This window comes from Crinia signifera, chromosome 2, assembly GCF_055691185.1.
Source record: "Crinia signifera chromosome 2, ASM5569118v1, whole genome shotgun sequence".
Taxonomy (NCBI): Eukaryota; Metazoa; Chordata; class Amphibia; order Anura; family Myobatrachidae; genus Crinia; species Crinia signifera.
Genome location: NC_139218.1, coordinates 21625420 through 21697508, shown reverse-complemented (window position 1 = coordinate 21697508; position 72089 = coordinate 21625420). Strand labels below are relative to the sequence as shown.

Genomic DNA, 72089 nt, shown 5'->3' with positions numbered 1-72089 from the left:
CCTCTATATACAGAGCGTGTGGTGGTGTTATATAAGGTGACAGCCGTTAGATGCAGCAGATGGCCACCATCCACCTCTATATACAGAGCGTGTGGTGGCGTTATATAAGGTGACAGCCGTTAGATGGAGCAGATGGCCACCATCCACCTCTATATACAGAGCGTGTGGTGGCGTTATATAAGGTGACAGCCGTTAGACGCAGCAGATGGCCACCATCCACCTCTATATACAGAGCGTGTGGTGGCGATATATAAGGTGACAGCCGTTAGATGCAGCAGATGGCCACCATCCACCTCTATATACAGAGAGTGTGGTGGTGTTATATAAGGTGACAGCCGTTAGATGCAGCAGATGGCCACCATCCACCTCTATATACAGAGCGTGTGGTGGCGTTATATAAGGTGACAGCCGTTAGATGCAGCAGATGGCCACCATCCACCTCTATATACAGAGCGTGTGGTGGCGTTATATAAGGTGACAGCCGTTAGATGCAGCAGATGGCCACCATCCACCTCTATATACAGAGAGTGTGGTGGTGTTATATAAGGTGACAGCCGTTAGATGCAGCAGATGGCCACCATCCACCTCTATATACAGAGCGCGTGGTGGCGTTATATAAGGTGACAGCCGTTAGATGCAGCAGATGGACACCATCCACCTCTATATACAGAGCGCGTGGTGGCGTTATATAAGGTGACAGCCGTTAGATGCAGCAGATGGCCACCATCCTCCTCTATATACAGAGAGTGTGGTGGCGTTATATAAGGTGACAGCCGTTAGATGCAGCATATGGCCACCATCCACCTCTATATACAGAGCGTGTGGTGGGGTTATATAAGGTGACAGCCGTTAGATGCCGCAGATGGCCACCATCCACCTCTATATACAGAGCGTGTGGTGGTGTTATATAAGGTGACAGCCGTTAGATGCCGCAGATGGCCACCATCCACCTCTATATACAGAGTGCGTGGTGGCGTTATATAAGGTGACAGCCGTTAGATGCAGCAGATGGCCACCATCCTCCTCTATATACAGAGAGTGTGGTGGCGTTATATAAGGTGACAGCCGTTAGATGCAGCATATGGCCACCATCCACCTCTATATACAGAGCGTGTGGTGGTGTTATATAAGGTGACAGCCGTTAGATGCCGCAGATGGCCACCATCCACCTCTATATACAGAGCGTGTGGTGGCGTTATATAAGGTGACAGCCGTTAGATGCAGCAGATGGCCACCATCCACCTCTATATACAGAGCGTGTGGTGGTGTTATATAAGGTGACAGCCGTTAGATGCAGCAGATGGCCACCATCCACCTCTATATACAGAGAGTGTGGTGGTGTTATATAAGGTGACAGCCGTTAGATGCAGAAGATGGCCACCATCCACCTCTATATACAGAGAGTGTGGTGGTGTTATATAAGGTGACAGCCGTTAGATGCAGCAGATGGCCACCATCCACCTCTATATACAGAGCGTGTGGTGGCGTTATATGAGGTGACAGCCGTTAGATGCAGCAGATGGCCACCATCCACCTCTATATACAGAGCGTGTGGTGGCGTTATATAAGGTGACAGCCGTTAGATGCAGCAGATGGCCACCATCCACCTCTATATACAGAGCGTGTGGTGGCGTTATATAAGGTGACAGCCGTTAGATGCAGCAGATGGCCACCATCCACCTCTATATACAGAGCGTGTGGTGGCGTTATATAAGGTGACAGCCGTTAGATGCAGCAGATGGCCACCATCCACCTCTATATACAGAGCGTGTGGTGGCGTTATATAAGGTGACAGCCGTTAGATGCCGCAGATGGCCACCATCCACCTCTATATACAGAGCGTGTGGTGGTGTTATATAAGGTGACAGCCGTTAGATGCAGCAGATGGCCACCATCCACCTCTATATACAGAGAGTGTGGTGGTGTTATATAAGGTGACAGCCGTTAGATGCAGCAGATGGCCACCATCCACCTCTATATACAGAGCGTGTGGTGGCGTTATATAAGGTGACAGCCGTTAGATGCAGCATATGGCCACCATCCACCTCTATATACAGAGTGTGTGGTGGTGTTATTTAAGGTGACAGCCGTTAGATGCAGCAGATGGCCACCATCCACCTCTATATACAGAGCGGTGGTGGTGTTATATAAGGTGACAGCCGTTAGATGCAGCAGATGGCCACCATCCACCTCTATATACAGAGCGCGTGGTGGCGTTATATAAGGTGACAGCCGTTAGATGCAGCAGATGGCCACCATCCACCTCTATATACAGAGCGTGTGGTGGCGTTATATAAGGTGACAGCCGTTAGATGCAGCATATGGCCACCATCCACCTCTATATACAGAGTGTGTGGTGGGGTTATATAAGGTGACAGCCGTTAGATGCCGCAGATGGCCACCATCCACCTCTATATACAGAGCGTGTGGTGGTGTTATATAAGGTGACAGCCGTTAGATGCCGCAGATGGCCACCATCCACCTCTATATACAGAGCGCGTGGTGGCGTTATATAAGGTGACAGCCGTTAGATGCAGCAGATGGCCACCATCCTCCTCTATATACAGAGAGTGTGGTGGCGTTATATAAGGTGACAGCCGTTAGATGCAGCATATGGCCACCATCCACCTCTATATACAGAGCGTGTGGTGGTGTTATATAAGGTGACAGCCGTTAGATGCCGCAGATGGCCACCATCCACCTCTATATACAGAGCGTGTGGTGGCGTTATATAAGGTGACAGCCGTTAGATGCAGCAGATGGCCACCATCCACCTCTATATACAGAGCGTGTGGTGGTGTTATATAAGGTGACAGCCGTTAGATGCAGCAGATGGCCACCATCCACCTCTATATACAGAGCGTGTGGTGGCGTTATATGAGGTGACAGCCGTTAGATGCAGCATATGGCCACCATCCACCTCTATATACAGAGCATGTGGTGGCGTTATATAAGGTGACAGCCGTTAGATGCAGCAGATGGCCACCATCCACCTCTATATACAGAGCATGTGGTGGCGTTATATAAGGTGACAGCCGTTAGATGCCGCAGATGGCCACCATCCACCTCTATATACAGAGCGTGTGGTGGTGTTATATAAGGTGACAGCCGTTAGATGCAGCAGATGGCCACCATCCACCTCTATATACAGAGCGTGTGGTGGCGTTATATAAGGTGACAGCCGTTAGATGCAGCAGATGGTCACCATCCACCTCTATATACAGAGCATGTGGTGGCGTTATATAAGGTGACAGCCGTTAGATGCAGCAGATGGCCACCATCCACCTCTATATACAGAGCGTGTGGTGGCGATATATAAGGTGACAGCCGTTAGATGCAGCAGATGGCCACCATCCACCTCTATATACAGAGAGTGTGGTGGTGTTATATAAGGTGACAGCCGTTAGATGCAGCAGATGGCCACCATCCACCTCTATATACAGAGAGTGTGGTGGTGTTATATAAGGTGACAGCCGTTAGATGCAGCAGATGGCCACCATCCACCTCTATATACAGAGTGTGTGGTGGCGTTATATAAGGTGACAGCCGTTAGATGCAGCAGATGGCCACCATCCACCTCTATATACAGAGAGTGTGGTGGTGTTATATAAGGTGACAGCCGTTAGATGCAGCAGATGGCCACCATCCACCTCTATATACAGAGCGCGTGGTGGCGTTATATAAGGTGACAGCCGTTAGATGCAGCAGATGGACACCATCCACCTCTATATACAGAGCGCGTGGTGGCGTTATATAAGGTGACAGCCGTTAGATGCAGCAGATGGCCACCATCCTCCTCTATATACAGAGAGTGTGGTGGCGTTATATAAGGTGACAGCCGTTAGATGCAGCATATGGCCACCATCCTCCTCTATATACAGAGCGTGTGGTGGGGTTATATAAGGTGACAGCCGTTAGATGCCGCAGATGGCCACCATCCACCTCTATAAACAGAGCGTGTGGTGGGGTTATATAAGGTGACAGCCGTTAGATGCCGCAGATGGCCACCATCCACCTCTATATACAGAGTGCGTGGTGGCGTTATATAAGGTGACAGCCGTTAGATGCAGCAGATGGCCACCATCCTCCTCTATATACAGAGAGTGTGGTGGCGTTATATAAGGTGACAGCCGTTAGATGCAGCATATGGCCACCATCCACCTCTATATACAGAGCGTGTGGTGGTGTTATATAAGGTGACAGCCGTTAGATGCCGCAGATGGCCACCATCCACCTCTATATACAGAGCGTGTGGTGGCGTTATATAAGGTGACAGCCGTTAGATGCAGCAGATGGCCACCATCCACCTCTATATACAGAGCGTGTGGTGGTGTTATATAAGGTGACAGCCGTTAGATGCAGCAGATGGCCACCATCCACCTCTATATACAGAGAGTGTGGTGGTGTTATATAAGGTGACAGCCGTTAGATGCAGAAGATGGCCACCATCCACCTCTATATACAGAGAGTGTGGTGGTGTTATATAAGGTGACAGCCGTTAGATGCAGCAGATGGCCACCATCCACCTCTATATACAGAGCGTGTGGTGGCGTTATATGAGGTGACAGCCGTTAGATGCAGCAGATGGCCACCATCCACCTCTATATACAGAGCGTGTGGTGGCGTTATATAAGGTGACAGCCGTTAGATGCAGCAGATGGCCACCATCCACCTCTATATACAGAGCGTGTGGTGGCGTTATATAAGGTGACAGCCGTTAGATGCAGCAGATGGCCACCATCCACCTCTATATACAGAGCGTGTGGTGGCGTTATATAAGGTGACAGCCGTTAGATGCAGCAGATGGCCACCATCCACCTCTATATACAGAGCGTGTGGTGGCGTTATATAAGGTGACAGCCGTTAGATGCCGCAGATGGCCACCATCCACCTCTATATACAGAGCGTGTGGTGGTGTTATATAAGGTGACAGCCGTTAGATGCAGCAGATGGCCACCATCCACCTCTATATACAGAGAGTGTGGTGGTGTTATATAAGGTGACAGCCGTTAGATGCAGCAGATGGCCACCATCCACCTCTATATACAGAGCGTGTGGTGGCGTTATATAAGGTGACAGCCGTTAGATGCAGCATATGGCCACCATCCACCTCTATATACAGAGCGTGTGGTGGTGTTATTTAAGATGACAGCCGTTAGATGCAGCAGATGGCCACCATCCACCTCTATATACAGAGCGGTGGTGGTGTTATATAAGGTGACAGCCGTTAGATGCAGAAGATGGCCACCATCCACCTCTATATACAGAGAGTGTGGTGGTGTTATATAAGGTGACAGCCGTTAGATGCAGCAGATGGCCACCATCCACCTCTATATACAGAGCGTGTGGTGGCGTTATATGAGGTGACAGCCGTTAGATGCAGCAGATGGCCACCGTCCACCTCTATATACAGAGCGTGTGGTGGCGTTATATAAGGTGACAGCCGTTAGATGCAGCAGATGGCCACCATCCACCTCTATATACAGAGCGTGTGGTGGCGTTATATAAGGTGACAGCCGTTAGATGCAGCAGATGGCCACCATCCACCTCTATATACAGAGCGTGTGGTGGCGTTATATAAGGTGACAGCCGTTAGATGCAGCAGATGGCCACCATCCACCTCTATATACAGAGCGTGTGGTGGCGTTATATAAGGTGACAGCCGTTAGATGCCGCAGATGGCCACCATCCACCTCTATATACAGAGCATGTGGTGGTGTTATATAAGGTGACAGCCGTTAGATGCAGCAGATGGCCACCATCCACCTCTATATACAGAGAGTGTGGTGGTGTTATATAAGGTGACAGCCGTTAGATGCAGCAGATGGCCACCATCCACCTCTATATACAGAGCGTGTGGTGGCGTTATATAAGGTGACAGCCGTTAGATGCAGCATATGGCCACCATCCACCTCTATATACAGAGTGTGTGGTGGTGTTATTTAAGGTGACAGCCGTTAGATGCAGCAGATGGCCACCATCCACCTCTATATACAGAGTGGTGGTGGTGTTATATAAGGTGACAGCCGTTAGATGCAGCAGATGGCCACCATCCACCTCTATATACAGAGCGCGTGGTGGCGTTATATAAGGTGACAGCCGTTAGATGCAGCAGATGGCCACCATCCACCTCTATATACAGAGCGTGTGGTGGCGTTATATAAGGTGACAGCCGTTAGATGCAGCATATGGCCACCATCCACCTCTATATACAGAGTGTGTGGTGGGGTTATATAAGGTGACAGCCGTTAGATGCCGCAGATGGCCACCATCCACCTCTATATACAGAGCGTGTGGTGGTGTTATATAAGGTGACAGCCGTTAGATGCCGCAGATGGCCACCATCCACCTCTATATACAGAGCGCGTGGTGGCGTTATATAAGGTGACAGCCGTTAGATGCAGCAGATGGCCACCATCCTCCTCTATATACAGAGAGTGTGGTGGCGTTATATAAGGTAACAGCCGTTAGATGCAGCATATGGCCACCATCCACCTCTATATACAGAGCGTGTGGTGGTGTTATATAAGGTGACAGCCGTTAGATGCCGCAGATGGCCACCATCCACCTCTATATACAGAGCGTGTGGTGGCGTTATATAAGGTGACAGCCGTTAGATGCAGCAGATGGCCACCATCCACCTCTATATACAGAGCGTGTGGTGGTGTTATATAAGGTGACAGCCGTTAGATGCAGCAGATGGCCACCATCCACTTCTATATACAGAGAGTGTGGTGGTGTTATATAAGGTGACAGCCGTTAGATGCAGCAGATGGCCACCATCCACCTCTATATACAGAGCGTGTGGTGGCGTTATATGAGGTGACAGCCGTTAGATGCAGCATATGGCCACCATCCACCTCTATATACAGAGCATGTGGTGGCGTTATATAAGGTGACAGCCGTTAGATGCAGCAGATGGCCACCATCCACCTCTATATACAGAGCATGTGGTGGCGTTATATAAGGTGACAGCCGTTAGATGCCGCAGATGGCCACCATCCACCTCTATATACAGAGCGTGTGGTGGTGTTATATAAGGTGACAGCCGTTAGATGCAGCAGATGGCCACCATCCACCTCTATATACAGAGCGTGTGGTGGCGTTATATAAGGTGACAGCCGTTAGATGCAGCAGATGGTCACCATCCACCTCTATATACAGAGCATGTGGTGGCGTTATATAAGGTGACAGCAGCCGTTAGATGCAGCAGATGGCCACCATCCACCTCTATATACAGAGCATGTGGTGGCATTATATAAGGTGACAGCCGTTAGATGCAGCAGATGGCCACCATCCACCTCTATATACAGAGCATGTGGTGGTGTTATATAAGGTGACAGCCGTTAGATGCCGCAGATGGCCACCATCCACCTCTATATACAGAGCGTGTGGTGGCGTTATATAAGGTGACAGGCGTTAGATGCACCAGATGGCCACCATCCACCTCTATATACGGAGCGCGTGGTGGCGTTATATAAGGTGACAGCCGTTAGATGCAGCAGATGGCCACCATCCACCTCTATATACAGAGCGTGTGGTGGCGTTATATAAGGTGACAGCCGTTAGATGCACCAGATGGCCACCATCCACCTCTATATACAGAGCGTGTGGTGGCGTTATATAAGGTGACAGCCGTTAGATGGAGCAGATGGCCACCATCCACCTTTATATACAGAGAGTGTGGTGGTGTTATATAAGGTGACAGCCGTTAGATGCAGCAGATGGCCACCATCCACCTCTATATACAGAGCGCGTGGTGGTGTTATATAAGGTGACAGCCGTTAGATGCAGCAGGCGGCCACCATCCACCTCTATATACAGAGCGTGTGGTGGCGTTATATAAGGTGACAGCCGTTAGATGCAGCAGGCGGCCACCATCCACCTCTATATACAGAGAGTGTGGTGGCGTTATATAAGGTGACAGCCGTTAGATGCAGCAGATGGCCACCATCCATCTCTATATACAGAGCGTGTGGTGGCGTTATTTAAGGTGACAGCCGTTAGAGGCAGCAGATGGCCACCATCCACCTCTATATACAGAGCGTGTGGTGGTGTTATATAAGGTGACAGACGTTAGATGCCGCAGATGGCCACCATCCACCTCTATATACAGAGCGTGTGGTGGCGTTATATAAGGTGACAGCAGTTAGATGCAGCAGATGGCCACCATCCACCTCTATATACAGAGCGTGTGGTGGCGTTATATAAGGTGACAGCCGTTAGATGCCGCAGATGGCCACCATCCACCTCTATATACAGAGCGTGTGGTGGTGTTATATAAGGTGACAGACTTTAGATGCAGCAGATGGCCACCATCCACCTCTATATACAGAGCGTGTGGTGGCGTTATATAAGGTGACAGCCGTTAGAGGCAGCAGATGGCCACCATCCACCTCTATATACAGAGCGTGTGGTGGTGTTATATAAGGTGACAGCCGTTAGAGGCAGCAGATGGCCGCCATCCACCTCTATATACAGAGCGTGTGGTGGTGTTATATAAGGTGACAGACGTTAGATGCAGCAGATGGCCACCATCCACCTCTATATACAGAGCGTGTGGTGGCAGTATATAAGGTGACAGCCATTAGATTCAGCAAATGGCCACCATCCACCTCTATATACAGAGCGTGTGGTGGCGTTATATAAGGTGACAGCCGTTAGATGCAGCAGATGGCCACCGTCCATCTCTATATACAGAGCGTGTGGTGGCGTTATTTAAGGTGACAGCGGTTAGAGGCAGCAGATGGCCACCATCCACCTCTATATACAGAGCGTGTGGGGGTGTTATATAAGGTGACAGCTGTTAGATGCAGCAGATGGCCACCATCCACCTCTATATACATAGCGTGTGGTGGTGTTATATAAGGTGACAGCCGTTAGATGCAGCAGATGGCCACCATCCACCTCTATATACAGAGCGTGTGGTGGTGTTATATATGGTGACAACTGTTAGATGCAGCAGATGGCCACCATCCACCTCTATATACAGAGAGTGTGGTGGCGTTATATAAGGTGACAGCAGTTAGATGCAGCAGATGGCCACCATCCACCTCTATATACAGAGCGTGTGGTGGTGTTATATAAGGTGACAGCCGTTAGATGCAGCAGATGGCCACCATCCACCTCTATATACAGAGCGTGTGGTGGTGTTATATAAGGTGACAGCCGTTAGATGCAGCAGATGGCCACCATCCACCTCTATATACAGAGCGTGTGGTGGTGTTATATATGGTGACAACTGTTAGATGCAGCAGATGGCCACCATCCACCTCTATATACAGAGAGTGTCGTGGCGTTATATAAGGTGACAGCAGTTAGATGCAGCAGATGGCCACCATCCACCTCTATATACAGAGCGTGTGGTGGTGTTATATAAGGTGACAGCCGTTAGATGCAGCAGATGGCCACCATCCACCTCTATATACAGAGCGTGTGGTGGTGTTATATAAGGTGACAGCCGTTAGATGCAGCAGATGGCCACCATCCACCTCTATATACAGAGCGTGTGGTGGTGTTATATATGGTGACAACTGTTAGATGCAGCAGATGGCCACCATCCACCTCTATATACAGAGAGTGTGGTGGCGTTATATAAGGTGACAGCAGTTAGATGCAGCAGATGGCCACCATCCACCTCTATATACAGAGCGTGTGGTGGTGTTATATAAGGTGACAGCCGTTAGATGCAGCAGATGGCCACCATCCACCTCTATATACAGAGCGTGTGGTGGTGTTATATAAGGTGACAGCCGTTAGATGCAGCAGATGGCCACCATCCACCTTTAGTTCTGCGTCACTAACTCCACTTCTTTCTTCCAATCGTTATCCTTTCCTACTGTAAACAAAGATTTAAGATATGACCTGAACTGGCGCACTGCTGCCGGGAGGTCTGTACTTTTCCCTGGTTATCACCCAATAACCCACCAATTTACCAAATACACAAGCAATGGGAATTTCCAAGTCTCTGACGCAATACTTGAATAAAGATGAATTTTGAAGAGTTGTAAAAATTCATCTTTATTCAAGTATTGCGCCAGAGACTTGTTATCCTTTCCTAGGAGTTTCTTCCTTACACATTAACCCTTTACTGCCCCTTACACGGGTTCATCCTTTATACATAGTAATCAGTGGCAAACACAGGATTTTTAAAAGGGGGGATCCAAATAATTGGTTATAGACCAATGGAATTTTTTTTCCCATTGCATCATTAATGATACAATGGAACTGGGGCTCTGTGTGATTCTTACACACAACTATATACAACTTTCACATCGCGATCCCAGGTCTGGCGCTTTTACACCCATTACGCAAGGGGCAACCTGGTTTTAACCCTTCTTATAACCCAGGTCGAATTGCCGGGTTGGTCGACACGGTTATAAGCTTTGGTTCTTTCACACCGTACCTTGACCCGGGTCCATATATCACCAACCCGGCAATAACCAGGGTCCATGGTACGGAGTGAAAGGGGTACTAGAAAGACACATGCACAGAAACCACCACTATTCCCCCCTTAGACAAAAAGCACCCCCTTAATAGACAGACTGAAAAGATACCATAATACCCCCCCCCCCCATAGACAGACAGAAAAGAGACCATCTTATCCCTCCCCAGAAATCACAATCACCCACCATAGACAGACTTTGCAGGCACAAACACCCTCCACCCCCCCCCCCCACAAACCCAAACTGGTGCTATAATGAATACTTAACTGCCACGATCACCTCCTCAGAAGGCAGCGCCGCTCAGTACCATCGCGTTTCTCTCCTCTCAGGCTCTAACAATGTGCATTTGACAGCAGGTCATTTGCATGCAATTTGGGCACATTTTTTTGCAATTGTGGTGATCACTCGCATATAAAAAGTCTGAATAACATGTACTGTGCGAATCACACCGAAGCCTGGAAGTCACACCAGCTGCAGAAATGATCTGCTGGGTCACACACGAGCTGCGTAGGCTTTGCTGAGATCGCACGCGATATAACGTATGTGAAAAGACTGCATGCGATTCTGCCACACCGGACGGTCATGGGCAGCTCAAGTGGGGACTGCTTCTGACTTCTACACTCAGAGAAGTCGCCCTAGTGCAGTGGTTCCCAACCCTGGTCCTCAAGTACCCCCAACAGTGCACGTTTTGCAGGTCTCCACACAGAATCACAGGTGAAATAATTAGCTCCACCTGTGGATCTTTTAAAATGTGACTGAATAATGAGTGCACCTGCTGGGTGACCTGGAAAATGTGCACTGTTGGGGGTACTTGAGGACCAGGGTTGGGAACCATTGCCCTAGTGTATGGGGGAATTAAGACATAGAGCAATTTAATCATGCATGGAATAGACATATGAATGTCTTCACAAAGAACTAAGGAACAAATACAGTTGTTGTTACTAAAAGGTATAAAAATGGGCAAAGTGGTTCTTATCTGCCGTCACATTCTATGTTTCTATGTAACCAGACCTTGGAGTTGTACAAGCCTGGGACTGCATGAATGAAATGCGATACTCACGGCTGACAAAGTTGTGATGTCATTTAGTTGTGATGTCAGTCACCAGCATCCTCTACAGAACGATGCATCTATACATCTGCAGATATACCGCCTGTTGGCAGTGCAGCAGGGCCGGTGCAATGGAATCGGTACATCTGTCAGAACAGACTTAGGTCTACAGTCATTAAGTCGACCCCGGAAGGTCGACTGGCCCCAAGGTCGACATGGGTCAAGGTCGACATGGGCCAAGGTCGACATGGTTCTAGGTCGACAGTCATTAGGTCGACATGAGTTTTTCACAAATTTTTTACCCGAATGTCGACACAGTCAACATGGACACAGTTGGAGTTGAACCGCAGCCCCTCGTGTCGCTCGCAATGCTTCGGGTACACTATTTTATTCTCCCACCACGCCCTAGTGGATGGTAGGGCATGAAATACCGCCTGTCGGCACATTTCGGCTCAAAAAACAGTGAACATTGGCCCATGTCGACCTTAAGTCTTGTCGACCTTGACCCATGTCGACCTTTAACCCTGTCGACCTTGGGGCCAGTCGACCTTCCTTGGTCGACCTTATGACAGTCGACCTAAGTCTCTTCTGACAGATGACCGTTTCCCGGTGCAATATATCTGTGTAAAGCCCTGTACACACGGGGGGGATATATTGCTCAGCCATATATTGCTGAGCAATATATGGCTGAGCAATATATTGCTCAGTGTCTCCTTTTCATCAGCGACCAGAGATGGTCGCTGATGAAAAGGAAACTGCCGGGGATAGCCCGGCAGTGGTAATCAGCTGGTCGCAGGAGCATGTTCCTGCGACCAGCGATCACTACAGGGGTAGAAACGGGATCGCGCACCCGGCGATATATCGCCGGTGCACACTCCCATCGCGGGCAATATGGTCGCTTAGCGACCATATTTCCCGCGATATTACACAAAATCGCCCCCGTGTGTACGCACCTTAAGACGTTGTTTGCAGACTTATCACTAGTACACCAGCAGATCATCCCACAATGTATCGAACCAGAGGTGGTTTGGGTACTAATAGAGTCACTGGATTGCAGAGCTGCCATATACAGATGGGAATAGCAGAATGAATGGGGGCAATGCTAGTGTAACGTGTGCAGACGGCCTCATATACACGCTGGCCCACCAGGAATATTCCCTGTGTAACCTGTGGCCGATCCTCCCTGTGTTATCCAGTGTGTACCCAACTATAGTCACCTGCACCAAGGTGTTTATTGGTCGCTGATCTCAGATACAGATCTGAATCCACTGAAATAAATGATCTGATTTGCCCATTGTGAATTGAATTCTTTTCTTTTGGTGAATTGTGTATATTTAAAACATTTTCCTTTATTTGTGATTTTTGCCTTTAAATATTTGTGCATTAAAAAACGATGATCATCAACAAAATTTATTTTGACAAATATCCCATTAAAGCCAATGTTTCTGATTTTTTTAATACAGTTTAGTATAAAGTATTGCCATAGGCCTTTTTATCATATTTACAATAAAATAATTGCGCGATATACAAAATATTTACAAATAAAAATGACAGGAGTGCAAAACAGCACATGCCCACCCCAGTCAGCACCTTATAGAGGAATACACCTTCCCTACAGGTGTACATTGGGCCTTATTCTAGTTCACTCTTAGGGGCAAATTCCTTCTCAGATGGACAAAACCATGTGCACTGCAGGGGGCAGATGTAACAGGTGCAGATAGAATTAGATTTGAGTGAGTTATTTTGTTTCTGTGCAGGGAAAATACTGACTGCTTTATTTTTACACTGCAATATAGATCTCGCTTTGAATAAAATCCCCACCCAAATCTAATTCTCTCTGCACATGTTACATCTGCCCCACCTGCAGTGCACATGGTTTTGTCCATTTGAGAAGGAATTTGCCCCTAAGAGTGAACTAGAATAAGGCCCATTGTATGCTGCCATCACTTATATACAACTATGGGGGTGATTCAGGTTAGTTTGCAAAAGCAAACTCCCTTTTTGATGGACAAATCCATGCTGCACTGCAGGTGAGGAAGATGTAGCATGTGCAGAGAGAGTTAGATTTAGGTGAGTAATTTTGTTTCTGTGCAGGGTAAATATACTGGTTGCTTTATTTGTACACTGCAATTTAGATTTCTGTTTGAACACACCCCACCCAAATCTAACTCTCTCTGCACATGTTACATCTTCCCCATCTGCAGTGCAGCATGGTTTTGCCCATTAGAGAGAGATTTTGCTTTTGCGATCCAACCTGAATTATGCCCAATATTAGCCGAAGAGGTTTAACCTTTCTGGAAATTACCCCGTAACCCAATTCATTTGGCAAACGTTCCACGTGGGTAGGTGATGGGGTTGTGCGCTGGCACCTTCTCAGCACACTGAACACAGTGCAAGAAAGAGTGGCACGGTGCCATTAGATACTCGGCATGCCGGCACTTAGGCAAATGGACCATCCAAGGCTCAATATCATTTTCACTTTTTCTGTCTTGCGTTGTTGTACTGCGACAAAAATATATATATTTGTTTCCGTTACTTCCATGTAGAGCTTTCCTTTCATAAATATGTTTATTGTCACATTGGGTCCGATTCAGACCTCATCGCACTGCCTCAAATTCGAACGCCCAGAGTTCAGTGAAGATGGCGCCCTGCTAGTGTGAAATCCCACCTTGCGAATCAATGTCAATGGGTGTGTACGGCTACTCATCCATTCTTCGCAGCTGTGCGAGTATTTCGAAATCCCATCGTGACAGTCTCACCGTCGAATGATTTTTACACTGGGCACAAGTCTTCGCAGGCGCCGTGTAACCCTGGACTTAGTCGGCGGTGCGATGTAACAGACATATCCAGCCTGGAGCTGACGTCACACACCCTCCCCTAACATGCCTAGCGGTTTCCCAGACACTCGCAGCCAGTGGCGTAACAATAAATATTGCGCCCCCCCGCCGGGAAAAATTTAGCGCCCCCTTTACTCCCCCCCCCCCCCAGTTAAAACACCCCCCTAGGGAGCGGGCAGGGGGACCCGTGCGGCGCAGATGTACCTGCAGCGCTGTCAAGAAGCTGCGGTGAAAAGATTCCCTTCATCGCTGTGTACGGAGTTGGCGCCGTGTGACCGGGTCCCTGCAGTGTCTTGGAAATAAGAAGTCTGCCGGGCGGCGGCGCGGGAAGGGCTTCTGACTTTGAAACCAATGTCCGCACGCTGATTGGCTGAATCTCAGCCAATCAGCGTGCGGCCAGTGTTTTCGAAATCAGAAGCGCTTCCCGCGCCGCCGCCCGGCAGACTTCTTATTTCCAAGGCACTGCAGGGACCCGGTCACACGGCGCCAACTCCGTACACAGCGATGAAGGGAATCTTTTCACCGCAGCTTCTTGACACTTAGACAGCGCCGCAAGAACACCGGCACGGCCCCCCCTGCCTGCACCCTGCTGCCCGCACCCCGCTGCACCCACAAGGTTGGGGGGAGCTGGGGGCGTAACAATAGTGCTATAGTTACGCCACAGTCCCTCCCTCCAGTATTACAGATGCAGCAGGGAGGGAGTACACACCGGAATGAGATCCTGCCTCTCCGTGCGGGAGCCGGCGCCCACGCAGCCCCCGCTCCCCCAAGCAGTGGCGGGGGCTGCCTTACACAAGCTACGCCCTGCTCGCAGCGTTTTATTTCCAGCTTTTCTTAGCACTCCCACTAAATATCCGGTTTCCACCCCCAGACGCCTACTTCCTGTCAATCACCTTAGGAACGCAGGATGGCCTTGCGCATACGCGCTGTGCGAATCCACAGCCGTGCAAAACAGGCCTAAATCGGATCTACAACTCTCGATCTGGTTTGTAATCTGACATATGGAACCGTTTCACTTGCAGATAGGCGTCAGAAAATGCATTTTTCAAGAATATGGAAGCACTCAGGGGTGGTAATCCAGGACTCCTGCACCCGCGGGTCATGTGAGATGTTCCTCGGTGCGATAATGGTGTAGCTAATGTCATGTCAAAGAGGTCACGTAGGTAATATCTTGTGCCGATGCCATAAATGTCTTCTTAAAACAGAAGGTCTTCCCAATCCTTCCAGCGCAGTTCCCCATAACCTCCGTCACTGCCTGTCTGCCTGAGTAACTGACGTATATGATGGATCCTCTTCCATGTTGTTTCCAGTGTCTTTTTCTTCAACGCTTTGATAATGGCGGAAATAGTTACAGAAGTCCATCTCATCGTAGTCCTCGTCGTCTTCAGATTCCGAATCGTCGTTATAGAAGTCAATGGTGGCTTGTACGGGGAAACTGGCGAGAACGGTCTTCCCCATCTGCTGCAAATATTTCTCCTTCTTGGATTGGGGCATGTACAGCCTGTTCAATGCAGAGAGAGAGAGAACAATTTAAAAATATATATCAATTCCATCAGTAAATTCAATTTCAATGAAATCTACATTACTGACCCAGAGAGATAAAGTACTAGCCAATCAGCTCCTGTTCAAATGCAGCCTGTAATGTGGCAGTTAGGGGCTGATTGGCTAGTACTTTGGGATGTATGTGCTAACGGGTCTATGTATTGAAGAAACAAGTGCAGGGTGTGTGGTGTGGGACCCGCAGGAGTCCATACCTGCACTCATTATCTATATGCCCAACAGTGGCGTAACTAAGTTTTGGGCGCCCCCCCCCGCCGCCACCCCGCCAAGCACCCCCAATCCCCCGCCGCCCATGCAAACCCCCCCCCCAATCCCCCGCCACCCCGCCGCCCATGCAAACCCACCTCCCCCCCCCAATCCCCTGCAGCCTTACCTATCGCGCTGGTCCCGGCGGCTCCGTTCTTCTTCTGCTGAGGACCACCACAAAATGTAAGTCTGCGGGGGATTGGGGGGCGGGGGGTATCTATAGCACCGCAGCCCCCGGCGCCCCCACATGCACAGCACCCCCCCCCCGCGCGGTGGCGGGGGCTGCGGTGCTATAGTTACGCCGCTGATGCCCAAGATATATCCAGAATGCAATATAGGCACAGGCCAATGGGGTGATTCAGGTTGGTTTGCAAAAGCAAACTCCTTCTTTAATATACAAATCTCTGCTGCACTGCAGGTGGGGAGATGTAAAATGTGCAGAGAGAGTTAGATGTGGGGGAGTTATTTTGTTTCTGTGCAGGGTAAATACTGACTGCTTTATTCCTACACTGTAATATAGATATCAGTTTGAACACATCCCACCCAAATCTAACTCTCTCTCTGCACATGTTACATCTGCCCCACCTGCAGTGCAGAATGGTTTTGTCCATTAAAGGAGTTTGCTTTTGCAAACCAACCCGAATCATTTATATATGACATTTATACAGTATCTGGGGGTGCTAGGCGCGACCGCTGCTCCCATCTCCCCCTCCGTACACCAAGGGCCTGATTCAGCTCTGCACATTCACATATTACATTTATACAGTATCTGGCGGTGCTACCCGCATCCCCCCTCTGTGCACCAGGTGGGACACTCAGAACTTACCGCACTGGATGCTGAAATCCCAGCGCCCCCTTTGTCCCGGCAGCGCACTTATCACTATCTGCGGGGTCTCGCTGTAAATAGAAAAAAAAAAAAACAATAAAAAAATATTCAGCTAATAACACAAGCAGACTAGCATAAATGGCCACTCTCTTGCTTTTGTGGAACTACAAGACCCAGGATGCCCCAGAGGGCTTTTGCAACCTGCCTTAACTTTGATCTAGCACAGAAATTCTTCTATTGTGGTGGTGGGATTTGGTGTAATGGCTGCCAGACGGCTCCCCTACAGTCAGGATTCCGACAGTCATTACTCCGACGTTGGAATCCCGACTGCTCCCTCGTGTGGGTCCACGACCCCCATAGAGGGAGAATAAAATAGGTGGCCAGCGCAGCTCGCCGCCATGCCCGCAGTGTGGCCAGCGCAGCGAGCCTGCAAGGGGCTTCATTGCGCTCCCCCCGCTGTGCAGTCGGGATTCCGACATCGGAGAAATGACTGGCAGAATCCCGCCGGTCGGTGTGTCGTACCACACCCGGTGTAATCCCTGCTCTGGCTGTGGCTGTGTACCCATAATACAGCAGCCCCCGAGGCCTGGCTGCAGACACTATAGGGAAATCCTATTGTCTGCCTGTGAATTACACATCCTTTCTCTGTGTAATATCAGGGTGGGATACACACTACAAGCAATGCTTGTCCTATCTCCATTCACTAACACAATGGGATATCCCTTATCCAAGCTGTAATCAGCGGCAGGGTCACTTCCAGGGGGCGAATTACACAGAGGATAGATAGATAGATAGATAGATAGATAGATCACAAATGATAATCTGTGTACACACGCAGGGCCGTCTTTCCCATTGGGCTTAATGGGCAGTTGCCCAGGGGCCCGAGGATAGTAGGGGCCCACCACAATGGAGAAGATGGCACTGTCCTAGGGAAAGGCGGCAGGCGGTGTGTAGCGGGGATCCTGGCAGCGGCGGGTGGAGGGGACCCAGGCAGCGGGCGAAGTGTGCAGGGGACCCGGGCAGCGGGAGGCGTGTGCAGGAGACCCAGGCAGCGGGCGAAGTGTGCAGGGGACCCGGGCAGCGGGCGGCGTGTGCAGGAGACCCGGGCAGCGGGCGGCGTGTGCAGGGGACCCGGGCAGCAGCGTGTGGCAGGGTCCGTCCAGGAAGCGGAGACCTTGATGTAGTGCTGTCTGCCGCCGGCCAGGAAGCGCTGCTGTTCTGATTTTGAAAAGACTGGCCATATGCTGATTGGCCGGACGCTCAGCCAATCAGCGCAAAGCCATTCTTTCCAAAATCTGCAGCGCTTCCCGCACGGCGGCAAAAAGCACTACATCAAGGTCTGAGTTGCCGCTTCCTGGACGGACCTTTCCACCCACCGCTGCCCGGATCCCCGCCACCCGCTGCTGCTGCACATAGGTGAGGGGAGGGGGGTTGTGAAAGGAGGGGGATTTTGAGAGGGGAGGGGGGCCCTCAAATAATTTTGCCCAGGGGCCCATTATATTCTTAAAACGGCCCTGTACACACGCTTAGATTATTCCCTGTTTTTGATTCATTGTTGCTTATAGAAGCAAAATCGAATCAAAATGGAATGGTTGTTAAGATGCTTTCAATCTGCATTCGTTTCATTGCGCGCTCACGGTTTCGCTATATCGAAAAGAAAAATAGACTGTGCAGGCAAGGAAATGTCGAATGCGATCCAGTAAATCGAATGTGTACACTGTGCCTTGAATGTAAATTGAATTCGATATATCGAAATCGATATGGAATGCAAGTACAGATCTAATGCTAAATTGAATGGAAAGATCTAATGCCAAATCGAATCACACATTGAATCTAAAGCAAATCAAAGCGTGTGTACACACCAATAGATAGAGAGATAGGTACATAGACAGACAGACAGACAAAAATATGTTAAATTTGCCACCAGCTTGTTTTGTTTTTCTATTCGTATATATCATGCTATGCTAACTGGCATAGCGCTCAGCACCAGTCCAATAAAGGACATACGCATACCTCCCAACTGTCACGATTTTAGAGGGACAGTCCCGATTTTCGGGTCCTGTCCCGCTGTCCCACCCGCGGCAGGCATTGTCCCGCTGCGGGGGGTGGCAGTTGGGAGACCCCCCAATCTAGTAGAACAGACGCTGTACGCATGCGCACAGCGTCTATTCTCGTATGAAAATGAGGTTGCGGCTAATTAGCATAAGCCGCGTCCTCATTTGCATACGCCCGTCCCCTTTTCGGACACTCGCGCGGCGAGTGTCCCTATTTCTTCAGGCCAAAAGTTGGGAGGTATGCATACGTTGCTATGGGAGATAGCTTCCCTGGTGGATTTATCCATGCAGTAGATCAGGGTTGCCGACTTTTTAATGCTCCTCTCCGGGAGAAGCCCGGAGAGGAGACTTTCCTTACCCGATCGGGGGCGGGGCTTGACAGTGACGTCATTAAGCCCCGCCCCCACTACGGGAAATAGTAGAAATGACTGATATCCATGGAGGGGGCGGGGCTAAAATGACGCGATTGTGCCATTTTAGCTCCGTCCCCTCCTCGGAGACCCGCGGATTGCGGCATTTACATGCCGCGATTCGGGGAGTTCAGGGGGGTCCCCCAGATTCCGGGAGGGTTGCCCACCCCTCCGGGGGGCCGGGAGGGGGACCTGATTTTCGGGAGACTCCCGGGAATTCCGGGAGGGTCGGCAACCCTGCAGTAGATGGAGAGAGACTTTAGCTGGTGCTGTCGCTACTGGTGTAAATCCACTTTAATCAGATATTTTCATACAGATCAATAACCTCTGTTTCATCTTGCAAAAAATACAAAGAATTGTTACAGTGTAGAGAGATCAGTATCACCGGTGTACACACACAGGCTGAGGCTTTCCATACTGTCTCTTTACACCGGGACACTCATGGATTACACAGGTTCTGGGGATGGCTGACTTCAAATTTACATTTCCCCGTTCCATGAGTGTCCCGGATTAAAGGCATGGTGTGGTAAGTAATATATATTACTATTGTAAAGCGCAACGGAATCTGCTGCGCTATATAAGAAACTGTAAATAAATAAATAAAAAAAAAATATATATATATATCAAAAGATGGGGGGTTGTGACCTTTTCTGCGCTATAGGGTTAGCTGCACCTCTAACTACCTCGTTGTTAGTAGAGGTAAGAAATGAGTATAGAAAAAGGAAAAGTGTAGAGGTGCGCTAGTATAGGTTTCACCCAAATTTCATACACAATGGTGGAACAATATAAAATCATTTATTTTGTACAATAGTATAAAAACAATAAGTTCTCACACAAAAGATCATATCATAATAGGTACAATATTTGATACCACTTTTAACAAGTGTGTTTCCTGAAAAGACCCTACGCGTTTCGTCAGGTGGGTTAGGTGTATCTAGTCACACTCTGATTGACTAGACACACCTAACCCACCTGCAGAATTTTTATTCGGTGAAGTCATCAATCGGACTCTTTCTATCTACCCCCCAAGCTGAGGACACTCAGATAGCGAACACCCCTTCAATGGGACTGATTCTCTTTGGTCCATCCGGGACGAAACGCGTAGGGTCTTTTCAGGAAACACACTTGTTAAAAGTGGTATCAAATATTGTACCTATTATGATATGATCTTTTGTGTGAGAACTTATTGTTTTTATATAATTGTACAAAATAAATAATTTTATATTGTTCCACCATTGTGTATGAAATTTGGGTGAAACCGATACTAGCGCACCTCTACACTTTTCCTTTTTCCATAGATATATATATATATATACATACATACATACATACTGTACATGTTGCATCTAGTAGAAGTGACGGCTACCATACGTAATTCCCATTTACTGCAGTTTAGTCTTTTATAAATGCATTTATTTCGCTACAACTGCCACAAATAGATATCGTTGTAACATTGTCAGATGCGACGGAGCAATGGCACTTACCAGCCTCTGCTGCGCCTCCGAATCTCTGCCTCCAGACGGCGGCACCCAGGGTCTCCAGAGACTGGGGTTGCTGGTAAACAGAAGGAATGGCAATGATCAGAAATCTGCACAAATCATATTATTACCCTTTAACACTAAGTGGTATTTATCAAACTTGGAAAGAGATAAAACTGTGAGAGATAAAGTACCAGCCAATCAGCTCTGGACATTTAAAAAAAAAAAAAAAACAACTGTAAAATATGAGGTAGAAGTTCAGACCCATAGGAAAAATGATCAAATAAACATTTATATTAATATTTACACCTTCTTTTCTTATTGCCACAATACGCGTTGATAAGACATTATGGGGGGGATTAAACTAGCTGCGGGACAAATGAAATGTCACATGACGTTAGCGCCCTTTTTGGCGATCTGTGGCCAGAATTAAGGTCACTTTACACTGACTTTTATTACCAAAGGAGAGAGAAAGCCAGGGGGAGGGGGTGATTCGGCCGTCGCATCGGACCTGCTGCACATTTGGCTCCATGTGGTGCCTAGTGGAGGCGTCGGCCCTGGCTAGGGAACACTGAGATAGGATGTGCAAAATTACTGCTTGCCCTGGCAAAAACCCGGGTTTTTGCAGCAGTGAGAACGGGGTATAAATGAAAAAATGCCGTAAAAACCCCATTATTGGGTTTTGCACTGCATTAAGTAGACTATGGGCTTCTTAACGCGATCCAGCGCCGACACCATCTCTTGCGATAAGAGCTACCCATTGCTATACTAAGCGCATATGTTAGAGCATATGCATTTAGTATCATTGGCATAGGCGACATCCCTGTGTGTGAAAAATGACAGGAACTGATTGGCTGGAACTTCCACTTTATCTCTCTCCAAGGATTAGAGAGTAGTGGCTAGACTCCGATGTCTGGCTGCTACTCTCCGCCTTGTGCCCCACATAAGATTTTACCTGATTCGCTCTTTGCAGAGTTCTGTTTGTGTAAAACTCTTTCCCAAATGTAAATGGAAAATGTTTCTGTAAGGCTATGCTGTCAAGATGTCGGCATTATCAATGTCAACAGCAGGTCAACGATGATGATCTGTAAAAAAAAAAAAAATATTAACATGGTTAAAAATATCACCATCAATGTTGACACCTGCAAAATGTCAACACTGACAGAATTATGACCGCAGCAGTGTCGACATTTCCCCAGGGGGTTAGCAGCAGTGTTACATTACAGTTTTTCATTACAGACAGAAATTCTAGTGTCAACATGCTAAAAATGTTGACACATTCAATGTGGGCATTACAACCATATTGATGTGTATTAGGACGGCACGTGTTCTAAATCTGTGCTTTATTCCTAGGAGAGGATCCGTCTGCTGCTACTGTATGACGGCAAATTCCCTGGTCGGGGCTCACTCAGGTCTGTGTAAGTGGACATTTTTGTCTTCTTTTTACCCATAAACAAGTCCTTCTTGTCCCTATCTATCGCCACTTCATCTCTCTCCAAGCTTCGGTAACTCTCCCCCAAAGACCTCACCTACAAGCTCATTGTTTATCTAGTGCAGAGATGAATGTGCAGCATCAGGCTCCTGTCAATGTGAAGAAGCCGCCACTTCAGCCAGAGCAGCCCACATCTCCAAGACCCTTGGAGTGTTGGATTTGGTGGTCCAGCCCACAAAGCCACGCCCCTCCCAGCAAGCCTTACCCTGCATCGGGTGTCATTCGGGTATATGATGCCACCGCTTTATTAATACCTTAGTGATTATACCATCTCTGCACTAGCATGGATATTCTTAAAACCTGGACTGTCATACCCCTTTTACACTAGCAAGCCGGGTCACACCCAGCATTTTGTACCAGGCTTGCAAGCACTTTCACATTAACCGTCCGACCAGGCATAAAGCTGGGCGTGTGATGTCATCAGGAGGCGGTGCTGGGTGATGACAGCATCTCCCAGCGGCACCTTTACAGTGTAGTGAATGGGACCCAGGTCGCGTCGACCTGTTTACACAAGCGGCCCAGGTCCAACCCTGGTAGTTACCAGGGTTGGAGTTCCGGGTCAATCAACCCGGGATTTTGCGTTGCCACTAGCAAAAAAAACACCCCCGTGCTAGTGGCAAAAGGGTATTAGATTGCCACGAGGACCGCATTTGGAAACCACTGCAATAGGTTATAGAATATGTGCTACTTGTGTTCTCAGCCGTGAGCCATGACACATCTTCTTCTGTTCCATACCAGGCTGTCTGAGGTCACAGGATGGTAGAGAACTCCCCGTCCCCGCTGCCAGAGAGAGCCATATATGGATTTGTCCTCTACGTGGCGTCTCAGTGTGGATTTAGTGAGTATTGGTGACATGAGAACTATACTAATGACCAATCGGGGCTATGGGATCCGGAATGTCATTCAGGCTGCGTCATCTCTGCACGCTGCAATCAGACGCAAGAGGGAAACATTACGGGGGGGGGGGGGGGCGTATATACAAACTGTCATCGATTAACTTATATTACACTCTTACACTTTGCTCTTCCGATTGGTTTTATCCAACCAAGCGCAGTTACCGAAGAGCAATTAAAGTGATACCGAAGATAATGCCGCCTTGCTGAACACCCGCCCCATCGCTCTGGAAGTCCATACTTGCTTTCAGATGCCCACTATCCACCCAATTGGTGGTGGGCATGTAACGTCAGCCATCCGCTTAGAGCTGGCATCCCCACGCCTGTGTTCGCAGGGGAATGCTCAGCGGTTTTATGTGGATGCCCATATAATACTCGGTGTTCCCCAGCCGCCGCCCCCCAGCCCTCTCTTCCTGGGAGTGAGCAGGAGAGTTGGGTCGGGAGGGAGTTTGCCCGTGTGCTGAGGAGTTATCGGTTATCTCCACATTATACCAAGAAGTCTGCTGCATAGCCGCTTTTGAGACTCATCTTGGTCTGGGAAAGCAAGGTCTGAACATAGGGGACCCAGTAGGTGAGAAGCGTGTTCTTTGCAGCCACAGCGGCACTGGCTACGAACCGCTTGAGCCCACAGCCCAAGTGGATAGGAGAGTTAGGGGAACGTGGGGTGGAATGTGATGCTGAACTAACTATGACATTTTTGTTTAAAGGGTTGTGATTGGCATCTTGGACCGATAGCTTTACAATGGTAATAGGAATAAATGTAACCCAGGCTGGTTCTGCGTTTCTGTTGCTGGTCATTATATGGTCAAAGCCGCTGACACATCTCCCCCATTGTGGGAAATACCAGAGGGACTAATATCTTGGTGGGCCCAATTCATGGCTCTAGTCTCCTATGTCCTATGACTGGTCCAGGGCTACTTGTGTCCTTCATGCCTCTCTCTTGTTGTCTTCCAGTCCTATATCTGACGTGGGCTTTCATTCCTGAGTCGTGGTATCATGGTTGCCGACTCTCCCGGAATGTCCGTGAGACTCCCGGAATTCTGGGACATCTCACGGACTCCCGGAAGAGGCCCCCTTTCTCCCGCAGCTTCTGCTTCGCCTCCGCGAAGTGTACTGCGCATGCGCGTCGGCGCCGTCACCGCTGCCAGACTAAGTTGAACTGCGCGTATTTATTCACTGGCACCGGGGAGAGACCGCTGCCGGGTGGCCGCAGGATGGAGGAGATGCCGTGGGTTGTTGCCATGCTGCCGGCAGGGGGTGCGGCTGGGGAAACCCCTGATTAGCTGCACCTTGGAGGAGATCGAGTAGTTTTTCAGTCTGCAGAGGAGGTAATAGATGGGGAGGTATGTCATACCGGCACTTTGACTGCTGTGCCGTTTCCAAACCCCCACCAGGTCGGCTCACCCCTGCGGCTGCCTGACAAGAAAATTCACATTAACTGAAATCCCAGCAAGCAGCCGCAGCAATGGAGAGAAAGTCGTCAGCATTACCTGAGCACTACAGGCTGTCTCTCTCTTGTGTAGCTCCGCCCCCTCCCCCAGCAGGTCTCTCAATCCTGGCAGTTGCTGATGCTGTGCAAGGAGGATGGGGAAACTTCCGGCAGCTGCCGTGCCACCCGGGCCCTGATATCAAGTGGGAGGAGTTGGTATGCAGCTCGAGGCGAAGCTAGTGATGTTCTGCTTGGAGGTGGACTCAGCTCTCCCATAGCGCCGGAGCTGCAACATGCACAGTGGTCAGTAGTGCCTGGGGTGATGCTGCTGTCCATGATGGGGCACCAGGGTGTGTCCCCTCATTCTGGGGGGGGGGGTTGATTGTTCTCAGTGATGGGCATCCTTTCTTCCACCTGACAGATACCCCTACTCCTCAGAGCTCACTTAGCCTTCCTTGTGCCACCATTAGCTTTCTGTGCCCACCTCACCCCTCCCTGTGCCACCCACAACTTACCATTCCCTGTGCTGACTGTATCCCTTCCTTTCCCCTCACAATTCACCATCAACTCATCACTCAGTCATTAAAAATACAAATATATATTTTTAGAGGGTGTAGTGAGATTTATTTTGGGACTCCCGCCTCATAGCAGCTGCACACATATACTGTAGTTAGAGGTTCCGGGCCATGTCTGTCCATATGTGCCCCTTGCCATCTGTCTATATGTGCCCCCCTTCTCTCTGTCTACACCCCCATATAATGCTCTGTCTTTTTATCTGTCTGTCTATGTCTCCTACCCCTCCTGTCTGTCAGTCTATGCACCCTCCCTTCTGTCCATCAGTGCACCCTCCCATTTGTCTGTCTGTCCATCTATGCCCCCATATTATACTCCACTCATTCCATTAATCTTGAAGGTGTAGCTTCCTGCTTCACTTTGGTAATAAGGATCATAGGTCACTGATTATACTACATCGCCCCATATATATCAAAATTTCAGATGTAGTTCTCTGTCATTTGCAGAGGAATCTAAATAAATGGCATTTCTTATGACCATGAAATACTGAGATATGTCTATGACTGAATAACGTAGTGTACATTTCCCATCAAGTGAGGAATCATGAGAGACTACTTTTGGTAAAAATTGGGGTACTGTCCGAAGGACAGCCCTATCATCATGAATTATAAGGAAGGGAGACTTGCAGGACAATGCTCCCAACTCCGATACTCTTTTTGCTGATGCCACTGCCAACAGAAATACCAGTTTCCATGTAAGGAATTTAAGGTCAGCCGAACTTAACGGCTCAAAAGGCGCCTTTTGAAGGCACTCCAGAACCAGAGATAAATCCCATGGTGCTACTGGTTGTTTGTAGGGAGGTTTCAATCGAGAAACCCCCTGTAGGAAGGTCTGTACTTCCGGTAACAATGCTATCCTTTTTTGGAAATAAATTGACAAGGCCGAGATCTGCACTTTGAGTGACTGAAGGCTTAACCCAGAGGAAAAGCCATCCTGCAAAAACTCCAACAATTTAGCCAATCTAAATCGCGATGTATGAGATTTCTGCCTCTCACACCATCGAATATAGGTCTTCCAGACCCTATAATAATTTGCAGAAGACACTGATTTTCTAGCTTTAATCATAGTGTTAACCACAGCCTCTGAGAACCCTTTGTTCTTCTTGTTTCAACAACCAAGCCTTCAAATTTAACCGAGCTGAATCCAGATGGTTGAACGGTCCTTGGTTTAGGAGGTCTGACCTCAGAGGTAGATGCCACGAGTCCACAGACAATCTCTGAAGCCTCGAGTACCAGGACCTCTTTGGCCAATCTGGGGCCACTAAAATCACCGGGATTGCTTGGGCCCGTATCTTTTTCAGAACTCTTGCCAGCATTGGGACTGGCGGAAAAACATAAAGAAGATTCCCCTCCCAGGGTATGGTCATAGCATCCACCGCTTCTGCCAGTGGATCCCTCGTCCTGGCATAGAACCTGGGTACCTGATGGTTGAACCTGGATGCCATCAGGTCCACCTCCGGAGTTCCCCATTTCAGTGTAATCTGATAAAATACTTGTGGGTTCAGGCTCCATTCTCCTTCCATCAGCTCCTCCCTGCTCAGGAAGTCGGCCTCTATATTCTCCACTCCTGGTATGAATATCGCTGATAACGCTGGAACATTCTGTTCCGCCCAGCTGAAAATCCGGGACACCTCCCACATAGCCAGTTTGCTGCGTGTGCCTCCCTGGTGATTCAGATATGCCACAGCTGTGGCGTTGTCGGTCTGAATCCTTAAAGGGAGCCCTTGCAATCTTTCTCCCGCCAGAGAAATCACCTTCCACACAGCTCTCAGTTCCAAGATGTTGATCGGTAAGGTAGACTCCTCCGAAGTCCACAAGCCCTGCAGACGCAGGTCCAAGACCACTGCCCCCCAGCCCCTGAGGCTGGCATCTGTAGTGACTACCAGCCAGCTCCAGGACTGCAGGGACCGGCACCACTGAAGGGAATCCACCTCCGTCCACCATTTCAGGGAAGATCGAGTTTCTGGAGACAACACCATTTGTTCTGACTTCATGGTCTGAGTATTTCCTGACCAGGCTGTCAGAATGTTCCACTGGAACACACGAGAGTGGAACCTGGCGAACTGTAACGTCTCGAAAGACGCCACCATCTTCCCCAGCAGTTTGAGGCACCTCCATACTGATGTGCTCCGAGACCCGAGGATCTCCTGTACCAAGGCAGCCAGATCCCTGGCCTTTGCCTCTGGTAGAAATACCCGATGTAGGTGGGTATCCAGCACGACTCCCAAGAATTGGAGTCTCTGTGACGGCACCAACTGAGACTTTTGTAAATTTAAAAGCCAGCCGTGAGCTTGCAAAAACCCGATGGCTTCTGCCAAGTGACTCTTCAACTTTTCTGCTGACTCTGCTTTGAACAGCAGGTCGTCCAAATATGGAATCACCGTGATTCCCCTCAGTCGAAGCGCTGCCGCCATTACTGACATTATTTTGGTGAATACCCTTGGCGCTGTGGCCAGACCGAAGGGCAACGCCTGGAATTGCAAATGCAGGTCTCCTATTGCAAACCTCAATAGAGCCTGATGTTCTGGGTGGATGGGAACATGAAGGTATGCGTCCTGGACATCCATGGACGCCAAAAATTCTCCCTGGTCCAGGCTTAGCAGCACCGACCGTAGAGACTCCATTTTGAAATGGTCTACCCACAAATGGACATTCAATGACTTTAAGTTTAGGATCGGCCTGAAAGACCCATCTGGTTTGGGCACGAAAAACAGGGTGGAATAAAAGCCTTTTTTTTCACTCCGCTCTGGGGACCGGGACTACCACGCCCTTCTCTAAGAGAGAGTGAGCCGCTCCCAAAAGAGCCGTACGGAGCCGAGCCTCCTTTGGTAGTGGTGTGGGAATGAATCTTCTCGGCGGAAGACCCTTGAAGGGAATTCTGTAACCCTGGGATACAATTTTTAACACCCAAGGATCCCGGTCTAACAATGCCCATGCGTCTCTGAACCCTGTCAGACGTCCCCCCACCTTGACCACCGCCGGGCAAAACCCTTGGTAGTCATGCGGAGGGTTTGTCCTCTCCTTTTGTGTTTGGTTTCTTATTAAAGGAACCAAATTTAGACTTTGAGGCCTTGCCCCTGGAGGACTGAAACTTTCCCCTAAAAGACTGCCCTCGAAAGGACGCACCTCCTCTAGGGGAGGGCCAAAAGGACAGCCTGAAAGCAGAAAACCTTGATGTCTGCTTGGCTGCAGGAGCTGGCAGAAAGGTACTTTTGCCACCTGTGGCCTGCTTGATAATCTCCTCCAGTTCTGAACCAAATAACAGCTTTCCTTTTTTTTTTTAACATATTTTTTATTGTTTCCGTTTTAAGACATTAGTACATACGACAGGGGTATACATTTCCCTGTAAACATTTGATACAAGACAATACACAACCTATCCACAAACAACAACAGTAACAACATCAAAAAGAAAAAAAAAAAAAATTACAAATCTCGACAGTCAAGTTTGCTTGACATATATAGTCAGCTCTATACATTTGTATTTATACTTTCGGGGTAGAGAGGGCTGGAGAGGGGAAGGTAGAAGTTAGGTATGCCTCCTCACTTTCCTGGTATCTAGGTTTCTCTCTGAGTTTCTATATTCATCTATATTTACTGGTGGTATTATGTTAAAATTTCCTTTAACCCCTTCACGACATTGCCTTTTAAGGTAATTTTTTTTTTTTTTTTTCCTCCTTGCGTTCAAATAAGCGTAACTTTTTTAATTTTCCAGCTATATAGACACATGAGGGCTTTTTTTTTGCGGGACAAGTTGTACTTTGTAATGGTACCATTTACTATACCGTATAATATTCTGGGGAATCAGGAAATAATTCAATGTGGGGTAAAAAAAAAAAAAAACCGCCATTGCACAATTTTGCGCTGGTTACGGTTTTTTGGGAGTTCATAGTTCGTTTAAAATGATGGGTTATCTTTATTCTATGGGTCGTTACGATTCTGGCGATACCAAACTTATATAGTTTTCGTTATGTTTTACCACTAAAAAAAAAATCGCAACTTTTACGGTTTTTCTAATTTGCGTTGCGTCGCCATGTTCTGCGGCTTATAACTTTTTTATTTTTCCACCTACGGACCTGGGTGAGGGCTCATTTTTTGCGGGCTGAAGTGTACTTTTTAATTAATACCATTATGGGATATGGGCGACTTTCTGATCTCTTTTAGTTATTTTTTTTTGGGTACGCGATGCGACCAAAAAACGTAGTTTTGGCGTTGGGGATTATTTTCCGTTTACGCCTTTAACCGTGCGGGATAACTAATGTTATATTTTAATAGATCGGACTTTTAGGAACGCGGCGATACCAAATATGTTTATTTTTTTTATTTTTTATTTATTTTTATTTGGGAAATGGGGAAAGGGGGGTGATTTGAACTTTTAATATTTTTTTTTTTTTTTTTTTTTTTAAACTTTATTTTTTTTTTTTTTTACTTTTACTACAAGGCCCCCTAGTGTACTTGACCACTAGGGGGCGCGATCGCCTGTACTAGGTTCAGCCATAGAGCTCTATGGCTGAACGTAGTGATTTTATGCACTTCCTATTACATCCTGCCTGAGGCAGGATGTAGTAGGTATGCATACACGGCCAGCACAGGGGTCTACATTAGACCCCTGGCTACCATGGCAACCGATCGGCACCCTCCGATCTCGCTGCGGGGGGCCCCGATCGGCGCCGGAGGGGGGCGCCCCCCCTTAGATCAGCTATTTAAGCACTGCGGGCGCTTTGCCCGCGGTGCTTAAAGGGTTAAACGGCCACGAACGGCGAACTCGCCGCTCGTGGCCGTGAGAGCAGGGACCTGGCTGTAATATACAGCCATTACCTGCTCTCTTTCAAGCCAGCTCACTCCGTGAGCTGGCTTGATTTCCCTGCAACGGACATATGACGTATATATACGTCATATGTCGTGAAGGGGTTAAAAGCTAATGCCTCTAAGGCCTTCTTAGACTCATTATCTGCCTCCCAAGCCTTAAGCCAGAGCACTCTCCTGGCATTTACAGACACTGTGGAAACTCTGGCAGCCATTTTGAGAGCTTCCTCCTCAGCCTCCAGTACATACATCCAGTTGCTTTAAGCTTCTCCGCAAGCAATAACACACAAGGGTCAGCATGTAAAATAGTGCACAAATCACTTGCCCACACAATCATGGCCTTAGAGACCCAGGCTGAAGCAATCAGAGGGCATAGGGTGTATCCCACCCCTTCAAATATTGCCTTGAGGTTACCCTCCAGCTTTTTGTCTACGGGGTCCTTAAAAGCTGCTCCCCCTTGCACTGGTAGCACAGTGGCTTTTGACAAACGTGCCACAGAAGCATCTACCACTGGAACTTTCTCCCAGAGATCTGCATGAGCCTCAGGCATGGGGTATAAACTGAGGAATCTCTTTGGCATTTGCAGCCTTTTATCGGGCATTTTCCACGCTCCTTCCAATAAATCCTGTAAACCTTCATCTGCCGGGAAGGTAACAGCTTCCTTACGCTGCCGTTTAAACACACCTCTTGCAGGAGTTTTATCTTCCACAGACAAATTCAAAGCCTGTTTAACAGCAGTGATCAAATCCTCCACCCCTGCGGCTGAGGAATCCTCAAAATCATCACCCTGCTCCCAGGGAATGTCTGCATATGCTCCATCCTCATCATCAACCACTAAAGGCACTGAATAAGACCTTTTAGGGGTCCCCACAGTATCAACATCAATCTTGTCTAGCAATTCACTAAACCTGTTAATCCCCTTAGCAGTATCCTGCATGACCTGTAGAAAACCAGGATCTGCCTGGGTCAGAGGCAAGGTGCCAGAGGACAGCTGAGATGATGACATAGGTCTCTGAGAATCTACCAAGACATTACTCTGTCTGTCCAGCAATTGCACTAAAGCATTTACAGACCTGCCCAGGGCACTGGCCCACGCGGGTTCCAATTGCTCTACCCTCTGGGGCTCACTCCCCATGGGTTTCACAGCAGCGCAAGAATTACACAAGCCCCCTTTGGTCATCTGCTCAGGGACAAATTTCAGTGCACAAACACTGCAAGCGCTCAATGTATCTGGGGCTCCCTCCCCCAAAACCACAGACTGATGCACAGACATGATGTTCACAAATAACACAGTCACAGCGCAAAATGTACAGGCGTTTATCACAGAGCCAATGTACTCAGTCACTTAGCTGTCTGTAGTCTTCAGAATGGGGAAAACGATGCCAAGGAAATCCAATCACTCTGTCAGGATCTGTTAGCCAGCTCAGCTCCGCTGCAAGCGTTCCGAATGGCGCCAAAAACAGAGTGAGGGAAGAGACCAAGTCCCTGCTGCTGCGGGGTCCGTGACTTTTGGCGCCAACCACCCCCAGACAGCCGCTCCCATTGCAGGATCTCCTAGTTCCAGTATCTCCCCCTCCACTGGGGACCACTTGGAACATGCCTGTAACACACTGCTGTCCTCTCATCTAGGAGCTCAGTGTGTAAGCTCCGCAGAAAATGGCCGCCGCCATCACAGAGCGCCTGTCCCCTATGATCCCCACCTAGCGTGAAGCCGGTTTCAGAGCGCTCCGGAGCCCAGGCAGCTTCTTAAAAGAAGCTGTAAGCGCTGCACAGGGAGGCCAGACAGCGTCTCCCTTGTGCACAGCGAGCTGACAGGACGCGCTTCTGTCAGCTCCTGCTGCGCAAGCAGTGTGAGGATTCACTAATGAGAATCCTCACACTGTGCCTACCTAACTAGTGTAAAAGTTAATAAAATAATAAAAAACCCTAACTAACACTAATCCTTCCGCTGCTCCCGCAGCCCTTTAGAATAGCACCCACTCCAGTGGGCACCTAACACGAACTGAAGAGTCTGGGATGCAGAAGGGAGGAGCCTACCCTCCAAAAGCTTTAGGATAGGTGCCTGGCTCCTGTGGACCCTCCTACATACCAATGTTGAGCTGTGTCACCAGGACCATTGAAAGAGAAATGTAGACAGTGGAAAGGGTGGATAGGTACAAAAAGTTGACGGAGTCAGAAGGTCTACACAATTTCGAATTAAACACTTTGTCTATTGGCCTTTTAAGCATGTTGACTTACTGCATGTTGACCACATATATATATATACTGTATTGTCTGCCTCATAACTACATACGTGTACAGTACTTACTTCTGGGGCCAGTAAGTCAGTCCTAACAAATGTAACCACGACTCAGGAATGAAAGCCCACGTCAGATATAGGACTGGAAGACAACAAGAGAGAGGCATGAAGGACACAAGTAGCCCTGGACCAGTCAAAGGACATAGGAGACTAGAGCCATGAATTGGGTCCACCAAGATATTAGTCCCTCTGGTATTTCCCACAATGGGGGAGATTTGTCAGCGGCTTTGACCATATAATGACCAGCAGCAGAAAGGCAGAACCAGCCTGGGTTACATTTATTCCTATTACCATTGTAAAGCTATCGGTCCAAGATGCCAATCACAGCCCTTTAAACAGAAATGTCAGAGTTCGTTTAGCATCACATTCCACCCCACGTTCCTCTAACTCTCCTATCCACTTGGGCTGTGGGGTCAAGCGGTTCCTAGCCAGTGCCGCTGTGGCTGCAAAGAACACGCTTCTCACCTACTGGGTCCCCTATGTTCAGACCTTGCTTTCCCAGACCAAGATGAGTCTCAAAAGCGGCTATGCAGCAGACTTCTTGGTATAATGTGGAGATAACCGATAACTCCTCAGCACACGGGCAAACTCCCTCCCGACCCAACTCTCCTGCTCACTCCCAGGAAGAGAGGGCTGGGGGGCGGCGGCGGCTGTGGAACACCGAGTATTATATGGGCATCCACATAAAACCGCTGAGCATTCCCCTGCGAACACAGGCGTGGGGATGCCAGCTCTAAGCGGATGGCTGACGTTACATGCCCACCACCAATTGGGTGGATAGTGGGCATCTGAAAGCAAGTATGGACTTCCAGAGCGATGGGGCGGGTGTTCAGCAAGGCGGCATTATCTTCGGTATCACTTTAATTGCTCTTCAGTAACTGCGCTTGGTTGGATAAATCCAATCGGAAGAGCAAAGTGTAAGAGTGTAATATAAGTTAAATCGATGACAGTTTGTATAGACTCCCCCCCCCCCCCCCCGTAATGTTTCCCTCTTGCGTCTGATTACAGCGTGCAGAGATGACGCAGCCTGAATGACATTCCGGATCCCATAGCCCCGATTGGTCATTAGTATAGTTCCCATGTCACCAATACTCACTAAATCCACACTGAGACGCCACGTAGAGGACAAATCCATATATGGCTCTCTCTGGCAGCGGGGACGGGGAGTTCTCTACCATCCTGTGACCTCAGACAGCCTGGTATGGAACAGAAGAAGATGTGTCATGGCTCACGGCTGAGAACACAAGTAGCACATATTCTATAACCTATTGCAGTGGTTTCCAAATGCGGTCCTCGTGGCAATCTAATACCCTTTTGCCACTAGCACGGGGGTGTTTTTTTTGCTAGTGGCAACGCAAAATCCCGGGTTGATTGACCCGGAACTCCAACCCTGGTAACTACCAGGGTTGGACCTGGGCCGCTTGTGTAAACAGGTCGACGCGACCTGGGTCCCATTCACTACACTGTAAAGGTGCCGCTGGGAGATGCTGTCATCACCCAGCACCGCCTCCTGATGACATCACACGCCCAGCTTTATGCCTGGTCGGATGGTTAATGTGAAAGTGCTTGCAAGCCTGGTACAAAATGCTGGGTGTGACCCGGCTTGCTAGTGTAAAAGGGGTATGACAGTCCAGGTTTTAAGAATATCCATGCTAGTGCAGAGATGGTATAATCACTAAGGTATTAATAAAGCGGTGGCATCATATACCCGAATGACACCCGATGCAGGGTAAGGCTTGCTGGGAGGGGCGTGGCTTTGTGGGCTGGACCACCAAATTCAACACGCCAAGGGTCTTGGAGATGTGGGCTGCTCTGGCTGAAGTGGCGGCTTCTTCACATTGACAGGAGCCTGATGCTGCACATTCATCTCTGCACTAGATAAACAATGAGCTTGTAGGTGAGGTCTTTGGGGGAGAGTTACCGAAGCTTGGAGAGAGATGAAGTGGCGATAGATAGGGACAAGAAGGACTTGTTTATGGGTAAAAAGAAGACAAAAATGTCCACTTACACAGACCTGAGTGAGCCCCGACCAGGGAATTCGCCGTCATACAGTAGCAGCAGACGGATCCTCTCCTAGGAATAAAGCACAGATTTTGAACACGTGCCGTCCTAATACACATCAATATAGTTGTAATGCCCACAATGAATGTGTCAACATTTTTAGCATGTTGACTTTAGAATTTCTGTCTGTAATGAAAAACTGTAATGTAACACTGCTGCTAACCCCCCGGGGAAATGTCGACACTGCTGCGGTCATAATTCTGTCAGTGTTGACATTTTGCAGGTGTCAACATTGATGGTGATATTTTTAACCATGTTAATATTTTTTTTTTTACAGATCATCATCGTTGACCTGCTGTTGACATTGATAATGCCGACATCTTGACAGCATAGCCTTACAGAAACATTTTCCATTTACATTTGGGAAAGAGTTTTACACAAACAGAACTCTGCAAAGAGCGAATCAGGTAAAATCTTATGTGGGGCACAAGGCGGAGAGTAGCAGCCAGACATGGAGTCTAGCCGCTACTCTCTAATCCTTGGAGAGAGATAAAGTGGAAGTTCCAGCCAATCAGCTCCTGTCATTTTTCACACACAGGGATGTCGCCTATGCCAATGATACTAAATGCATATGCTCTAACATATGCGATTAGTATAGCAATGGGTAGCTCTTATCGCAAGAGATGGTGTCGGCGCTGGATCGCGTTAAGAAGCCCATAGTCTACTTAATGCAGTGCAAAACCCAATAATGGGGTTTTTACGGCATTTTTTCATTTATACCCCGTTCTCACTGCTGCAAAAACCCGGGTTTTTGCCAGGGCAAGCAGTAATTTTGCGCATCCTATCTCAGTGTTCCCTAGCCAGGGCCGACGCCTCCACTAGGCACCACATGGAGCCAAATGTGCAGCAGGTCCGACGCGACGGCCGAATCACCCCCTCCCCCTGGCTTTCTCTCTCCTTTGGTAATAAAAGTCAGTGTAAAGTGACCTTAATTCTGGCCACAGATCGCCAAAAAGGGCGCTAACGTCATGTGACATTTCATTTGTCCCGCAGCTAGTTGAATCCCCCCCATAATGTCTTATCATCGCGTATTGTGGCAATAAGAAAAGAAGGTGTAAATATTAATATAAATGTTTATTTGATCATTTTTCCTATGGGTCTGAACTTCTACCTCATATTTTACAGTTGTTTTTTTTTTTAAAAATGTCCAGAGCTGATTGGCTGGTACTTTATCTCTCACAGTTTTATCTCTTTCCAAGTTTGATAAATACCACTTAGTGTTAAAGGGTAATAATATGATTTGTGCAGATTTCTGATCATTGCCATTCCTTCTGTTTACCAGCAACCCCAGTCTCTGGAGACCCTGGGTGCCGCCGTCTGGAGGCAGAGATTCGGAGGCGCAGCAGAGGCTGGTAAGTGCCATTGCTCCGTCGCATCTGACAATGTTACAACGATATCTATTCGTGGCAGTTGTAGTGAAATAAATGCATTTACAAAAAACTAAACTGCAGTAAATGGGAATTACGTATGGTAGCCGTCACTTCTACTAGATGCAACATGAACAGTATGTATGTATGTATATATATATATATATATATATATATATATATATATATATCTATGGAAAAAGGAAAAGTGTAGAGGTGCGCTAGTATCGGTTTCACCCAAATTTCATACACAATGGTGGAACAATATAAAATTATTTATTTTGTACAATAGTATAAAAACAATAAGTTCTCACACAAAAGATCATATCATAATAGGTACAATATTTGATATCACTTTTAACAAGTGTGTTTCCTGAAAAGACCCTACGCGTTTCGTCCCGGATGGACCAAAGAGAATCAGTCCCCTTGAAGGGGTGTTCGCTATCTGAGTGTCCTCAGCTTGGGGGGTAGATAGAAAGAGTCCGATTGATGACTTCACCGAATAAAAATTCTGCAGGTGGGTTAGGTGTGTCTAGTCAATCAGAGTGTGACTAGATACACCTAACCCACCTGACGAAACGCGTAGGGTCTTTTCAGGAAACACACTTGTTAAAAGTGGTATCAAATATTGTACCTATTATGATATGATCTTTTGTGTGAGAACTTATTGTTTTTATACTATTGTACAAAATAAATGATTTTATATTGTTCCACCATTGTGTATGAAATTTGGGTGAAACCTATACTAGCGCACCTCTACACTTTTCCTTTTTCTATACTCATTTCTTACCTCTACTAACAACGAGGTAGTTAGAGGTGCAGCTAACCCTATAGCGCAGAAAAGGTCACAACCCCCCATCTTTTGATATATATATATATATATTTTTTTTATTTATTTATTTATTTATTTACAGTTTCTTATATAGCGCAGCAGATTCCGTTGCGCTTTACAATAGTAATATATATTACTTACCACACCATGCCTTTAATCCGGGACACTCATGGAACGGGGAAATGTAAATTTGAAGTCAGCCATCCCCAGAACCTGTGTAATCCATGAGTGTCCCGGTGTAAAGAGACAAGAAAGCCTCAGCCTGTGTGTGTACACCGGTAATACTGATCTCTCTACACTGTAACAATTCTTTGTATTTTTTGCAAGATGAAACAGAGGTTATTGATCTGTATGAAAATATCTGATTAAAGTGGATTTACACCAGTAGCGACAGCACCAGCTAAAGTCTCTCTCCTACTCTACTGCATGGATAAATCCACCAGGGAAGCTATCTCCCATAGCAACGTATGTCCTTTATTGGACTGGTGCTGAGCGCTATGCCAGTTAGCATAGCATGATATATACAAATAAAAAAACAAAACAAGCTGGTGGCAAATTTAACATATTTTTGTCTGTCTGTCTGTCTGTCTATCTATGTACCTATCTCTCTATCTATTGGTGTGTACACACGCTTTGATTTGCTTTAGATTCAATGTGTGATTCGATTTGCATTAGATCTTTCCATTCAATTTAGCATTAGATCTGTACTTGCATTCCATATCGATTGCGATATATCGAATTCAATTTACATTCAAGGCACAGTGTACACATTCGATTTACTGGATCGCATTCGACATTTCCTTGCCTGCACAGTCTATTTTTCTTTTCGATATAGCGAAACCTTGAGCGCGCAACGAATCGAACGCAGGTTGAAAGCATCTTAACAACCATTCCATTTCGATTCGATTTTGCTTCTATAAGCAACAATGAATCAAAAACAGGGAATAATCTAAAGGCCCCCATACATTAGGCCGACTTGTCCTAGGGACAAGTCGGACCCAATTTACCTGCGAGCCGCCCGGCAGCTCCCCGGGAGGCTCACATACAATTTGGCACTTGATGTGCCATTTTTTACATGGGATAAATCGCATGCGATTTATCCCATGTAAAAAAAAACCCGGGGAGCTGCAGGGCGGTGAGGAGTAGTGGGGGCGGGCAGCGGCGGCGGTGGTGGGGGCGGGCAGCGGCGGCCAGCGGTGGTGGGGGCGGGCGGCAGGTGCGGTGAGCGCTGCTGACCTGGCCGGGCAGTGTACTTACACATAGTGTGACACCCCAGACTTTGGAGGGTGCCCCTGCAGGCATCAGGACTGGGAATACCATTTTCCCTGCATAGTGAACTTGCTATGACCCCGCTGAAGGGTTGCTAGGCAACCCAGCCCTATGCAGCCCACGAAGCAGGACCTCGAAGGGTTAACCCTGCAGGACCAGGAGAGCGCGAGAGGAGATGCCTGGTGATTGGGGGAGACAGGGAGAGCGCGAAGGAGAGAGGGAGGAGTGAGGGCTGCGACGAGGAGGAGTGTGTCCGGTGCCTACCTGAAGTAGCGTGGGGAAGGACCGGTGAACAGCGTGTCAGGAGGCTGCAGCAGGAGAGAGCCAGCGGCGACGGAGAAAGCCCAGCGTGACCCGACAGCCTTCAGCAGCAGAGCGGGCGGCGCGCGTCATCCTGCGCCCCGCTGAAGAGTGAAGGAGGGAGCCCGGCGTGACCCGACAGCCTCCAGCAGCAGAGCGGGCAGCGCGCGTCATCCTGCGCCCCGCTGAAGAGTGAGGGAGAACCAGCCACTGCCGCGACGCCCCCCCCGAGTGAGACCCGGCAGCTGATTTCATCCTGCGCCGGCTGCAGAAGGAGGGAGCGGCGGGTGACGCCAGTCTGACGCGTCCGTACAGCAGCAGACCCCCGATGACAGCCTGCAACCCCGCGGTGATCCAGCCACAGCTCCTGTGCCAGCAGCAGTGACGGGAGAAGCCATCCCAAGAGCCCAGCAGTGACCCCAAACGGCAGGTGCCGCTCCCAAGCGTAAGTGACCAACCTCACCCCTGCCCAGAGACACCCCTGTACCCAGCACCAGGCCACTATCGCCACCACACGCTGCCAACAACGTCGGGGAGAAAGGCCCCTGTCCAAGGATACAATACATATATCTTAGTGATCCACGGCCCCATAGCGCCATCTGGTGGCGCAACTTGGAACTGCCTTGCCATAAGAGGAAAAAGGGACATCACAGTCATTGATCCCCTCTGTTCCGGAATTCTGCCCCTTTAAAGTTGTCCCCTTCGCCACCTTGAAGGACTGTTACCCCACGTGCCTTAAACTTTGCACAGGACTACCTGAGGCCTCCAACGGACCCTAAACCCCTATGCATAGGTGCTGTCGCCAAGACAGTTTAGTATAAGTATCTGGGTACCCAGTCACGTGACCGTGTTTACAGTATAGTCTTAACGTGTGTTCCTAAATGTTATTGTGATTGATGTGCTGCAGTAATTCGTTATAACCTGTTATTGCCATATTCTGCATTTTACAGCGAATGTATTGATTTAGCATTACCCGCCTTAGATGTGTTAATTGACTAGGGGGCTGATTAGATCGTTATTTGTACTGTGTTCTATAACCTCGCCTCTGACAAAAATTGCACTTTGCTACTCTGATTACTGTTGTGGGTGAACCCGCTGGTCATCCGCTCAGGTATTATCGCTGTTGTTAATAAACACCCTTGAATCATTACTCTAGCCTCATTCCTGTCTCGGCCGAGCCTCCAGTTAGAAGAATACACCGCGATCAAGCTCCTGAAGTCCAGATAAAGGTAAAGGGTTACTGGCCGCCTTTCCGGAGCACCACATCTAAGCTTGGCGTCTACGAACAGGATCGTCGAGATGTCGGAGCCTGGAACCCCCCCAGTACCAACACCGAGACGGAGGTTACCCCCAATACCACCAGAAGAAGAGGACCCACCGGGAGCGATGGCGGCACCAATCACAATGCCGTACTATTTCGGGGCTGCGTGGGTACCTACATACTCCGGAGACCCACGCAACAAAGGCACAAGCACCCTGAAAGAATTCAGGGACAGAATGGAGGCAACGTTCAAGTTGTATCGACTAAACGAAGGCCAGAAGAAAGAGATCCTACTGGCACAACTGAAAGGCTCCGCGCGGAGAGAGGTCAAGGCATGGCCAGAAGACGACAAAACGACTGTGAAGAAAATATTCAAGAAACTTGCGGATATGTTCGACTCCAAAACAATACCGGTGGTGAAAAACAGGCTGTATTCCAGAAGACAGAAACACGGGGAAACGCTGCGCGACTTCGCGCTGGCCTTACAAGAAGCCATGAAGGCTGCACAAGCGGTCGACTCCAGGGAGATACAGCAAGCTGACGAAATGCTCATAGACCTCTTCATTGAAGGGGCAAGAGAAGAAGCCACCCGTACTCAACTCCGCATGTGGCGAAAACAAAAAGAGGACTGTAGCTTCGCCGAGTTCAAGGAGTCGGCATTGAAGGTGCTAGGGCAAAACCGAAATACAGATTTTGAAGAGGACGTAACAACAGAAGACGACGACGTGGGAGATCACTCCGAAGTCGTACCTTACAGAGTGGCGAAGAAGAAGGGGACAGTCCTCCAAGAGGTGCAAACCCCAACGGTACCCGACCCCCTTAGTGCCATCAATGACAAACTGACCGAGCTGACTCTAGGTCTGGCGCGAATGGGGCAACGCTTAGACCAGAGTGAAACCCGACACAGGGACTGGCGTCCGCAGCGAGAGAGGAGAGATCGGCCTCGGTGGAGTGTACCCAGAGAGTCGGGAAGACGCTCAACCGACCGATTCGATGAAGACGGAAGGCCGATTTGACGTGGATGCCGTCAAAGCGGACATATTGAAAGGAACTGCCCACAGGGTGATTTAAACGAAGTACCCCCGAGGAGGAGGACCGACCCTCGGGAAGACAACCGTTATTAGGTCCACCGAAACAAGAATGGTGGCCCCGCTTCGTGGGAGAATGCCCGCACGTGACAATTACCATCGATGGCGTGGCAGTGGAAGCACTCCTGGACACAGGCTCCCAAGTCTCCACCATTAAACTAGAAGAGTTTGACCGCCATTGGATGCGGAAAGACATTGTCATGCCCCCCACGACGTGGCTCCACCTGTTAGCCAGTAATGGCCAGCCAATCAATTACCAGGGCTACTGGGAGGCAGACGTAAAGATCGGTCAAGCCACCTTGAAGAGACAAGGCTACCTAGTGACTACAACATCATGTGAGCACCTCCCCCCAGTAATCCTGGGAATGAACATTCTCAAACATTGCCCAGAAGAAATGGTGGAAGCCCTCCAGAGGGAAATGAAGAGAGCGGAACCCCACGAGCAGAGGACTATGCAGCATACACTGCGGGTCCTGCAGGGCCAACAGAAGTTTGCGGACGCAAGAGGAGAAGTCGGCAAAGCCCGCGTCACCGATCGACAACCGGTCCTACTGCTGCCGAACTCTGAACATGTCATCTGGTGCAAGGCCAGAATTGGGCCAGGAGGAGGAGCGTACGACGCCGTTCTAGAGCCGTACGAACACGACAGCCAGCCACCTTTCGCCGTAGCCCGAACATTGGCCCGAGTCCAGAATGGGAGAGTGCCAGTCCGGGTAGTCAACCCACACAACCACCCAGTCAGGTTGCACCGACATTGCCCTATCGCCAGAATCTTTCATGTCGACTTCCAAGACGTCGTGGGGCATAATGTGACGTCTGCAACCGACAGCGGGAAGGAAGAAGAGGGACCGGCGAATGCGGACGATGGGAAGGCATGGTGGAAAGAGATCCAGATTGGAGGCCCGGAGACCACCCGACAAGAACAGGACGGCATCCTCGAGGTAGTCCGGAGGAATGCGGTGGCGTTCAGCCAGAGCCCATCCGACTTTGGAAGAGCCAGAGACGTGTGCCACCACATCTCCACGGGAACGAGTCACCCCATTAAGGAGAGACATCGGCCTATCCCCCCTGCCATGTACCAGCCGGTGCGGAAAATGATTGATGAGATGCGAGAAGCCGGGGTAGTGCGTGAAAGCCACAGTCCGTGGGCCTCTCCGATAGTCATCGTAAAGAAGAAGGACGGCAGCCTGCAATTTTGCGTTGACTATCGCAAGCTCAATGCGGTGACACACAAGGACGCCTACCCTCTGCCCCGCATAGAAGAGTCCTTAACGGCGTTGAAGACAGCCGCCTTCTTTTCCACGCTAGACCTCATGAGCGGGTACTGGCAAGTCCCCATGGCCCCCGAAGATATACCAAAGACCGCGTTCACAACGCCAATGGGGCTGTTCGAGTTTGAGAGGATGCCTTTCGGGTTATGTAACGCACCCGCAACGTTCCAGAGATTGATGGAACACTGCCTCGGACACCACAACTTCGAGATGATCCTGTTGTACCTGGACGATGTCATCATCTTCTCCCGAACGTATGAAGAACATCTCAAGCACTTGGAGGAAGTGTTCCGGTTGCTCGCCAAATCTGGGCTGAAGCTCAAGCCAGCGAAGTGCCATCTCCTCAAACCCGAAGTGGCTTATCTGGGACACATCGTTGGTGCCCAAGGCGTCCGACCAGACCCGGAAAAGATCGAAGTTGTCCACAATTGGCCGGTACCCCGCACAGTGCGAGAAGTGAGAAGTTTCCTGGGGTTCGCCGGCTATTACCGCCGATTCGTAGAAGGGTTTGCTAGTCTCTCAGCCCCGCTCCATGAACTACTGAGGGGGAAGTCTGGCCAGGAGAGAAAGGGGCCCACCCCAGTGGACTGGAGGGAAGAACACCAGCGGGCATTCGACCAACTGAAAGCCTCATTAACGAGTGCACCTCTACTGGCCTACCCGGATTATGAGCAACCCTTTCTTGTGTACACCGACGCCAGCCACCAAGGGCTGGGAGCAGTCCTGTCTCAAGTCCAAGACGGCAAAGAACGAGTGATCGCATACGCCAGTAGGGGGCTCCGCAAAACTGAGCGCAACTGCGAGAACTACAGTACCTTCCGGCTGGAGTTGCTTGCCCTCATCTGGGCGGTAACGGAAAAATTTAAAAACTATTTGGCAGCAACCCCCTTCGTGATCAAGACAGACAACAACCCCCTGGCGCACTTGAACACCGCACAGTTAGGGGCTATGGAACAACGCTGGGTATCCCGTCTTGCTAACTTCCGATACACAGTCGCATACAGGAGCGGCAAGGAAAATGGGAACGCCGATGCCCTGTCCCGCCTTCCAGTTACTGACGTTCCCGAGGAAAGTGGAGACGTGGCCGAGGAACTTGAGACCCCCCTGTTCCAGACCATGATCTACTCGGAGCCCTTGTCAATCGCAGCGAACAGCCACCATGACCCGCCAGCTTTTGAGACGCCTGAAGTTGATTGGTCAGAAGTACAGCGCAAGAGCCCTGTGATCCGAGACCTTGCCCGATTGCTCAGACAGCGTCGGGGACTGTCCAGAGAACAGAGACTGACGGCTGACCCAGAACTGGTGAAGTTGGTGCGGCATCGAGAACGGTTGCAGGAGCGCCGGGGCTTGCTCGTTCGTGTAAGCCTTCATCCCGGGACCCAACAGACCATCACCCAGATAGTGGTCCCGAGACAGCAGGCTCCGAAGATCTTACAGGCCTACCACCATGACTCCGGACACTTCGGCACCCAGAAAACCGAGGCGGTGTTGAGGACCAGATTCTTTTGGATCGGGATGAGAGAAGATGTAGAGCGGTGGTGCCGCGAATGTGTCCCCTGTAGTCTCAAAAGACACCCCGCCGCTGGAGAAAAAGATCCCCTGCACCCCATCAAAAGCAGTTACCCGCTAGAACTGGTGGCGCTCGACCACGTCAAGCTGGAGCCCAGTGCGAGTGGACACGTGTACGCCCTGACCATGACCGATCATTACACGAAGTTCCTCGTAGTGGTCCCGGTCCGAGACTTGACCGCGAAGACAACCGCTGAGATGTTCTGGAAACACTTTGTACAGCCGTACGGATACCCAGAGAGGATCCTGACCGATCAGGGGCCCGCCTTCAACTCCCAGTTGTTTCGCGAACTCTGCTCCACATAAGGCTGCAAGAAGGTACAAACTACGGCATACCACCCACAGGGGAACGGCCAATGTGAGAGGGCCAACAGAACCATCCTAGGCATGCTCCGAAGCCTGTCCACAGAACAGCGTACTCACTGGCCACGTCTCTTGGCCGAACTCACATACCTCTACAACAACGTAGAACACTGTTCTACGGGATTCACTCCCTACTACCTCCTGTTTGGCCGACACGGGAAGCTGCCTAGAGATATGGACCTGTCACCTGTTGGGACCCGCTGCCCCCAAGCACAGCAGGATTGGGTCCGGGACCACCAACAGAGAATGGAAGATGCCAGAGGGATTGTACAGCGACAGATGGAGGCCGCCCACCTCAGACAAAAGAACGACTATGATGCTGGAGCCCGACCAACCCTGCTCCAAGTCGGAGATAAAGTGTGGAAGAGGAAGCACCATCGCTCCAGCAAACTAGACACCATGTGGGAATCTACCCCGTACACTGTACTCCGCATCCCTGACAGTGATGTGTACACTTATCAAATTCAGCGCGGTCCTGAAGGGCCTGTCCTCACTGTGTCTAGGAACCAATTGAAGCTGTGCATCGGGGAACCCCCGCCAGCAAGAGAAGACTCTTCCGACGAAGAATCTATTGGCCCTGCTGAGCCCATTCCCCTTCATGATCCGATCGAACTGTTGCTGTTCACAAGTGGTTCTACCCCGGGAATTCCAGTACAGACCGCACGTCATGGAAGTCCTGTAAGGCCAGTAACCGAAGACCATGCTGACATCCCTGCCGTCCACCGTACTCCGGTCAGAGAAGTCCGAAGATCTGAGCGGTGCACCAAAGGAGTGTTACCACTCCGCTACCGAATGTAAACAGCACTGTATTACCAAATTCCTTTTGTACATATGTATATAAAAAAAAAAATTGCAAGAGTGTTAAGGTTTGTCCGACATTTGCTAGTTACCGTGACCCTTTTGAAAGGACGTTTCAGGGCCTCATCTTCTTGTAGTCATGTTCGGGACTTTCTCCAGGATTTTTCGCTAATTTGTACATTGATGCCCGAGGACTGGCATCATTCTAGCAGGGGGACATGTGACACCCCAGACTTTGGAGGGTGCCCCTGCAGGCATCAGGACTGGGAATACCATTTTCCCTGCATAGTGAACTTGCTATGACCCCGCTGAAGGGTTGCTAGGCAACCCAGTCCTATGCAGCCCACGAAGCAGGACCTCGAAGGGTTAACCCTGCAGGACCAGGAGAGCGCGAGAGGAGATGCCTGGTGATTGGGGGAGACAGGGAGAGCGCGAAGGAGAGAGGGAGGAGTGAGGGCTGCGACGAGGAGGAGTGTGTCCGGTGCCTACCTGAAGTAGCGTGGGGAAGGACCGGTGAACAGCGTGTCAGGAGGCTGCAGCAGGAGAGAGCCAGCGGCGACGGAGAAAGCCCAGCGTGACCCGACAGCCTTCAGCAGCAGAGCGGGCGGCGCGCGTCATCCTGCGCCCCGCTGAAGAGTGAAGGAGGGAGCCCGGCGTGACCCGACAGCCTCCAGCAGCAGAGCGGGCAGCGCGCGTCATCCTGCGCCCCGCTGAAGAGTGAGGGAGAACCAGCCACTGCCGCGACGCCCCCCAGAGTGAGACCCGGCAGCTGATTTCATCCTGCGCCGGCTGCAGAAGGAGGGAGCGGCGGGTGACGCCAGTCTGACGCGTCCGTACAGCAGCAGACCCCCGATGACAGCCTGCAACCCCGCGGTGATCCAGCCACAGCTCCGGTGCCAGCAGCAGTGACGGGAGAAGCCATCCCAAGAGCCCAGCAGTGACCCCAAACGGCAGGTAAGTGACCAACCTCACCCCTGCCCTGAGACACCCCTGTACCCAGCACCAGGCCACTATCGCCACCACACGCTGCCAACAACGTCGGGGAGAAAGGCCCCTGTCCAAGGATACAATACATATATCTTAGTGATCCACGGCCCCATAGCGCCATCTGGTGGCGCAACTTGGAACTGCCTTGCCATAAGAGGAAAAAGGGACATCACAGTCATTGATCCCCTCTGTTCCGGAATTCTGCCCCTTTAAAGTTGTCCCCTTCGCCACCTTGAAGGACTGTTACCCCACGTGCCTTAAACTTTGCACAGGACTACCTGAGGCCTCCAACGGACCCTAAACCCCTATGCATAGGTGCTGTCGCCAAGACAGTTTAGTATAAGTATCTGGGTACCCAGTCACGTGACCGTGTTTACAGTATAGTCTTAACGTGTGTTCCTAAATGTTATTGTGATTGATGTGCTGCAGTAATTCGTTATAACCTGTTATTGCCATATTCTGCATTTTACAGCGAATGTATTGATTTAGCATTACCCGCCTTAGATGTGTTAATTGACTAGGGGGCTGATTAGATCGTTATTTGTACTGTGTTCTATAACCTCGCCTCTGACAAAAATTGCACTTTGCTACTCTGATTACTGTTGTGGGTGAACCCGCTGGTCATCCGCTCAGGTATTATCGCTGTTGTTAATAAACACCCTTGAATCATTACTCTAGCCTCATTCCTGTCTCGGCCGAGCCTCCAGTAAGAAGAATACACCGCGATCAAGCTCCTGAAGTCCAGATAAAGGTAAAGGGTTACTGGCCGCCTTTCCGGAGCACCACAATAGCAGCAGCGGGGACAGGACGCGTAGTGGCGGCTATTAGATTTTTTAAATATTTGTCAAATGACCGGCCGCTCTCTGATTGGCCGGAGAGCTCTCAGCCAATCAGAGAGCGGCCGGTCATTTGACAAGTATTTTAAAAATATAATAGCCGCCACTGCGCGTCCCGTCCCCGCTGCTGCTATGTGTAAAGTACACTGCCCGGTCAGGTCAGTCAGCAGCACTCGCCGGCGCTCAGGGACCCGCTGCCCGCCCCACTGCTCCCCCAGTGTCTGCATGCATATGCCTGTCAGGTGGCAGGCATATGCATACAGGGAGGTCGGACGTGATCGTATGTACAGACCGTCCGACCTCCCTGATTCGGTCCAATGCGCACGGGACCGAGCATCGGATCGGATCAGATATCACACACCTACGATTTTGGGCCGATTTCACCCGATTATCGGCACAAAGTGCCGAAATCGGATGAAATCGTCCCAAAATCGCATAGTGTATGGGGGCCTTAAGCGTGTGTACACAGATTATCATTTGTGATCTATCCATCTATCTATCTATCTATCCTCTGTGTCATTCGCCCCCTGGAAGTGACCCTGCCGCTGATTACAGCTTGGATAAGGGATATCCCATTGTGTTAGTGAATGGAGATAGGACAAGCATTGCTTGTAGTGTGTATCCCACCCTGATATTACACAGAGAAAGGATATGTAATTCACAGGCAGACAATAGGATTTCCCTATAGTGTCTGCAGCCAGGCCTCGGGGGCTGCTGTATTATGGGTACACAGCCACAGCCAGAGCAGGGATTACACCGGGTGTGGTATGACACACCGACCGGCGGGATTCTGCCAGTCATTTCTCCGATGTCGGAATCCCGACTGCACAGCGGGGGGAGCGCAATGAAGCCCCTTTCAGGCTCGCTGCTCTGGCCACGCTGCGGGCACGGCGGCGAGCTGCGCTGGCCACCTATTTTATTCTCCCTCTATGGGGGTCATGGACCCACACGAGGGAACAGTCGGGATTCCAACGTCGGAGTACTGACTGTCGGAATCCCGACTGTAGGGGAGCCGTCTGGCACCCATTACACCAAATCCCACCACCACAATAGAAGAATTTCTGTGCTTCTCTAGATCAAAGTTAAGGCAGGTTGCAAAAGCCCTCTGGGGCATCCTGGGTCTTGTAGTTCCACAAAAGCAAGAGAGTGACCATTTATGCTAGTCTGCTTGTGTTATTAGCTGAATATATATATATATTTTTTCTATTTACAGCGAGACCCTGCAGATAGTGATAAGTGCGCTGCCGGGACAAAGGGGGCGCTGGGATTTCAGCATCCAGTGCGGTAAGTTCTGATTGTCCCACCTGGTGCACAGAGGGGGGATGCGGGTAGCACCGCCAGATACTGTATAAATGTAATATGTGAATGTGCAGAGCTGAATCAGGCCCTTGGTGTACAGAGGGGGAGATGGGAGCAGCGGTCGCGCCTAGCACCCCCAGATACTGTATAAATGTCATATATAAATGATTCGGGTTGGTTTGCAAAAGCAAACTCCTTTAATGGACAAAACCATGCTGCACTGTAGGTGGGGCAGATGTAACATGTGCAGAGAGAGAGAGAGTTAGATTTGGGTGGGGTGTGTTCAAACTGATATCTATATTACTGTGTAAGAATAAAGCAGTCAGTATTTACCCTGCACAGAAAATAACTCCCCCACATCTAACTCTCTCTGCACATTTTACATCTCCCCACCTGCAGTGCAGCAGAGTTTTGTATATTAAAGAAGGAGTTTGCTTTTGCAAACCAACCTGAATCACCCCATTGGCCTGTGCCGATATTGCATTCTGGATATATCTTGGGCATCAGCGGCGTAACTATAGCACCGCAGCCCCCGCCACCGCGGGGGGGGCGCTGTGCATGTGGGGGCGCCGGGGGCTGCGGTGCTATAGATACCCCCCCCAATCCCCCGCAGACTTACCTATCTCGCTGGTCCCGGCGGCTCCGTTCTTCTGCTGAGGACCACCACAAAATGGACGCCCCCATATAGCACACAGTTCTCTGAAACTGTCTGCTGTATGGGGGCGGCCATTTTGTGGTGGTCCTCAGCAGAAGAAGAACGGAGCCGCCGGGACCAGCGCGATAGGTAAGGCTGCAGGGGATTGGGGGGGGGGGGGTTTGCATGGGCGGCGGGGTGGCGGGGGATTGGGGGGGTTTGCATGGGCGGCGGGGGATTGGGGGTGCTTGGCGGGGTGGCGGCGGGGGGGGCACCCAAAACTTAGTTACGCCACTGTTGGGCATATAGATAATGAGTGCAGGTATGGACTCCTGCGGGTCCCACACCACACACCCTGCACTTGTTTCTTCAATACATAGACCCGTTAGCACATACATCCCAAAGTACCAGCCAATCAGCCCCTAACTGCCACATTACAGGCTGCATTTGAACAGGAGCTGATTGGCTAGTACTTTATCTCTCTGGGTCAGTAACGTAGATGTCATTGAAATTGAATTTACTGATGGAATTGATATATATTTTTTAATTGTTCTCTCTCTGCATTGAACAGGCTGTACATGCCCCAATCCAAGAAGGAGAAATATCTGCAGCAGATGGGGAAGACCGTTCTCGCCAGTTTCCCCGTACAAGCCACCATTGACTTCTATAACGACGATTCGGAATCTGAAGACGACGAGGACTACGATGAGATGGACTTCTGTAACTATTTCCGCCATTATCAAAGCGTTGAAGAAAAAGACACTGGAAACAACATGGAAGAGGATCCATCATATACGTCAGCTACTCAGGCAGACAGGCAGTGACGGAGGTTATGGGGAACTGCGCTGGAAGGATTGGGAAGACCTTCTGTTTTAAGAAGACATTTATGGCATCGGCACAAGATATTACCTACGTGACCTCTTTGACATGACATTAGCTACACCATTATCGCACCGAGGAACATCTCACATGACCCGAGGGTGCAGGAGTCCTGGATTATCACCCCTGAGTGCTTCCGTATTCTTCAAAAATGCATTTTCTGACGCCTATCTGCAAGTGAAACGGTTCCATATGTCAGATTATAAACCAGATCGATAGTTGTAGATCCGATTTAGGCCTGTTTTGCACGGCTGTGGATTCGCACAGCGCGTGCCTATGGTTCACAGTACGCATGCGCAAGGCCATCCTGCGTTCGTAAGGTGATTGACAGGAAGTAGGCGTCTGGGGGTGGAAACCGGACATTTAGTGGGAGTGCTAAGAAAAGCTGTAAATAAAACGCTGCGAGTGTCTGGGAAACCGCTAGGCATGTTAGGGGAGGGTGTGTGACGTCAGCTCCAGGCTGGATATGTCTGTTTCATCGCACCGCCGACTAAGTCCAGGGTTACACGGCGCCTGCGAAGACTTGTGCCCGGTGTAAAAATCATTCGACGGTGAGACTGTTACGATGGGATTTCGAAATACTCGCACAGCTGCGAAGAATGGATGAGTAGTCGTACACACCCATTGACATTGATTCGCAAGGTGGGATTTCACACTAGCAGGGCGCCATCTTCACTGAACTCTGGGCGTTCGAATTTGAGGCAGTGCGATGAGGTCTGAATCGGACCCAATGTGACAATAAACATATTTATGAAAGGAAAGCTCTACATGGAAGTAACGGAAACAAATATATATATTTTTGTCGCAGTACAAAAACGCAAGACAGAAAAAGTGAAAATGATATTGAACCTTGGAAGGTCCATTTGCCTAAGTTCCGGCATGCCGGGTATCTAATGGCACCGTGCCACTCTTTCTTGCACTGTGTTCAGTGTGCTGAGAAGGTGCCAGCGCACAACCCCATCACCTACCCACCTGGAACGTTTGCCATATGAATTGGGTTACGGGGTAATTTCCAGAAAGGTTAAACCTCTTCGGCTAATATTGGGCATAATTCAGGTTGGATCGCAAAAGCAAAATCTCTCTCTAATGGGCAAAACCATGCTGCACTGCAGGTGGGGAAGATGTAACATGTGCAGAGAGAGTTAGATTTGGGTGGGGTGTGTTCAAACAGAAATCTAAATTGCAGTGTACAAATAAAGCAACCAGTATATTTACCCTGCACAGAAACAAAATTACTCACCTACATCTAACTCTCTCTGCACATGTTACATCTTCCTCACCTGCAGTGCAGCATGGATTTGTCCATTAAAAAGGGAGTTTGCTTTTGCAAACTAACCTGAATCACCCCCATAGTTGTAGATAAGTGATGGCAGCATACAATGGGCCTTATTCTAGTTCACTCTTAGGGGCAAATTCCTTCTCAAATGGACAAAACCATGTGCACTGCAGGTGGGGCAGATGTAACATGTGCAGAGAGAATTAGATTTGGGTGGGGATTTTATTCAAAGTGAGATCTATATTGCAGTGTAAAAATAAAGCAGTCAGTATTTTCCCTGCACAGAAACAAAATAACTCACTCAAATCTAATTCTATCTGCACCTGTTACATCTGCCCCCCTGCAGTGCACATGGTTTTGTCCATCTGAGAAGGAATTTGCCCCTAAGAGTGAACTAGAATAAGGCCCAATGTACACCTATAGGGATCGTGTATTCCTCTATAAGGTGCTGACTGGGGTGGGCATGTTCTGTTTTGCACTCCTGTCATTTTTATTTGTAAATATTTTGTATATCGCGCAATTATTTTATTGTAAATATGATAAAAAGGCCTATGGCAATACTTTATACTAAACTGTATTAAACAAATCAGAAACATTGGCTTTAATGGGATATTTGTCACAATAAATTTTGTTGATGATGAACGGTTTTTAATGCACAAATATTTAAAGGCAAAAATCACAAATAAAGGAAAATGTGTTAAATATACACAATTCACCAAAAGAAAAGAATTCAATTCACAATGGGCAAATCGGATCATTTATTTCAGTGGATTCAGATCTGTATCTGAGATCAGCGACCAGTAAACACCTTGGTGCAGGTGACTATAGTTGGGTACACACTGGATAACACAGGGAGGATCGGCCACAGGTTACACAGGGAATATTCCTGGTGGGCCAGCTTGTATATGAGGCCGTCTGCACACGTTACACTGCATTGTCCCCATTCATTCTGCTATTCCCATGACAGGGTATTGTCTAATCGCTGTGCCCAACTATCCCCCCACAAATGACATAACTCTCTTGTTGGATAAAATTGGCCACAGCAGCCATCTTTATTGAACAATACAATTTTAAACAATAATCCAAAAACATTCCCCACGGAAGGTGGTCCCCGAGGCCCTCAATAAATATATATCCACACCTCTAAGCACTTCCAGGAGCTCTTACCCCCAGCCGATAGCGATTGGCTCGAGGGCACCAATTGTACACACCCAGTGCTCATTAATTAACCTCACTCAGGGGAGTCCAGCCCCCTCATGGGGCCCTCCCCGCCGCATAATTAAGCCTCAATGCCACCAACCTCGAGGACCCCCCTCCGCACAGGCCACTGTGACAAAAAGACATCCTAGCAAATATTCTACCTAAACTATAAAAAATAGGGAAGGGTGGGTGGGAGCTGTTGAGAAAATCTCCCAGTGACCCTTATTTCCTGCCTGAACCCTGCTTATAAACCCCTCCAACACCCCGTTAAGCCCCTCCCCCTATGACCCTCTCCTTAAGCACTCCTCCTATGACTAACTGCTAGTCAGCTCCCTACAAACCCTGTCAGGGGAGCCTACCCCCAGGCTTTGCCTCCAGTCCGGCTCCTACATGACAGGGTATTGTCTAATCGCTGTGCCCAACTATCCCCCCACAAATGACATAACTCTCTTGTTGGATAAAATTGGCCACAGCAGCCATCTTTATTGAACAATACAATTTTAAACAATAATCCAAAAACATTCCCCACGGAAGGTGGTCCCCGAGGCCCTCAATAAATATATATCCACACCTCTAAGCACTTCCAGGAGCTCTTACCCCCAGCCGATAGCGATTGGCTCGAGGGCACCAATTGTACACACCCAGTGCTCATTAATTAACCTCACTCAGGGGAGTCCAGCCCCCTCATGGGGCCCTCCCCGCCGCATAATTAAGCCTCAATGCCACCAACCTCGAGGACCCCCCTCCGCCACAAAGCACGAGGTTAAACCCTTAACCCCGTGCGCCCCCCCCACATCCGGAACGCTGTTTCTATTCCCTCTTGTAGTCCCAAAGACCAAACATCTATTCCCACAGCATTCAGGTGCACACCGTCACCTCTCCAAAATGCCCCGGAACCAGACTCAAGTTCCCTGTGCCTCACCACAACAGCCCCGTTCCTGGCCATAAAACGCCCAATCGCCCTGTTAACTTTAATCCGTGCCTTATTGAGCTTGTCAGCCGACCTCGCATCCCTCCAATAATGGCGTGGCACGATGTCTGACCAGACCGTGATTAATTCCGGAAACATTGCCCATAACCGTAGGAGATCAAACTTGATATCCCGTATCAACTCCCTAAATGGTCTGCCCCCAAGGTCATTCCCGCCCACATGCAAAACTAATATGTCGGGAACCCTATCGAGCCGAACAAAACGGTGAAATTCCTGCAGCACTCCACTCCATACCATACCGCGTTTTCCCAGCCAGCGAACCACTGCCTCCTCTCTATCCAAACCCAGCTGGCGGCCGTTCGGTCTGACATCCGCCCGCAAAGCTCCCCAAAAGACATATGAATGTCCTAAAATCCAAATCAGGCACGGAGGCTGCCCTAAAACAGAAAAAACACGGTCAACCTCAACAATCCCCTAAACGAACATAAGACCGAAAGCGAGACGATTCCCACCGCCCAATACGCTTAATCAACTCATCCCCAAATCCCATTCTAGCAGCCTCAGTTGCGGCCCCAATGCGGAAAGAGTGACCCGCGTATTCCTCCCCCTTGAGGCCCAACGTCCGCAGGACTGCTCTAAACACACTTGTGAACTGAAACCGTGATAAAAAGGATCCATTCGCATGCATCAGCAAAGGCTCCCTTTCCCTGCCCACTCTGACCTCCTTAAATATCCTCAGCCATGCCACCGGGCAAATATCCGAGCCTGGTACAGAGAAGAGAACTACCTTCTTCCCCCTCCCTAACTGATCCGTCTTAGACCTCCTCACCACTAGCTCCACCCTATCCGAGTATAAATCCACATCCTCTCCTAACAAACCTCCCGGCCTGGACACGCTTGGACTCACGAGCTCCCCAATCCGCAGTGCCCCGAAGAAGGCAAGCGAAAAAGCTACCCCAAACAACCTTTCCTCAAAATCGGAGCTACAGACCTCCCCTAACTTCATGCCCATATTCTGTAACAACTGGAAAGACACCGGCCTTCTCTGATCCTGTACGACATGACCTCTCCTCCAACCTTTCAAAGCCTGCGCAATCAGGAAATTCTTAGTGACGTCAGGCCTGCCGCCTGCACGAAGCCCAAAAGCCAAGCCCGCCATGCAGCGCGTGATTTTTGCCACTGACCAACCAATCTCCTTACAATGGCCTATATATAGCAAGACAGCCAACTCGTCATCATCCTCCTTCAGACCTACTACCTCACGCCATTCTAACCAGCTCCGCCATTCCTGATTGTAAGCCGACCATGTATTCGGGGCCAAGGATTCCCTGATGAGCTGATCGACTACCCGTCCAGCAGAGCCCAGAGCCGACTCGGGAACCCGATCCCCTCCCTGTCCGCCTCTGGTGCCAACTCCCGAAAACGCTCCCACTGTGAACGAGATAAAGCATCCGCAATGCCGTTAGAGACACCGGGAACGTGCCTAGCCACAACCCACAAATTCAAAGCCAGACATTCCAATACTAACTGCTGCAAAACAGTGACCACTGACAGTGAAGATGCCGACAATTGGTTAATAGCCATGACAACCCCCAAATTATCGCAGTGAAAACAAATCTTCCTATTACGGAATAGCTCCCCCCAAACAACTACTGCTATCAAGATAGGAAACAACTCCAACAATGCCAAGTTTTTAACCATGCCTCTCTGCACCCAAGACTCCGGCCACCGGCCTACACACCAATGTCCCTGGCAATATGCCCCGAACCCACCACTCCCGGCCGCGTCTGTGAAAAGGTCTAGCTCAGTAGCGACACATGTGTCTGACATCCACAAAGCTCTGCCGTTAAAAGCTTCCAAAAAGGTTGCCCACACCCGCAAGTCCCCCTTCAACTCACTACCTAATCTGACAAAATGATGAGGAAGAACCACCCCTGCTGTCGCAGCTGCCAGCCTCCTGCTGAAAATGCGGCCCATAGGCATAATGCAACACGCAAAATTCAGTTTGCCCAGCAAGGATTGCAATTCCCGCAATCTAATCTTCTTCAACAGCAATGCCCTCCCTACCTCGGCCTTCAAACCCAGCAATTTCTCCTCGGGCAAGCGGCACTCCATATTCTCGGTATCAATGACAATACCCAAAAAACTAATCACAGTCGCAGGGCCCTCTGTCTTACCTGGAGCAAGCGGGACCCCAAAGTCTGCCGACACCCTTTCAACAGTCCTCAACAATAAGTCACATACTCCGGTCCCCCCAGGACCAATACATAAAAAGTCATCTAGGTAATGAATAACTGAACTACACCCAGAGACATCCTTAACCACCCACTCCAAAAAAGAACTAAAGGCCTCAAAATAAGCACATGACAAAGAACAACCCATCGGTAAACATCGATCAACAAAAAATTCTCCGTCCCAACAACAACCCAACAAACGCAAACTGGTTGGGTGAACCGGCAGCAAACGGAATGCCGATTCAATATCAGTCTTTGCCAACCTGGCCCCTTTCCCAAACCGCTTCACCCACTGAACAGCCGCGTCAAACGATGTATAAACCACCGAGCAGATGTCAGGGTCAATGCCATCATTGACCGACGCCCCTTTTGGAAAAGATAAATGGTGTATAAGACGAAACTTGTTCGCCTCCTTTTTTGGCACCACCCCCAATGGAGAGACTATCAAATCTGGCCATGGTGCCGACCCAAAAGGTCCAGCCATACGACCCAGCTGCACCTCCTTACGCAGTTTATCCTGCACCACCTCTGGGTGCTCCCTTGCAGACTTCAAATTCCTCCCCAAGCCCCCTGAAACCTGCACGTCGGAAGGTATCTTAAAACCTTCCCTAAACCCCTCCTCCAACAACACGGCTGTCTGCTGGTCAGGATACCTACGCAGATAGCCCAGCATCCTTTCCAGCCGAACCGGTGTCTCCCCCTTTTGAATTACCGTCCCGTGACTTCCCTCTGAAGCATTTATTTGCCCCATGGGTCCCTCCACACGAGGAACATTCATGTTTAAATTTGCATTTTGCCCCAAAACGACATGACCCGTCATTAAAGGCAAAGCAGAGTCCCTTCTGCATGGCCGTCCCATTTGTGGCCTCCCTCGGCCCCCCCCCCCTCCCCACGAAAGGGCTGCCCACTTTTTGTGGGAGCCGTCACCTTTAACCATAAAGCAATATCCTTATGGTCCCAACGTATGTTAGGGCGAACAGCCTTCCTCTGCCTAAACTGCTCATCGTACCTGAGCCAAGCCAAGCCCCCATACACACGGTATGCCTCTCCTATCGCATCCATGTAACAAAACAAGCCTGAACAATTGTCAGGTGCCTTCTCCCCAATCACACTAGCTAAAATAGCAAACGCTTGCAGCCAGTTCGTGAATGACCGCGGTATAAGCCGATACCGCCGCCGTTCCTCCTCCTCCTTCTTCTCCTCCTTACGGGGCCTATCCAGATTAAAACGCTCTAAAGGGAGCAATGAAAATATATCAACGTATTCCCCTTTCCAAATCTTCTCCCTCACCTCCTGCTTCAGGTGGGCCCCCAATGGCCCCTCAAAGCATACGTACACCTCCCCTTTTGCAGTGTCACTGAGCCTCCCACACTCCTACTGCGTCCCAACACTGCCCCCTTCTGTCCCTGCACTACTGCTACTTTGCTCACCGCCGGATACCGGCACCCCGCTGTTCACCGGCACCCCACTGCTAACCGGCACCCCACTGCTAACCGGCACACTATTACTGACTGGCACACTAATGCTAGCTGGTGTGCCCGCATTCTGCGGCACCCATGCTGCCGCTGGGGACGGCCCCGCCCCCTGCCGCAAACCTACCAACCATTCTGCAAAACCACTCAATAATTCAGTAAAACCTCTACTCATTTCCCCTTGGAGGGCTAACCCTCCCCCCCCCTGACTCTGCGCTAAAGCATTAACAGACATAGAGACAGACTCACCAGGCTGCCTGGGGGCTGTGAACCCAGCAGCCGCAGGTCCAGTGTCCTGACGAACTCCAGCCAATGAGGAAGGACCAGGTATTTCTCCATCATCTGCTGACGCTGCCATCACTCTTCTCCTGTCATCCCGACCCTCAGGCACAGCACCAGCCGGCGTGACCTCGTTGGAGGCGGAGCCAGCCGTGCGCCTCTCGCTCCGTGTACCAGGCCTGCGGTCCTCAGCCTGTACTTCTGCCCCCCTGGCACGACTCACCCCGCGCTGGGCAGCAGCATGCCCCGCATGCCCCACCGCACCAGGTCCAGTACCACGCAACGCCGGATCTTCTTGCACGTGGGGGGGATCCCCCCCGCGCGGAGGGTTCCGCCTGCTGGTTGGATTCCTCCCAGACCTGGTCCTGCGGGCGGAAGGTGCCCGGCCCGCAGCCTGGCCTGGAGGGTCCCTAACGGGGCTCCGTGAACGGCGCTGAACCCTGGGGGACACAGATGGGCTAAAGTGCTCCGGAGGCCTGGACCTCCGAGGCCGTGCACCCGCTGGAGCAGCCTCCTGCGTTGCTGCTCCCAGTCCCCCCAGCAGACCTGACATCTGCTGCTGCAGCCACTCAGCCCCTCTGGTGCCAGCTGCCTCCCTGAGGGCAGAAAGCGCAGCGGATACCTCTGCATCAGCGTTGCCTGGGGAAGCCATGGGAGATGTCACGCTGCTTAGCTGTTGAGAAAATCTCCCAGTGACCCTTATTTCCTGCCTGAACCCTGCTTATAAACCCCTCCAACACCCCGTTAAGCCCCTCCCCCTATGACCCTCTCCTTAAGCACTCCTCCTATGACTAACTGCTAGTCAGCTCCCTACAAACCCTGTCAGGGGAGCCTACCCCCAGGCTTTGCCTCCAGTCCGGCTCCTACATCTGCAGTATGGCAGCTCTGCAATCCAGTGACTCTATTAGTACCCAAACCACCTCTGGTTCGATACATTGTGGGATGATCTGCTGGTGTACCAGTGATAAGTCTGCAAACAACGTCTTAAGGTGCGTACACACAGGGGCGATTTTGTGTAATATCGCGGGAAATATGGTCACTAAGCGACCATATTGCCCGCGATGGGAGTGTGGACCGGCGATATATCGCCGGGTGCGCGATCCCGTTTCTACCCCTGTGGTGATCGCTGGTCGCAGGAACATGCTCCTACGACCAGCTGATTACCACTGCCGGGCTCTCCCGGCAGTTTCCTTTTCATCAGCGACCATCTCTGGTCGCTGATGAAAAGGAGACACTGAGCAATATATTGCTCAGCCATATATTGCTCAGCAATATATGGCAGCAATATATCTCCCCCGTGTGTACGGGGCTTTACACAGATATATTGCACCGGGAAACGGTCATCTGTCAGAAGAGACTTAGGTCGACTGTCATAAGGTCGACCAAGGAAGGTCGACTGGCCCCAAGGTCGACAGGGTTAAAGGTCGACATGGGTCAAGGTCGACAAGACTTAAGGTCGACATGGGCCAATGTCGACATGGTATTAGGTCGACATGAGTTTTTCACTGTTTTTTGAGCCGAAATGTGCCGACAGGCGGTATTTCATGCCCTACCATCCACTAGGGCGTGGTGGGAGAATAAAATAGTGTACCCGAAGCATTGCGAGCGACACGAGGGGCTGCGGTTCAACTCCAACTGTGTCCATGTTGACTGTGTCGACATTCGGGTAAAAAATTTGTGAAAAACTCATGTCGACCTAATGACTGTCGACCTAGAACCATGTCGACCTTGGCCCATGTCGACCTTGACCCATGTCGACCTTGGGGCCAGTCGACCTTCCGGGGTCGACTTAATGACTGTAGACCTAAGTCTGTTCTGACAGATGTACCGATTCCATTGCACCGGCCCTGCTGCACTGCCAACAGGCGGTATATCTGCAGATGTATAGATGCATCGTTCTGTAGAGGATGCTGGTGACTGACATCACAACTAAATGACATCACAACTTTGTCAGCCGTGAGTATCGCATTTCATTCATGCAGTCCCAGGCTTGTACAACTCCAAGGTCTGGTTACATAGAAACATAGAATGTGACGGCAGATAAGAACCACTTTGCCCATTTTTATACCTTTTAGTAACAACAACTGTATTTGTTCCTTAGTTCTTTGTGAAGACATTCATATGTCTATTCCATGCATGATTAAATTGCTCTATGTCTTAATTCCCCCATACACTAGGGCAATGGTTCCCAACCCTGGTCCTCAAGTACCCCCAACAGTGCACATTTTCCAGGTCACCCAGCAGGTGCACTCATTATTCAGACACATTTTAAAAGATCCGCAGGTGGAGCTAATTATTTCACCTGTGATTCTGTGTGGAGACCTGCAAAACGTGCACTGTTGGGGGTACTTGAGGACCAGGGTTGGGAACCACTGCACTAGGGCGACTTCTCTGAGTGTAGAAGTCAGAAGCAGTCCCCACTTGAGCTGCCCATGACCGTCCGGTGTGGCAGAATCGCATGCAGTCTTTTCACATACGTTATATCGCGTGCGATCTCAGCAAAGCCTACGCAGCTCGTGTGTGATCCAGCAGATCACTTCTGCAGCTGGTGTGACTTCCAGGCTTCGGTGTGATTCGCACAGTACATGTTATTCAGACTTTTTATATGCGAGTGATCACCACAATTGCAAAAAAAAGTGCCCAAATTGCATGCAAATGACCTGCTGTCAAATGCACATTGTTAGAGCCTGAGAGGAGAGAAACGCGATGGTACAGAGCGGCGCTGCCTTCTGAGGAGGTGATCGTGGCAGTTAAGTATTCATTATAGCACCAGTTTGGGTTTGTGGGGGGGGGGGGTGGAGGGTGTTTGTGCCTGCAAAGTCTGTCTATGGTGGGTGATTGTGATTTCTGGGGAGGGATAAGATGGTCTCTTTTCTGTCTGTCTATGGGGGGGGGGGGGGTATTATGGTATCTTTTCAGTCTGTCTATTAAGGGGGTGCTTTTTGTCTAAGGGGGGAATGGTGGTGGTTTCTGTGCATGTGTCTTTCTAGTACCCCTTTCACTCCGTACCATGGACCCTGGTTATTGCCGGGTTGGTGATATATGGACCCGGGTCAAGGTACGGTGTGAAAGAACCAAAGCTTATAACCGTGTCGACCAACCCGGCAATTCGACCTGGGTTATAAGAAGGGTTAAAACCAGGTTGCCCCTTGCGTAATGGGTGTAAAAGCGCCAGACCTGGGATCGCGATGTGAAAGTTGTATATAGTTGTGTGTAAGAATCACACAGAGCCCCAGTTCCATTGTATCATTAATGATGCAATGGGAAAAAAAATTCCATTGGTCTATAACCAATTATTTGGATCCCCCCTTTTAAAAATCCTGTGTTTGCCACTGATTACTATGTATAAAGGATGAACCCGTGTAAGGGGCAGTAAAGGGTTAATGTGTAAGGAAGAAACTCCTAGGAAAGGATAACAAGTCTCTGGCGCAATACTTGAATAAAGATGAATTTTTACAACTCTTCAAAATTCATCTTTATTCAAGTATTGCGCCAGAGACTTGGAAATTCCCATTGCTTGTGTATTTGGTAAATTGGTGGGTTATTGGGCATACCTCCCAACTTTTGATCCGAGGAATTAGGGACACTCGCGCGGCGAAGCCGCGCGAGCGCCCGAAAAGGGGGCGGTGCGTATGCAAATGAGGGCGCGGCTTATGCTAATTAGCCGCGACCTCATTTTCATACGAGAATAGACGCTGTGCGCATGCGCACAGCGTCTATTCTACTAGATTGGGGGGTCTCCCAACTGCCACCCCCCCGCAGCGGGACAATGCCTGCCGCGGGTGGGACAGAGGGACAGGACCCGAAAATCGGGACTGTCCCTCTTAAATCGTGACAGTTGGGAGGTATGTATTGGGTGATAACCAGGGAAAAGTACAGACCTCCCGGCAGCAGTGCGCCAGTTCAGGTCATATCTTAAATCTTTGTTTACAGTAGGAAAGGATAACGATTGGAAGAAAGAAGTGGAGTTAGTGACGCAGAACTTAGGGTTACCACCTAGTCCCTTTAATTCCGGACACATGTTAATTACACAGGTTCTGTGGCAGTTTAAAATCAGGTGAAGTGGAGTCTTGAAGTCAGCCAGCCACAGAACCTGTGTAATTAATATGTGTCCGGAATTAAAGGGACTAGGTGGTAACCCTAGCAGAACTAAGGGCCTTATTTTGGTTCATTCTTTCTGACAAAATCCTTCTTAGATGGGCAAAACCATGTGCACTGCAGGTGGGGCAGATGTAACATGTGCAGAGAGAATTAGATTTGGGTGGGGTTTTTCTTCAAAGTGAGATCTATATTGCAGTGTAAAAATAAAGCAGTCAGTATTTACCCTGCACAGAAACAAAATTACTCACCCAAATCTAATTCTCTCTGCACATGTTACATCTGCCCCCCCTGCAGTGCACATGGTTTTGTCCATCTAAGAAGGATTTTGTCAGAAAAAATGAACCAAAATAAGGCCCTAAAGGTGGATGGTGGCCATCTGCTGCATCTAACGGCTGTCACCTTATATAACACCACCACACACTCTGTATATAGAGGTGGATGGTGGCCATCTGCTGCATCTAACGGCTGTCACCTTATATAACACCACCACACGCTCTGTATATAGAGGTGGATGGTGGCCATCTGCTGCATCTAACTGCTGTCACCTTATATAACGCCACCACACTCTCTGTATATAGAGGTGGATGGTGGCCATCTGCTGCATCTAACAGTTGTCACCATATATAACACCACCACACGCTCTGTATATAGAGGTGGATGGTGGCCATCTGCTACATCTAACGGCTGTCACCTTATATAACACCACCACATGCTCTGTATATAGAGGTGGATGGTGGCCATCTGCTGCATCTAACGGCTGTCACCTTATATAACACCCACACACGCTCTGTATATAGAGGTGGATGGTGGCCATCTGCTGCATCTAACAGCTGTCACCTTATATAACACCCCCACACGCTCTGTATATAGAGGTGGATGGTGGCCATCTGCTGCCTCTAACGGCTGTCACCTTAAATAACGCCACCACACGCTCTGTATATAGAGGTGGATGGTGGCCATCTGCTGCATCTAACAGTTGTCACCATATATAACACCACCACACGCTCTGTATATAGAGGTGGATGGTGGCCATCTGCTGCATCTAACGGCTGTCACCTTATATAACACCACCACATGCTCTGTATATAGAGGTGGATGGTGGCCATCTGCTGCATCTAACGGCTGTCACCTTATATAACACCCACACACGCTCTGTATATAGAGGTGGATGGTGGCCATCTGCTGCATCTAACGGCTGTCACCTTATATAACACCACCACACGCTCTGTATATAGAGGTGGATGGTGACCATCTGCTGCATCTAACGGCTGTCACCTTATATAACGCCACCACACGCTCTGTATATAGAGGTGGATGGTGGCCATCTGCTGCATCTAACGGCTGTCACCTTATATAACGCCACCACACGCTCTGTATATAGAGATGGACGGTGGCCATCTGCTGCATCTAACGGCTGTCACCTTATATAACACCACCACATGCTCTGTATATAGAGGTGGATGGTGGCCATCTGCTGCATCTAACGGCTGTCACCTTATATAACGCCACAACACGCTCTGTATATAGAGGTGGATGGTGGCCATCTGCTGCATCTAACGGCTGTCACCTTATATATCGCCACCACACGCTCTGTATATAGAGGTGGATGGTGGCCATCTGCTGCATCTAACGGCTGTCACCTTATATAACGCCACCACACGCTCTGTATATAGAGATGGACGGTGGCCATCTGCTGCATCTAACGGCTGTCACCTTATATAACACCACCACATGCTCTGTATATAGAGGTGGATGGTGGCCATCTGCTGTATCTAACGGCTGTCACCTTATATAACGCCACCACACGCTCTGTATATAGAGGTGGATGGTGGCCATCTGCTGCATCTAACGGCTGTCACCTTATATAACGCCACCACACGCTCTGTATATAGAGGTGGATGGTGGCCATCTGCTGCATCTAACGGCTGTCACCTTATATAACGCCACCACACGCTCTGTATATAGAGGTGGATGGTGGCCATCTGCTGCATCTAACGGCTGTCACCTTATATAACACCCCCACACGCTCTGTATATAGAGGTGGATGGTGGCCATCTCCTGCATCTAACGGCTGTCACCTTATATAACGCCACCACACGCTCTGTATATAGAGGTGGATGGTGGCCATCTCCTGCATCTAACGGCTGTCACCTTATATAACACCACCACACGCTCTGTATATCGAGGTGGACGGTGGCCATCTGCTGCATCTAACGGCTGTCACCTTATATAACACCACCACATGCTCTGTATATAGAGGTGGATGGTGGCCATTTGCTGCATCTAACGGCTGTCACCTTATATAACGCCACAACACGCTCTGTATATAGAGGTGGATGGTGGCCATCTGCTGCATCTAACGGCTGTCACCTTATATATCGCCACCACACGCTCTGTATATAGAGGTGGATGGTGGCCATCTGCTGCATCTAACGGCTGTCACCTTATATAACGCCACCACACGCTCTGTATATAGAGATGGACGGTGGCCATCTGCTGCATCTAACGGCTGTCACCTTATATAACACCACCACATGCTCTGTATATAGAGGTGGATGGTGGCCATCTGCTGCATCTAACGGCTGTCACCTTATATAACGCCACCACACGCTCTGTATATAGAGGTGGATGGTGGCCATCTGCTGCATCTAACGGCTGTCACCTTATATAACGCCACCACATGCTCTGTATATAGAGGTGGATGGTGGCCATCTGCTGCATCTAACGGCTGTCACCTTATATAACGCCACCACACGCTCTGTATATAGAGGTGGATGGTGGCCATCTGCTGCATCTAACGGCTGTCACCTTATATAACGCCACCACACGCTCTGTATATAGAGGTGGATGGTGGCCATCTGCTGCATCTAACAGCTGTCACCTCATATAACGCCACCACACGCTCTGTATATAGAGGTGGATGGTGGCCATCTGCGGCATCTAACGGCTGCTGTCACCTTATATAACACCACCACACGCTCTGTATATAGAGGTGGATGGTGGCCATTTGCTGCATCTAACGGCTGTCACCTTATATAACGCCACCACACGCTCTGTATATAGAGGTGGATGGTGGCCATCTGCTGCATCTAAGGGCTGTCACCTTATATAACGCCACCACACGCTCTGTATATAGAGGTGGATGGTGGCCATCTGCTGCATCTAACGGCTGTCACCTTATATAACGCCACCACATGCTCTGTATATAGAGGTGGATGGTGGCCATCTGCGGCATCTTACGGCTGTCACCTTATATAACGCCACCACGCGCTCTGTATATAGAGGTGGATGGTGGCCATCTGCTGCATCTAACGGCTGTCACCTTATATAACGCCACCACGCGCTCTGTATATAGAGGTGGATGGTGGCCATCTGCTGCATCTAACGGCTGTCACCTTATATAACACCACCACACTCTCTGTATATAGAGGTGGATGGTGGCCATCTGCTGCATCTAACGGCTGTCACCTTATATAACACCCCCACACGCTCTGTATATAGAGGTGGATGGTGGCCATCTCCTGCATCTAACGGCTGTCACCTTATATAACGCCACCACACGCTCTGTATATAGAGGTGGATGGTGGCCATCTCCTGCATCTAACGGCTGTCACCTTATATAACACCACCACACGCTCTGTATATCGAGGTGGATGGTGGCCATCTGCTGCATCTAACGGCTGTCACCTTATATAACGCCCCCACACGCTCTGTATATAGAGGTGGATGGTGGCCATCTCCTGCATCTAACGGCTGTCACCTTATATAACGCCACCACACGCTCTGTATATAGAGGTGGATGGTGGCCATCTCCTGCATCTAACGGCTGTCACCTTATATAACACCACCACACGCTCTGTATATCGAGGTGGATGGTGGCCATCTGCTGCATCTAACGGCTGTCACCTCATATAACGCCACCACACGCTCTGTATATAGAGGTGGATGGTGGCCATCTGCTGCATCTAATAGCTGTCACCTTATATAACGCCACCACATGCTCTGTATATAGAGGTGGATGGTGGCCATCTGCTGCATCTAACGGCTGCTGTCACCTTATATAACGCCACCACACGCTCTGTATATAGAAGTGGATGGTGGCCATCTGCTGCATCTAACGGCTGTCACCTTATATAATGCCACCACGCGCTCTGTATATAGAGGTGGATGGTGGCCATATGCTGCATCTAACGGCTGTCACCTTATATAACACCACCACGCGCTCTGTATATAGAGGTGGATGGTGGCCATCTGGTGCATCTAACGGCTGTCACCTTATATAACGCCCCCACGCGCTCTGTATATAGAGGTGGATGGTGGCCATATGCTGCATCTAACGGCTGTCACCTTATATAACGCCACCACATGCTCTGTATATAGAGGTGGATGGTGGCCATCTGCTGCATCTAACGGCTGTCACCTTATATAACACCCCCACACGCTCTGTATATAGAGGTGGATGGTGGCCATCTGCGGCATCTAACGGCTGTCACCTTATATAACGCCACCACACTCTCTGTATATAGAGGTGGATGGTGGCCATCTGCTGCATCTAACGGCTGTCACCTTATATAACGCCCCCACACGCTCTGTATATAGAGGTGGATGGTGGCCATCTGCTGCATCTAACGGCTGTCACCTTATATAACGCCACCACGCGCTCTGTATATAGAGGTGGATGGTGGCCATCTGCTGCATCTAACGGCTGTCACCTTATATAACACCACCACATGCTCTGTATATAGAGGTGGATGGTGGCCATCTGCTGCATCTAACGGCTGTCACCTTATATAACACCACCACATGCTCTGTATATAGAGGTGGATGGTGGCCATCTGCTGCATCTAACGGCTGTCACCTTATATAACACCACCACACGCTCTGTATATAGAGGTGGATGGTGGCCATCTGCTGCATCTAACGGCTGTCACCTTATATAACACCACCACACGCTCTGTATATAGAGGTGGATGGTGGCCATATGCTGCATCTAACGTCTGTCACCTTATATAACGCCACCACGCGCTCTGTATATAGAGGTGGATGGTGGCCATCTGCTGCATCTAACGGCTGTCACCTCATATAACACCACCACACGCTCTGTATATAGAGGTGGATGGTGGCCATCTGCTGCATCTAACGGCTGTCACCTTATATAACGCCACCACATGCTCTGTATATAGAGGTGGATGGTGGCCATATGCTGCATCTAACGGCTGTCACCTTATATAACGCCACCACGCGCTCTGTATATAGAGGTGGATGGTGGCCATCTGCTGCATCTAACAGTTGTCACCATATATAACACCACCACACGCTCTGTATATAGAGGTGGATGGTGGCCATCTGCTGCATCTAACGGCTGTCACCTTATATAACACCACCACATGCTCTGTATATAGAGGTGGATGGTGGCCATCTGCTGCATCTAACGGCTGTCACCTTATATAACACCCCCACACGCTCTGTATATAGAGGTGGATGGTGGCCATCTGCTGCATCAAACAGATGTCACCTTATATAACACCCCCACAAGCTCTGTATATAGAGGTGGATGGTGGCCATCTGCTGCCTCTAACGGCTGTCACCTTAAATAACGCCACCACACGCTCTGTATATAGAGATGGATGGTGGCCATTTGCTGCATCTAACGGCTGTCACCTTATATATCGCCACCACACGCTCTGTATATAGAGGTGGATGGTGGCCATCTGCTGCATCTAACGGCTGTCACCTTATATAACGCCACCACGCGCTCTGTATATAGAGGTGGATGGTGGCCATCTGCTGCATCTAACGGCTGTCACCTTATATATCGCCACCACACGCTCTGTATATAGAGGTGGACGGTGGCCATCTGCTGCATCTAACGGCTGTCACCTTATATAACGCCACCACACGCTCTGTATATAGAGGTGGATGGTGGCCATCTGCTGCATCTAACGGCTGTCACCTTATATAACGCCACCACACGCTCTGTATATAGAGGTGGATGGTGGCCATCTGCTGCATCTAACAGCTGTCACCTCATATAACGCCACCACACGCTCTGTATATAGAGGTGGATGGTGGCCATCTGCGGCATCTAACGGCTGCTGTCACCTTATATAACGCCACCACATGCTCTGTATATAGAGGTGGATGGTGGCCATTTGCTGCATCTAACGGCTGTCACCTTATATAACGCCACCACACGCTCTGTATATAGAGGTGGATGGTGGCCGCCTGCTGCATCTAACGGCTGTCACCTTATATAACGCCACCCCACGCTCTGTATATAGAGGTGGATGGTGGCCATCTGCTGCATCTAACGGCTGTCACCTTATATAACACCACCACACGCTCTGTATATAGAGGTGGATGGTGGCCATCTGCTGCATCTAACGGCTGTCACCTTATATAACGCCACCACGCGCTCTGTATATAGAGGTGGATGGTGGCCATCTGCTGCATCTAACGGCTGTCACCTTATATAACACCACCACATGCTCTGTATATAGAGGTGGATGGTGGCCATCTGCTGCATCTAACGGCTGTCACCTTATATAACACCACCACATGCTCTGTATATAGAGGTGGATGGTGGCCATCTGCTGCATCTAACGGCTGTCACCTTATATAACACCACCACACGCTCTGTATATAGAGGTGGATGGTGGCCATCTGCTGCATCTAACGGCTGTCACCTTATATAACACCACCACACGCTCTGTATATAGAGGTGGATGGTGGCCATCTGCTGCATCTAACGGCTGTCACCTTATATAACGCCACCACACGCTCTGTATATAGAGGTGGATGGTGGCCATCTGCTCCATCTAACGGCTGTCACCTTATATAACGCCACCACACGCTCTGTATATAGAGGTGGATGGTGGCCATATGCTGCATCTAACGTCTGTCACCTTATATAACGCCACCACGCGCTCTGTATATAGAGGTGGATGGTGGCCATCTGCTGCATCTAACGGCTGTCACCTCATATAACACCACCACACGCTCTGTATATAGAGGTGGATGGTGGCCATCTGCTGCATCTAACGGCTGTCACCTTATATAACGCCACCACATGCTCTGTATATAGAGGTGGATGGTGGCCATATGCTGCATCTAACGGCTGTCACCTTATATAACGCCACCACGCGCTCTGTATATAGAGGTGGATGGTGGCCATCTGCTGCATCTAACAGTTGTCACCATATATAACACCACCACACGCTCTGTATATAGAGGTGGATGGTGGCCATCTGCTGCATCTAACGGATGTCACCTTATATAACACCACCACATGCTCTGTATATAGAGGTGGATGGTGGCCATCTGCTGCATCTAACGGCTGTCACCTTATATAACACCCCCACACGCTCTGTATATAGAGGTGGATGGTGGCCATCTGCTGCATCAAACAGATGTCACCTTATATAACACCCCCACAAGCTCTGTATATAGAGGTGGATGGTGGCCATCTGCTGCCTCTAACGGCTGTCACCTTAAATAACGCCACCACACGCTCTGTATATAGAGATGGATGGTGGCCATTTGCTGCATCTAACGGCTGTCACCTTATATATCGCCACCACACGCTCTGTATATAGAGGTGGATGGTGGCCATCTGCTGCATCTAACGGCTGTCACCTTATATAACGCCACCACGCGCTCTGTATATAGAGGTGGATGGTGGCCATCTGCTGCATCTAACGGCTGTCACCTTATATATCGCCACCACACGCTCTGTATATAGAGGTGGACGGTGGCCATCTGCTGCATCTAACGGCTGTCACCTTATATAACGCCACCACACGCTCTGTATATAGAGGTGGATGGTGGCCATCTGCTGCATCTAACGGCTGTCACCTTATATAACGCCACCACACGCTCTGTATATAGAGGTGGATGGTGGCCATCTGCTGCATCTAACAGCTGTCACCTCATATAACGCCACCACACGCTCTGTATATAGAGGTGGATGGTGGCCATCTGCGGCATCTAACGGCTGCTGTCACCTTATATAACGCCACCACATGCTCTGTATATAGAGGTGGATGGTGGCCATTTGCTGCATCTAACGGCTGTCACCTTATATAACGCCACCACACGCTCTGTATATAGAGGTGGATGGTGGCCGCCTGCTGCATCTAACGGCTGTCACCTTATATAACGCCACCCCACGCTCTGTATATAGAGGTGGATGGTGGCCATCTGCTGCATCTAACGGCTGTCACCTTATATAACACCACCACATGCTCTGTATATAGAGGTGGATGGTGGCCATCTGCTGCATCTAACGGCTGTCACCTTATATAACGCCACCACACGCTCTGTATATAGAGGTGGATGGTGGCCATCTGCTGCATCTAACGGCTGTCACCTTATATAACGCCACCAAATGCTCTGTATATAGAGGTGGATGGTGGCCATATGCTGCATCTAACGGCTGTCACCTTATATAACGCCACCACATGCTCTGTATATAGAGGTGGATGGTGGCCATCTGCTGCATCTAACGGCTGCTGTCACCTTATATAACGCCACCACATGCTCTGTATATAGAGGTGGATGCTGGCCATCTGCTGCATCTAACGGCTGTCACCTTATATAACGCCACCACACGCTCTGTATATAGAGGTGGATGGTGGCCAACTGCTGCATCTAACAGCTGTCACCTTATATAACACCCCCACACACTCTGTATATAGAGGTGGATGGTGGCCATCTGCTGCCTCTAACGGCTGTCACCTTAAATAACGCCACCACACGCTCTGTATATAGAGGTGGATGGTGGCCATCTGCTGCATCTAACAGTTGTCACCATATATAACACCACCACACGCTCTGTATATAGAGGTGGATGGTGGCCATCTGCTGCATCTAACGGCTGTCACCTTATATAACACCACCACATGCTCTGTATATAGAGGTGGATGGTGGCCATCTGCTGCATCTAACGGCTGTCACCTTATATAACACCCACATACGCTCTGTATATAGAGGTGGATGGTGGCCATCTGCTGCATCTAACGGCTGTCACCTTATATAACACCACCACACGCTCTGTATATAGAGGTGGATGGTGACCATCTGCTGCATCTAACGGCTGTCACCTTATATAACGCCACCACACGCTCTGTATATAGAGGTGGATGGTGGCCATCTGCTGCATCTAACGGCTGTCACCTTATATAACGCCACCACACGCTCTGTATATAGAGATGGACGTGGCCATCTGCTGCATCTAACGGCTGTCACCTTATATAACACCACCACATGCTCTGTATATAGAGGTGGATGGTGGCCATCTGCTGCATCTAACGGCTGTCACCTTATATAACGCCACAACACGCTCTGTATATAGAGGTGGATGGTGGCCATCTGCTGCATCTAACGGCTGTCACCTTATATATCGCCACCACACGCTCTGTATATAGAGGTGGATGGTGGCCATCTGCTGCATCTAACGGCTGTCACCTTATATAACGCCACCACACGCTCTGTATATAGAGATGGACGGTGGCCATCTGCTGCATCTAACGGCTGTCACCTTATATAACACCACCACATGCTCTGTATATAGAGGTGGATGGTGGCCATCTGCTGCATCTAACGGCTGTCACCTTATATAACGCCACCACACGCTCTGTATATAGAGGTGGATGGTGGCCATCTGCTGCATCTAACGGCTGTCACCTTATATAACGCCACCACATGCTCTGTATATAGAGGTGGATGGTGGCCATCTGCTGCATCTAACGGCTGTCACCTTATATAACGCCACCACACGCTCTGTATATAGAGGTGGATGGTGGCCATCTGCTGCATCTAACGGCTGTCACCTTATATAACGCCACCACACGCTCTGTATATAGAGGTGGATGGTGGCCATCTGCTGCATCTAACAGCTGTCACCTCATATAACGCCACCACACGCTCTGTATATAGAGGTGGATGGTGGCCATCTGCGGCATCTAACGGCTGCTGTCACCTTATATAACACCACCACACGCTCTGTATATAGAGGTGGATGGTGGCCATTTGCTGCATCTAACGGCTGTCACCTTATATAACGCCACCACACGCTCTGTATATAGAGGTGGATGGTGGCCATCTGCTGCATCTAAGGGCTGTCACCTTATATAACGCCACCACACGCTCTGTATATAGAGGTGGATGGTGGCCATCTGCTGCATCTAACGGCTGTCACCTTATATAACGCCACCACATGCTCTGTATATAGAGGTGGATGGTGGCCATCTGCGGCATCTTACGGCTGTCACCTTATATAACGCCACCACGCGCTCTGTATATAGAGGTGGATGGTGGCCATCTGCTGCATCTAACGGCTGTCACCTTATATAACGCCACCACGCGCTCTGTATATAGAGGTGGATGGTGGCCATCTGCTGCATCTAACGGCTGTCACCTTATATAACACCACCACACTCTCTGTATATAGAGGTGGATGGTGGCCATCTGCTGCATCTAACGGCTGTCACCTTATATAACACCCCCACACGCTCTGTATATAGAGGTGGATGGTGGCCATCTCCTGCATCTAACGGCTGTCACCTTATATAACGCCACCACACGCTCTGTATATAGAGGTGGATGGTGGCCATCTCCTGCATCTAACGGCTGTCACCTTATATAACACCACCACACGCTCTGTATATCGAGGTGGACGGTGGCCATCTGCTGCATCTAACGGCTGTCACCTTATATAACACCACCACATGCTCTGTATATAGAGGTGGATGGTGGCCATCTGCTGCATCTAACGGCTGTCACCTTATATAACGCCACAACACGCTCTGTATATAGAGGTGGATGGTGGCCATCTGCTGCATCTAACGGCTGTCACCTTATATATCGCCACCACACGCTCTGTATATAGAGGTGGATGGTGGCCATCTGCTGCATCTAACGGCTGTCACCTTATATAACGCCACCACACGCTCTGTATATAGAGATGGACGGTGGCCATCTGCTGCATCTAACGGCTGTCACCTTATATAACACCACCACATGCTCTGTATATAGAGGTGGATGGTGGCCATCTGCTGCATCTAACGGCTGTCACCTTATATCATACTTGCCTACACTCCCGCATTTAGCGGGAGTCTCCCGTTTTTTCAATCCTTCTCCCGCCCCCCCGCAAATCCCTTGGTTCCTCCCGGTTTTTTGTCCCCTTTGCAAGAAAACTTGAGTGCGCATGCGCGAACGCGATGTTGCGGGGGCGGGGCCTGAATGCGCGGCGTGGTGACGTCACTATGACGGCCACCGCGGGGCTGTGTGGGTAGCGCGGCGCTGGCCATGGGAAGGAAGAAGAATGGTGAACCTGCGTTGTGCGGCAGCTGGAGCGTGGGCGGGAGCTTGTCAGCGGCAGAGAGAAC

General features: G+C 49.7%; 4 long non-coding RNA genes across 4 annotated transcripts; 2 read left to right on the top strand and 2 right to left on the bottom strand.

Moving 5' to 3' along the window:
- Positions 1–15039: 15039 nt before the first annotated feature.
- Positions 15040–21954, bottom strand: LOC146058686 (uncharacterized). Its single transcript, XR_014469899.1, has 4 exons — positions 21860–21954; positions 20911–20980; positions 16963–17033; positions 15040–15831 (listed from the first exon to the last, which is right to left on the bottom strand). It is a non-coding gene; the product is annotated as an uncharacterized LOC146058686 (long non-coding RNA).
- Positions 21955–22236: 282 nt separating this feature from the next.
- Positions 22237–24282, top strand: LOC146058685 (uncharacterized). Its single transcript, XR_014469898.1, has 3 exons — positions 22237–22322; positions 23135–23234; positions 24244–24282. It is a non-coding gene; the product is annotated as an uncharacterized LOC146058685 (long non-coding RNA).
- An 8119-nt stretch (positions 24283–32401) lies between these two features.
- Positions 32402–34361, bottom strand: LOC146059468 (uncharacterized). Its single transcript, XR_014470246.1, has 3 exons — positions 34104–34361; positions 33492–33591; positions 32402–32477 (listed from the first exon to the last, which is right to left on the bottom strand). It is a non-coding gene; the product is annotated as an uncharacterized LOC146059468 (long non-coding RNA).
- Positions 34362–34768: 407 nt separating this feature from the next.
- Positions 34769–50819, top strand: LOC146059463 (uncharacterized). Its single transcript, XR_014470244.1, has 4 exons — positions 34769–34863; positions 35739–35808; positions 47611–47681; positions 48902–50819. It is a non-coding gene; the product is annotated as an uncharacterized LOC146059463 (long non-coding RNA).
- Positions 50820–72089: the final 21270 nt, after the last annotated feature.